Source organism: Camellia sinensis, chromosome 4 (genome assembly GCF_055761805.1).
Source record: "Camellia sinensis isolate YWXY chromosome 4, ASM5576180v1, whole genome shotgun sequence".
In the NCBI taxonomy this organism is placed as follows: domain Eukaryota; kingdom Viridiplantae; phylum Streptophyta; class Magnoliopsida; order Ericales; family Theaceae; genus Camellia; species Camellia sinensis.
This window is the reverse complement of record NC_138964.1, coordinates 209,439,717-209,503,646: the sequence shown is the minus strand read 5'-3', so window position 1 is coordinate 209,503,646 and position 63,930 is coordinate 209,439,717. Positions and strand designations below refer to the sequence as shown.

Genomic DNA, 63,930 nt, shown 5'->3' with positions numbered 1-63,930 from the left:
CCCAGCATTTTTCCCGCTGTAACACCGAACGTACACTTCTGAGGATTTAGCCGCAACTGAAATTCTCTAACCCTTTGAAAGAACTTTTATAAGGCGGTGTAGTGGCCCTCTCTTTCTTTGGACTTGACAATCATGTCGTCCACGCACACCTCAACCTCTTTGTGGATCATATCATGCAATATTGTAGTTGCGGCCCGTTGATATGTAGCTCTAGCATTCTTTAATCCAAACGGCATCACTCGGTAGCAGAAGGTCCCCCACGGGGTGGTGAAAGCAGTTTTTTCCCTGTTTTCTGGTGCCATCACTATCTGATTGTAACCTGAGAAGCCATCCATGAACGAAAGCAAAGCATGCCTTGCTGTGAAATCCACCAACTCATCAATATGCGGCAAGGGAAAGTCGTCCTTCGGACTAGCTCTGTTCAAATCCTTGAAATCTACGCACACTCAGATCCTGCCATCCTTTTTTGGCACTGGGACGATGTTGGCCAACCAAGTCGGGTATTCGGATACCAGTAGGAAGCCTGCGTCGATTTGCTTGGTGACCTCTTCTTTAATCTTGAGAGCCCAGTCGGGGCGGATCCTCCTGAGTTTCTCCTTAATGGGTCGGGCCTCGGGGTCAAGAGGGATCCGATGCTGTACAATCTCAGGATCGATTCCAGGCATGTCTTCGTAAGACCACACAAAAACATCTTTGAAATCTTTTAATAAAGCGACTAAGCGCTCGCATTCCTCTGAAGACAACGTGGACCTGATCTGGACCAGCCGCGGGTCCTCCTCAGTACCAATATTTACTGTAGTGATTTCATCAACTAGGGGTTTAACAAATCTTTCCTGCTCTTGTTCAATTAAGCGTTGCAAAACCGGAGGAACTTCATCCTCGTCGTTTTCATCAAAATTTTGAAAGTCTGAGTTAATGCAATAAATCAAGGGCACAGAAAAGTGCTCAGAAACCATAGCTACTTGATTCTCATTAAGCACATCCAAATCGTCCGATTCTTCGGTTACAATAGACTCAAAAGAGAAAGAAAAAGACGACCTGGACAAGACTGTGGCATCCGGGTTATCATCCCCAGGATTACCAAACTCAGACTCAGTCGAGCTGGAACCTGATTCCGACTCACAAGACTCGGTGGAATCAGATTCCGGCTCACTACCTGACTCGGTGCTGCTGGACAAAAATCCCTCTTCATACTGCCAAATGAGAGAGGGTGCGATAGATGCATCCAAAATAGTTGCTGGCGGGCCCGCAGCCGTTCCATTCCCGATCACGCATACTAAGAAGTTATCCCCCAAGCACTCCTGGTCGATCGGAGGATCTGAAAGTAGACATGTCAGTGCTACCCCCATTTCAAGTTTGGTGTCCTCAGGCTGCACTTTCTTACTCTGTTCAATCTCAGCTGATGGGTCTATCTGCTCTTCGGCAACGTCATCCCCGGATAATTGTAGGTCGAAGAAGATCTCGAAACCTGGTACGCGCTTCCTCTCCGCGTTTAGCCATGGCTCTGGGAAGCCACAAAATGGAAAATCTTTCCCTTCCTGGACGAAGCGTCCGTTTAGGGTACCCTAAATGGGCCTATGCATCAGCTCAAAAGGCTTCCCGGCCTGCTTTGCTCTGGCTCTTCCAGTCATTTCCTTTCCCTTCCTTACCCAGTCCTCTTTGGTGGACAGATATCCCAAGCCAAAGGTATGAGGGTTGTGTGGCACTTCGGCCAATGCTGCGGCGCCCTTCCGGTCGCTCCTTCCTAATCCCATCCCGGGGATGTGTTGTAGCTTGTTTATGAGGTATACAGATTGAGCACTGACATATACTCCCTCATTAATGGCCATGATATTCTGCACAACTCGGGCCTCAGCTAGAGTAAACCCTGATAAGAACACATCCTCCATGCCGTGCTCGATTTCCAAGACTGGTGTAGACACTTCTGGCGGTGGATGGATTGACGAATTCCCCAAAACAATAGCTACCCCCTTCCCCTGAGGGTACTTCAACATCTGATGCAAGGTGGAAGAGACTACCTTGACTTAGTGCAACCACGGTCCCCCCAAAAGTAAGTTAAAGGTTGCGGGAACGTCCAAGACAAGGAATTCAATGTTGTGTTGTCCTGGACCAACCTGGGTCTGAATTTTGACAGTCCCCATCACCTCTCTGCTGGTGTTATCATAGGCTCTGATCACTTGAGTAGTCAGCACAAAGTCCGCGGGCTTCAACCCGATCGCATATGCCGTCCTTGACGGGCATACATTAATGGCGGATCCCGTGTCGATAAGAACCACTGGCACCTACTTGCCTCTACATTCCACGGAGATGTAAAGGGGTTTGTTATGATTTGCGCCCTCAGGCGCCAGTTCTTTATCTGAAAAGGTTAGTGTCGGGGAACCTCCTCCCGGAAAGACCAGTCCAACCAGCTGCTCTGGTGTGGTATCTATAGAGAGTTTGGCCTTGTCCATAGCAGATAGAATAGCCTGTCTGTAGGGGTGAGCATGGTCCGGATTGGACCGGATTGGAGTAAAACCAGAACCAATCCGTTATCTACGGATCCTGAAAAATTGGAACCAATCCAATCCGTTTAAACCGTGGAACCAATCCGAACCAATCCATTTAAATACGGATTGGATCGGTTTAGGATCACGGATTTATATAATTAAATAACAAAAATATATATATATATAACACTTTATTTTCATAAAAATATAAATATAGCACCATATTAGTTTCACAATAGCAATGTCTTTTCATAATAGCGACAAACTGTTCTAGAATTTAAACAACCATAAAGAAACTAGTTCCACCATAAGTATTTAGACCATTACAAACACTAAAAACTAGCAAACAAAAGTAATAAAAGAAGATACTATGCAAGTTTAGGTTTGGATTTAAGTTTTATATGAAATAAGAGAAGATACAATGCAGGAGGGTGTATAATAAAAATATAGACTATTTGTATATGGTTCGGATCGGTTCCAATCCAGAACCGTGGGATTCAATTCGGAACCAATCCGTGAACTACGGATTTTTAATTTTTCAATCCGGAACCGAACCATGGATTCAAAAAACCAATCCAAACCTACTGGATTGGACTGGACTGGATCGGATTACGGATTTCACGGATTCCTTACTCAGCCCTACCTGTCTGTGCACTCGTGAAGCCATAAGCAGTCCCCAGATGGAGATGTCTGCTTGTATCTTCTTTAACTGTTTGAGTACAGCCTCCTCTTCAAGCTGTTTCTCATTCTGTTTCTCAGCTTCTTTATCCTTCCCAGATGCCTCTGGCTGGTCCAGGTGCGGGGGCTTGAAATATCACCCACTTCTCGTCATATGGTCGACCTCTCCGACATACCAGGTGTCGTCTAGCTGATGGTTTCCCCAATCTTCATCTGTGTGGGCAAGACATAAATCATCGTCCTCCCACCACATTCCATCGGCTGCCGACAGACACCTATCTGGCTCTGGTATGTTTGTACTCTCAGTACTTTCGGCCCACATGCCCGCAACATCTTCTGTCTTTGTGCACACAGCACTTTCGGTCCCCTTATGGACTTTGGCTTTTCGGATTCTCTCAGAATCTCGAATCTTTTCTTGTTCTACCTGCGTTAGCGCAGTTTGTTGTTCAGCTTTCCCTGCATTCACAATGCTCCTGTTCTGAGCGAAATTCTTCGTACCGGCGCTCTCTGGCAATGTAATCTGACTTCCGGCCATTCCGGCCACAGCTAATATTCCTGCCCCTACTGGGCTCTGTTCTAGTTGGGACTCTTCCGCCATATCCGGTTGATCATCCAACCATCCAGTGGCCTCTGCCGATTCCTCATAATCAAACCAGTTGACTGCCGCGCCCCCTGATTCTTGGTCATCGAAAAACTGTAGGTTGGCAAAGTCCTCCTCCACAACCGTCAAATCATTTACCCCTTGCTCAAATCCATCCCCCTGGATCACACACAACTCTTCCTTCTCTGGCAATTCTATACCCAGCCCAATCTGGCCTGTTGACAAGATGTACTCACTCGGATCATAGACTCCCCCAGCAAAACTCTCAGGCTGTTCAATCCCAGACTCTACGATTCCATTCTTTTCTGAAGTCTGCCCTGCCCCATCTTCGATGGTCACCACCGTCGGCTCTGGTTGGGTTGTGGAGATGTCCAACATGCACAAAGAGTCGGTGCATTCAGGAAGGAGCACCTCCGGCTTGGGTAGGTGGGATGGGGAGATATAGATACTAGGATCGTAAGATGCGACCCCAGTTTGGATAAAATTGATTCTATTGGGAGGGAGAGCTTGGTTATGCGGTGGGAGGGGATTGGTTGTGACATTGGGTTTGTCGGGAGGCGCAATCACCTGCTTGTCAATAAGATCCTGGATCTCGTGACGCAATCTAAAACAACGGTCGGTGTCGTGACCATGTTGTTGGTGATACGCGCAGTATTTTGTTGGGTCATGAGAGGGAGGGAGTGGATTTGGTAGTGGCCTCGGCTCCAGGGGCTTCAAATGCTTTTTCCTGATTAATACCCCTAGAGCTTTGGACAGGGGCATGTATAAGGGTGTGAAGGTTCTTTGGCCTCTGGGTTGGTATTTGGTGGTCTGTGTGTTGCTTCCGGATGCACCGGAGAAGGGCGTGGCCGCCATGGGTCTTGGAAGGGGAGGGGGAATGGTGGTGACCATGCTCACCTCTGAAGCTCTTGCAGTTGCAGCGCCGCTTGGGCCTGCATTGTTGTTACGGTTGAAAGTCCTCCTTGGTTGCTCCCTATCTTGGTCGATCAGACCCTGTTTCATTGCATCTTCAATCTGTACCCCCATCTCATGCAGATCTGAAAAAGTGGGAAAGGGGAGTACAATCATCTTTTGCATCAATTTTGGCTGGAGATTGCGCACAATCATCCTGATCTGGTCTTTATCGGTGGGCCTTAAAGTCATCATCGAGGCCTTCGCCCTCCACCGGGTTACGAAATCCAAGAAACTCTCATTGGGCTCCTGCCTTGTTGTTTCGAGATCACGAGTTGTAATCTCAATTTGGGTGTTGTAAGAGTATTGCGCAACAAAGGCTTCAGCCATTTCATCCCAACTCCGCTTGACATCATCCTCTAACTTTGCATACCAGATGGCGGCTACACCCGACAGGGTCCGACCAAATAGTGAAAGCTTTTGGGGTCTAGTTAGGCCAATTGGTCGTAATATATCTGAGAATAACCGGAGGTGGACCATGGGATCACCAGATCCGTCAAAGCGATCAATCTGCGGCATTTTGAATCTATCCGGTAGCGTCACGGCCACATCGGTATATCCGTCATCAATATCCGGGATAGCCTTTACCCCCTGGGATTTTTTAAATAGCTTCTCGAGCTTGCTCAATTTCAGTGCTGTATGGTCTACCTCGAACTCGAAGGGAGAGTCCGGTTGATTAACAGGCGTAGGTGCCTTAGATAGTTGGGGCAGAATTGGGGGCGGAGCTGGCCCTGTTGGTATGTCCGTATCTGCCTGGACATTTGGTGCCTCCTCGGGTGCTGGGATTCCTGGTGGGGGAGGAACCAGGTGTGAAGCAGATGCTCCGGCTTGTTGTTGCAGCCTGGCAATTAATTTTGCTTGCTGGGCCATGATCTCGGCCTGTTGTTTGGCAAACTCATCCCGACGAACAACGTCCTGCTGCATGGCTCTCATGGTCTCTTGCATCTGACGCATCATTTCCTCAACTCCTGTCGGTGCCGCCATACTGCCCTGATTTGTCTGAACTATTGGCAGGTCTATTTCTATAGTAACAATCGGGATCTCAATCTGATTGTTTACTGATGGGGTAATCCACTGCTCTGGCAACCTCTGCTCGGATACACTACATTTTCTTGGCCTCCGTCTGATCACTGGTTGTCCGTCAACCAGATCCTCGGATCGATTGAGTCGGCGACCTCTTGTCCAGGGTGTTTGGGGAATATCTACTTGGCCGGATGCAATTGTGCTAAAACTGCCCCTAGTAAAAAGATAAATAAAGCAATAAGGAAATAAATAAACAGATAAACGGACAGCATAACAGCTTAAAGTAAATGCACAACACACAGCCGGACATAACAACACACGGTCGGTAAGCTGAAAACACACTATCCTCAATCACTGATCATTATCCCTGAATCACTGTCCCCAAAGAACGAATCTGATACCCGCAGATAACTGATTCTCAAACACTGACTGATGCCCGCAGGCCTGATGCCCAAACTCATAAACTGATACATGCATTTCCCTGTAGAGACGCATTCTAAAAACACATAGCAGATAAGTGAGAGCCAAAACACCCCTATGTTGGGGGAGGGTTTCCCTATCCTATTTTGTCAGGAGCTAGGGTTTCACTATGCACGCAGCGGTTTCAAACAACCTATATCGGGTAAGCAACTTGTCCTAGTTTGGAATGGTCACTATGGATCCGAATATGCACTAGGTCGAATGGTCAAAAGGGTGCCCCGGTAAAAACCGGGGTTTGTGTTCCCATACTGGCAGAGCCCATAACCGGTCAGCCTTATGGTCATGCCTTGACAAGACAAGCCTCCGGCAAACCGTTCAGGAATAGCAGATGGCAAACGCGGTGTCCTAGGCGCACCAATGCACATGCAATGCAAAGAAACACATAAGTGTAGTCAAAACAAGATATCATGAGTTCGAGTCAAGTTCTCTAACTCCCCAGCAGAGTCGCCAGAAACTGTAAACGTCCCCGAACGCCCCGGAAGGGATGGCTCCCCCGTTCTGTTTGCATTGGGCTCACTACAGTTCGGACTCTCAAATTGTCACGGTTCTAAATCTGAACCAAAGAGTCCAAATCCAGCAAATCATTTTGAGAAAACAGATTTTAAAAGAAGTGCCAAACATGGACTGCTTTGCCAGATACAGAGTCGCCACCTAAATGTTTTATTTTGAGGAAATTTAAGAAACCCTGACTCGTTTGCCTAAGGCCACGTGTCCATCATCACTAAAGTTGCCTCGGCTCGGGAACTTGGGTACGATTAGGGAAGGTCACTTCGTGAGCACCCCCGCTCGCCCGATCAAAGATCGGCCTCTACTAACCATGATATCTATTTTTGAAAACATTATGCGTTCTTATTCCGGTTATTAGCCTAGATTTACTATGTGATACGCACAGCATATAAGTATAGACTGGATCGTCTGAATTGGGACAAAACATCTCGTGTTTGTTTATTTGAAAGTGGTTTGCTACTCCCAAGTAGGCTTAAAATGCAGATTTTGCCACCCTCGGGTGGGCTTAGAAAATATGGTTTTGCCACTATTTAGTGGGCTTAAAACTCACAATTGATGAATTGTTCCAATCCAAATAACCCAACCTTCACCCACAGGCATTCAGGCAGTTATATCACATAAGCATATAGCCTCATGGTAAGTATGCTAGTCATGGAAATCACTCACACGCATGCAAGGATGCTAAAGCATAAAACTTACCGAGTACTCCAAGCCAAAACAGAAGCTAATTAAAAATCCATGCATGATCCTGACTATACAGAAATGCCTAATGCAACACATGCAAAAGTGCAACTATAGCAGGCTCGGCTATTCTAAACATGACATATGAAATGCTACAGCTAACATGTATTCAACTTGGAATTGAAAATACAATGCAGTTAGTATGATGCGCCGAGCCCGGTGCATGCAAAACAGACGAATGAATGCAAACATGCTGTCATACTGTATGCTAATTGAAACATGCCCTAATCTAACCATCATAAGCGGGTAAATAAAAGGGAGAAAGACGTGGGGTTGGAAGACATACATCACACACACGCACACTTATTACAACATTGCCCTCGCGCAGAGGGTCCGAATAAATAATATACAGTCCCAAATGAATAATTACAATCCAAATATGTACAAAACCCTAAGTAATTAACAAATTAAATTAGGAAAGCAATAAATTGGCATGCAAGCCAGGGATTGCCTCAAATTTGCTTCGGATGATGAATGATGCATGCTCGGGTTGCCTTGTGCGGAGAATCCCTCGCGATGCCCCAGTTTGCCTCTGTTTGCAATTATTCTTGGAATGCATGTCAAGCTCCGGAAGAATGCCGATTTCTGATTTGCTACAACAGAGAGCAACAAAGGGGCATGGCAAAGTATTTTCACATATGTATGCATGACTACTCTTCAAGGAGTGTAGTCCTCGATCCTCGTGCCACCAATCACGCATATCGATGCATGATAGCCGAGGAGTCGATTTGCGTGGCTTAATATGAAATGAATGCACATATAAACATATCAAGACCTAAACTCCATCATGGATAATCCGGAGTGTCGGTGACTGGGAATTGAGACACGTTCCGTCATTCGAAGTACGAAACGTCCTTCGTTTCCCGTGCTCGGGCTAACTCCTATCCCAAACACAATGCAATATGCATGACATGCATGACTGCAATTCTAACATGCAACCTAGCATACACAATGCTATGAAATGGCATACACGATGCACGAGGTAACATGGCATACACAATGCGCTAACATACAACCTAGCATGCACAATGCTATGAAATGAAATGGCATACACAATGCATAATGGACTTACACCAACATAAGTGGACCTCAGCCACACTCACATCAGTAGCCATGAGATGAAAAATGAGACTCTCGAAATACGTGCATGCATGCACGCAAACCGAGGACCGAACCTAAGACATCAAATGCCACTCTACCAAAGCATGGCAAGGCATGGAATATGGTATGAAAACATGCAAATTTCAGTGCTAAAATATGCTACAAAACAGCCCCGAAACATGGAAACATGGCACCCGATGCATGGAATGAAACCCGAAATTCGAAACTAGGCACATAGAATGACTTACAGCTATACAAAGCATGCATTATTTGATCATGAAGTAGGAAGACAGATACAAGACAGTCCCAAAACATGCATATTTTCAGTTTATAACAAGTCTCAAAAATGAACACAAATAAGGCTAACCTATCATGCAAAAATGGCCCCAAAATAGAGATTAAACACAAAGGGACAGCAGCTGGCCCCAAATGTCAAAGAGCCCTTCAACAAAGTTGAAGAGGGGCTCAAAACAGGGCACTTTACAGTTTACATCAAGCCACGAAAATAATCACAAATAAGGCCAAACTACTATGCAAGAAAAGGCCTAAAAGAGGGATAAAGAGACAAGTGGCAGCTGCTGTTCTCAAACAAATGAGAGCCCTTCAGCAATGTTGAAGAGGGGCTCAAAACAGGATATTTCACAGTTTATGGAAAGGTCCAAAACAGCTCACAAATAGGCCTAAAATACTATGCAAAAATTGGCCTAAAAGAGAGATAAAGAAGCAAGTGATAGCAGGAGGCCTCAAACAGAGGAGAGCCCTTCAAAAATGTTGAAGAGGGGCTCAAAAAAAGTTATTTCACAGTTTATGGAAAAGTCCAAAACAGCTCAAAAACAAGCCTAACATATCATGCAAGAAAAAGGCCTACAAGAGAGTTAAAGAGGCAAGCGGTAGTAGGAGACCCCAAACAGCAAGAGGTTCTTGATCAAACATGAAAAGGAGCTCAAAATATGGCTATTTATAGTTTGAGTCGGAGCCCAAAAATGCTTGCAAGCAAGGCTTATGAATGAAGCAAGAAAAGACTAGTTTAGGGGAAAGGAAGAACTCACCCTTGAAGAGCAGCAAACTAGCAGCTTTTAGACCAAATTTGTGAGCTTCCAACCTCTTCAAATGTCCTCCAAAGTGCTAGAATAGAGTATAGAGGTGTGGTGCTATGGGTTGTAGGGTAAAAGTGGCCAAGAAATTAGGGTTTTGGAGCTTGGATGAGAGAGATATGGAAGTTGTATGTATAATTCCCTAACCAAGTTTTGTAACCTTCCAAAATGCAGCTGGGGGTGCTGGTTATATAGGCAAAGGAATGGAGGAAAGGGGGGGAAAATCAAATTCAAATTTCTCCCCCAAAAGACCCCTCATTGGATAAATTTCTCCCCCAGGTGAGAGGATCACGGCCGGCCAGGTTCAGAAGGTTCAGGGGGCCGGCCGACCACCTCCCATGGCCGGCCGACCGAGGGTCAAAAAGGTTCAGCCCAATTACTGGTCGGCCACCTCAAAAAGGTGGCCTCCCATGTGTGCACAACACAACTATGTTGTTGAAACCTAGAAAAAGTGAACCAGGAGAGAGAAAATATCATTTTTTAGAGGGGGTCAAAAGGGTCAGGCACAATTATTGGTCGGCCACCAAATATTGGTGGCCTCCCAGGCGTGTACATCACAAATATGGGGTTTAGGGTTCAAGAAAGTGGCCCCGGGGTGGTCAACATTGGCTTTCAAGTGAGGAAAACGGGCGTCGGAGAGCGATGAAGAAATAAAGCTGGCTTTTCAGAACAATTGCTGGCCTCCCACCCTCCTACAAGCTTCCTAACTATGAAAATAAGGTCTCCACCAAAAATGAACCAAAACGGATGCAAAACGGAGGTTCGGGGACTGAAACGCACGGTCTAGGGCCCTAAATGGGCTGTTAAGCACCGGAGGTGGCGTTCAACCACGAAGTTGGTCTCTCGGGCCACAGTGTTCCTCAAAATGGAGGAAATAAGGTGTATGCCAAAAACCGGAGCAAACGGAGGTGGTTAGGTGGTCCCGAACCGAGGCACACGGCCGTCGGCTCCGAAAAATCGAAAACCGAGCTCCAAACGGGAAAAATGGCCTACGACTACAAAACGTAGCCTACGGCCACTGAGAGATGATCTACGAGACCTCTCCCTCCCTTCGGGAAGAGAAAACAGAGAAAACGAAGCTTGGTTCGCAAACCGAGGCAAGGCACGAAAGAGTCCGGAAATCTAGAGGCAAGGCTTGCAGCCGGGACTCTGAAACTTCTGGACGAGCACAATATGCAATACCACCGAGCGCTCAATCAGTGACGTTTGAGTCTTAAGGTCGGTCAAAAATGGGGTGTCTACAACATGCATTTTAATTCAAGATTCAACTAAATTTCTAATTAGGCATAATTAATCGTGGATTAGCGTTAAGTAGAGGTTGGGGTTGCTACATCCAGCATCTTTAGAATCTTCTTCTCCATCTCCGCCCTCTGAATCTTCTTCTTCACAACCAAAACCTCTCTGTCCACCACTTTCAGGGTGTTGAAGCCGCCGCCGCCGCCCCTGAGGAGGCAGCAGAGGAAGACCCTCCCGATGTTGCTACTCCCAAAACCAAGCCCCACTTTTTGCCGGAATGTTAACGATCGTATGGCTTGCCACGAGGAGTCCGACGATCAGTGTGGCTTTAGCAACAGAGTCTCCGGCGACTCCAATCTCAGTTCTAGATTTTCAAAAGACAATCGGCTGAAACTAACACAACTGTCACTATTACTCATCGAACTCTGGCTTGAATTTAGGGTTTGAACAAGTTCTCAAAAATGTCAAGAATGGTTGGAAACAGTTGGATTTGAACTTTTTTTCGACACATTTTTGGAATCAAATACGAAACAGAGAACGAGTGAACAATAACTCAATGGAGAGAGAGAGAGAGAATAAGTACCCCTTCTTGTGGATTCATATTTTTTTTGTTCTTTGTTTAAGATCTGTGTTTATAAATAGGATATTTTGGTCATTTGCCATATATTTTTAGGCGGAAACAATTGCTCCACTCACCATTCATAGTCGTGTAATACACGCTCTGTTTAAACAAACAGTTCCGTTAGAAATTGTACTTTGGTATGAAGTATAGGGGTTTAAGTGTTATAAATGAAACTATAAGGGGGCTCCGTGTTTTTTTGGACAAACTACAAGGGGTTAAATTATAATTTATTCTTAAAATAAACTCGGGACACGCCCCCACGAAGCCTCACAAAATGGATAATGTCAAATCCACCATTTATGGCACCTTGTTGGGTTGACTACAATATGCATTTGTTTTGTTACATTTAAAAAAAATGGTGTCATTTATTGTGACAACAGCGTGCTGTAACAGCACGTACCACCAACCCTCAAAACACAATGGTCCCGTTTGGTAGAGTTGTGGGAAAGTGATTATAACTTATAGCCTAATATCTTATAACTTATAACTGTGAACATAAATTGATTTTTGAGTTATAAATTAAGTTTCTCCTCCGCTACTAAAAGAATAAGTTGATTTTTGACTTACAAAAAGTTATAAACTGTATTATTAAGCTGAACCAAATACATCAAAATAACTTAAATTAAGTTAAAAGTTGAAATAAGCCGAAAATAAGCCCTACCAAACAGGGCTAATGTACTATACATCCTTATTAGTTTAAAATTTTCTTTAACCGTTTTTAAATTTCGCAGCCATTGATTATAAAATGAATCTCTTTTTCATACATAAAACGAGAAGTATTTGGATCCGGCAACACGTTTATATGTGCTTTATCTTTTCTTTTTGTCTTTATCTTTTTTGGTTTATTGTTTTTGTTTTTGTTTTTTGTTTTTGTTTTTTTTTTGTTTTTGTTTTTTTTTTTTTTTTTTTGAGAAGTAGAAAAAAGGCAACATATTAAATGAAAAATAGAGTACCAAAACAACAAAAGGAAAAAAAAAAAAAAAAAAAAAACCTATTACAAACTACAAAAGGCCTCAATCGAACCCTTGTCCACATTAACACTAATAAATCATATTCCCAATTTTTCCCCTTTCCCTCTCCCTCGCTATATGCTTAGATATAGATAGATATCTTAGGGTTTAAATGAGATGTTATGTATAGCAGTCAATGTGTATGATTTCCTTAGACGATATGCTTAAAAGGTATGTGTTTATTGGGATTAATTAATTTTTTGGGTAATTTGTTATCATCTAAGTCAACACTTTCATTATTTTATACGACGCGTACCAACTATTCAAGTCGACATATTCACTATTCTATAAGTCAACACATAACAACTATTCATTATTCTATATAACACGTCAATAGAGTTCAATGTGGAGTTCAACTGGTTAGCTGCTATGACCGCTACACCAAATAGGAAGATATCAAGCATTTGTTGATTGATCGTGAACTTGCTAATTATGTATGGCATAGCATGTCCAACATTTTTGTATTCTCTTACATTTTTACTATTCTATACAACACGTATTGATCATTCATTATTCTATACAACACGTCAGTTGAGTTCAATGTGAAGTTCAACTAAATACCTATTGCACTAGTTCTATATGCAAAAGTATCAATTATTTGCTGGTTCATAGTGATCTAGCTAATTATATATGGCATAGCATGAGCAATTTTTTTTTTTTTGTATTCTCGCACATTTTCACTACTCTATAGGACATATCAGTCAAGTTCTAGTCAACTGTGGACTATCATTTTTATTTTGTATAGGAATACCTATGCTACATAGTGATACACTTCACCTAACCCACCACACATGCATTTATGTCATTTATGAGTACATATATATAGTTGAGTGTGTAATGTGCAATGATACCCATGCAATAATGGTGTAGATAGAAAGAGCAGGGAGGAGAGGGAAATAAAAAAGTGATCCAAACACTAGGCAACTAGAAAGACTATAAATTTCATGACATATAATATGATCAATTCATCATATTTAGGCCTCGTTTGGGAGCTAAACATTTTAGTTAAACAGTCAAAAATTCATTATAAATGATTGTACCATTCTCTATTTTTTTGAATATCCTTTTATAAAAAAATAAAAAAATTACCAAAATAGCGTGTTCCCAAACAAAGTTTTAATGTACAATATATCAATTAATACATATAATAAAAAGGTATCACCTGCTTATTGCATGGGCAAGCATGCATGGCATGTACTTGGGGAAGCTTGTGTTGGTTGAGTCACAAAAGTGTATTCAATTCCATGTGAATATGTTCATAGTATTGTTCAATCTAATTCTAGGCAGGTACAATCCCATATTACAATGATTTGGAAGCACAAAATGCTTTTGTGTAATTGTGTTGTTGGCTTTGATGGTGTTTAGATCAGAATGATTAGAAAAATATTTATAAAATATATTGGATGATTGAGATTCATTTCATGCATGAATTTCATTATACAAGAATTAGATCTAAGCCACACAATTTTCAAATTCAAATTATGGCATAAATTTATGGGTTGGTAGCCTTTCTTTTGGAATAGTGATTCAAAAATAATTCTTGTCAACATAATTGAAATACCATACCAAGCACAAAATGCTTTATGTTTTTGTTTTTGTCATTTTTATTATTTTTTTATTTTTTCATAATTTTCAAAAAACAAAATAAAGAAAATTTCAAAAAAACATATGATTTTTATTTTTGTGTAAAAATAATTTTTAAAACTTTGAAAAAAATTTTTTGATATTTTTAAAAACTAGTTATGTTGTGCACTTTTTTTCCTATGCACGTGTTGAATATGGCTCAAATATTAATTTATATATATATATATATATATATATATATATTTCAGTGACTTTAACTATGTAACTCTTATGTAATATTTGATTCACTTGAAATATAACGTAATGAAATTATCATTACTGGTGAATGATAATTTAATTCATAATACATATTTTATTATTTTTTAGTGAATTCAAAGTAAAAATAAACATTATAATGGAATGATCATTTCATTCTGTTTCATTTTAATTAATCAAGCAAGAGTAAAACCTCACTGTAACACATTGTAATACTGATGTTATCATTGATGTGATATATTACTTTTCAATATTAAAATATTACATGCAATGATGGAAACTATATAGGGGTGTGAATTTGGACCGGCTCATGTGAAGCCTCGCGGGTTCTCGTCAAAATTTGGGCTTGTGCGGACCGAGCCATGGGCTAAAAAATTGGACACAAGCCCAAGCCCAGGGGGTATTCGAGCCTCGAGCCTGGGCTTGAGCTTAAACATTTTTTTTTCTTCTTTTTTTTATCGAAATTTTATTTTTTTTTTACAAAAAAATGACACTGGGCCTCAAGGGTCAAGCCTCGGGCTAAATTTTGAACGGACCAATGGATCAAATTTCAAAATAATGGACCAAACCCAAAGTCATGAACTAAACTCGAACCCAAATCCAATCAGAATAACAGGTAAATTTTAGACCGCCCACGAACCGGCAACTATTTTTACACTACTAGAACCACACGTTATGTAAGTGTAACTATTTTATCCATCAACCACGCTAACTGACACATCTGCATAATGGGGTATATTATGCCATATAATTCTATAATTGGATGTAATGTCACGTTTCAATTTAAAAAACAAAAAAAATTCTCACCAAACGAATTAGAGTTAGATATCTATTAAAAAAATAATTTATTGATTTTAACGGTAACATCACCGTATGTGACGTCACTGACTAATTTAAAAGAAAAAATGTTTGGGAGCATTAAAAAATATCACTAGAAGGAACACTAATAATATGGCAGTCCGCCCACTTTCTATGCCTTGTTTTTATTTTATTTTTATTTTTTTTGTCATTCCCAATGTATTAGTGATATATTTTTTAGTGATCTAAATCATTGTTGAATTTAAAATCATAAATTGACTGGTAAATAAATATTAGAATAATGTTATATGTATTAATTAGTGTATATATTAGTGTATTAACAGATGATATAATATAATTTTAGAGATTTTGAATATTTATAATTTGTATAATATATAAGGTCATTAATGATATCATAATACTAATTAATACACTAATATATACACCAATTGATACATGTCACACCATTGTAAATTTTTTTTTTTTGTTATAGGAAAATCCTCCCTACCCTCCTGCAGGTCTAAGGCAGCGCCCCTTACAGAGATCACTAAGGTATCCTGTTAGCCGTTCCAAGCGTGGAAACTATAACCTGGGAACTTATCGTAAATATTATCTCCTACTAATCCAATATTTATTATCCTAACGTAAATCAAATTTTCTCATCGAATAATAATATTATCTTGTAATATTAGCGATGCATTTAATATTTAAGATTGTTTTAGGAAGATGGAAAAAATTGACTTTTGAGTTTTTATCAAACTTTTTAAAGCTTCGTTTGGGAAGTAGGGTTGGATTAAGTTTGGGGCTATTTTAATCACAAGAAGACAAAATAGTCTTTTTAGTCTAATAAGATAAAATATTACATCCAATTCATAATCATTACATTTATTTTTTCACAAAAAGTTAAAAAATTCAAAAAGTTATTTCCAAACGAGACTTTTTAGTCTCAGGCTAAAATAATCAAAAAATTAAAAACCCAACCCACTTTTCAAACAAAGCCTTAGAAAGTTGTGGGGATATATTTTCTGAGTACCAACATATGGCAAGGTGACACCGATGTGTTAGCCGAGGTGCCGCATGTCCTGGTCGTGACGCCGAGGTGATCTCGGCAAGGCCGAGGTTATCTCCGAATATATCGGAATCCGAGATAAATGGATAAGGGACAAGAGTCCTAAAATAAAGAGGGAACTCAACTTGGATATGGACAAGAGTCCTAGATTGGGAGAAGATTTCAGTTTGGGTAAAGATAAGACTCTTAGAGAGTTTATCCTAATCCCACTGGGAGTCCCAGATTAGCAGTAATCCTAAGTCCATTAGGGCCAGGCTCCTTTTGGGACTAGGATTGTATTGGCTATAAAAGAGAGGCACCCCCATGGGTCTAAGGTATGCTTTTGATACTCAAGCTTGTGAGTTTAGTACTTGATTTATCTTTAAGAGATATACTGACTTGATCGTCGGAGTGCCCCCGGGTGGTCGAAACCACCGCGGGATTCTTATATTTCTGTTGCAGGTCCGTCAGGTGTCATCTATTCTGCTAGTGCTCTCCAGCTGGTTACTAAGCGGGCAGTGTGGTCGGAAAATCACCCACACAATTTGGCGCCGTCTGTGGGAAAGAAAGAAGAATAGATGGCCAATGACGAACAGAAGGATCAGACTGGAGACAACGCTCCTACTAGGAATGAGAGATCTATCAACCTCGACGTTGAAGGGGACAATAGCAACACAGAAACTCGTGACCAGAGTCACGGAGTGAAAGGAGCCGGCCAGGAAGGTGACGCACCAAAGATAACAGATCGAAGCAACAAAGAAGACCTCCGGGTATGGAGGGATAGATACCTGCGGAGGAACGAAGACCCTTCCAGAAGGGATGCAAAGACAGGGGGCATGAATGCTCCCAATGAGATGACATTCAAGTATAGAAGAGCTCAGCCCAAGTGAGCAGATCCTAGATCCTGGATCCCGAATCCCAGAAGGCATGATCTCGGCCTAGATGAGTAGGTCCGAGAAGAGAAGAGTTCAACCTGAGAAAGCAAATCCAAGATTCCAGCAGACAAGACCTCAGCACTTGAGTCCGAGAAGAGAAGAGCACAATGAGCAGATCTTAGATCCCAGAAGATAAAAAGGAAACACACAAGATCAAACTAAAGTTGGCCAGAAGTATGCTAAGGCTGAGGAAGACATGCCGGGAACAAAGGCGTCGGAATAAGAAAAGAGAAACGGCTCGCCGATGCGGGGCCACGAATCAAACTCAGGTTGGAGCCCAGTAAGATCAATAGAGAAACCAAGGCCGACAACCTCGGCTTGAATTCAACCTCGGCGACAAGGTTGAAGCTACATGTATGATGAGAACCCAAGTGGATTTTAAGTTCACACTGGGGGCGTAGAAAAGAAGAATGCGTTTACCACTTGTTGAAATTTGTGGACAATTTACAAATTGGTTAAACGAAGATGATGCTTAACCGAAGTTAAAACGAAGATGATGCTTAACCGAAGTTAAAACGAAGATAATGCTTAACCGAAGTTAAGCCGAAGATGATGCTTGACCGAAGTTAAGCCGGAGATGATGCTTAACCGAAGTTAAGCCGAGATGATGCTTAACCGAAGTTAAGCCGAAGATGATGTTTAACCGAAGTTAAACCGAGATGATGCTTAACCGAAGTTAAGCCGAGATGATGCTTAACCGAAGTTAAGCCAAAGATGATGTTTAACCGAAGTTAAGCCGAGATGATGCTTAACCGAAGTTAAGCCGAGATGATGCTTAACCGAAGTTAAGCCGAAGATGATGTTTAACCGAAGTTAAACCGAGATGATACTTGACCGAAGTTAAGCCGAGATTATTCCTTAATTCACTTGTTGAAATTTATAGCAATTTACAAGTCGAAGTTAAGCCGAGATTATTCCTTAATTCACTTGTTGAAATTTGTAGCAATTTACAAGTTGGAATTAAGCTGATTCCTTATCCTTACTTGTTGAAATTTGTAGCAATTTACAAGTTGAAATTAAGCTGATTCCTTATCTTCACTTGTTGAAATTTGTAGTAATTTACAAGTCAAAGTTAAGCCGAGATTATTCCTTAATTCACTTGTTGAAATTTGTAGCAATTTACAAGTTAGAATTAAGCTGATTCCTTATCTTCACTTATTGAAATTTGTAGCAATTTACAAGTTGAAGTTAAGCCGAGATTACTGTTTCTCTTCACTTGTTGAAATTTGTAACAATTTACAAGTCGAAGTGAAGCCGAGGTTATAGTTTGCACACCTATAGCAATCTATAGGTTGATCCAACCAAAGAAGATGCCTAACACTTGTTGAAATTTGTAGCAATTTACAAGATAATGTTAAGCCGACATATGATCATCTGTTGAAATTTGCAGCAATTTATAGGTTGAGGTAAAAGCTAAGTATATTGTTTAAACACTTGTTGAAATTTGTAGCAATTTACAAGTAGATCATTGTTATAACTTGAGAAAAATTTACGGTATATGATTAACATTTGTTGAAATTTGCAGCAATTTACAGGTTGAGGAAAAAACTAAGTATGTTGTTTAAACACTTGTTGAAATTCGTAGCAATTTACAAATAGATTATTGTTTAACACTTGTTTAACATCCTTGTTGAAATTTGTAGCAATTTACAAGTAGGCTAGACCGAGATCACCGTTTAAACACTTGTTGAAACTTGAGAAAAAGTTTGCAAAGTTAACATTGAGTAGTATATGTTTCACACTTGTTAGAAATTATGAAATGTTTGCAGGTCAGTATCTTGCCGAAGTAAAAGTTTTATACCCGAGGTATGTAACCCCGAGAAGATTGCACAAAGATGGAATCATGCAAGAGCAGTTAGAAGAAGATCAAAACAGAATTCATCGTGATTGACACGCCTTCACCTTACAACATCATCTTGGGAAGGCCATGGTTGCGTGCAATGGGGGCAGTTCCCTCAACGTTGCATCAATTATTGCGGTTCCCCACAGAATATGGGATTGAAGAAGTCAGAGGAGACCAACTACAGGTAAAAGATTGCTCCATGGCAGCAATGAAAACTACCTGCAACATTCGGGAACCAGGAAAGACAGAGATTGAAGACGAGGACATGGAGGTCCTAGATGATGTCGGCAAAAAGCCAGCCAAAAAGAGTGAAGAGACACTGAAGAAAATCCTCGTCTAGGAGGGCGACGAAGAGCGCTTCATTCAGAGAAGGAAAGTTGAATTAGACATTGAAGAACAAGGAGGCACATCGGCCATATGCAGAGTTTACATTATCTAAAGAACAAAAAGGTACAAGAGCACAAGCGACAAAAAAAGGAAAAACTTCAAAAACTGAGATGATGCTTAACCAAAGTTAAGTCGAGATGATGTTTAACCGAAGTTAAACAGCGGTGATGTTTAACCGAAGTTAAACTGAGATGATACTTAACCGAAGTTAAACCGAAATGATGTTTAACACTTGTTGAAATTCTGAGCGAATTTACAAGTTAAAGAGTGCACAAAGCTAAGTGTCGGCAAAAGATTCGCCGGAGTCAAACGTCGTTTTGATTAGAACCACTAAAGTACACGCCAGAAGTGGTGACCAGAATTGTGAAAGGAATAAATGCTTCAGGAAACAGCGATGATAGTTTGCAAAGGCCAAGAGAAAGAGGGTCTAAAGGGGATGAATTAAATACCAGAAGTTTTAATACATTGGCGAAAGAAGAACACATCAGGTCTATGACTACAGCACGAAGCCCACTTCCCTAATGTGATCCTAACGTTCACATTATGGGGCAAGGAGAAGGTGCAGGGGGAAGGAATGATAATTAAGGAGCAAGGAATGTTAACACTTGTTGAAATTTTTTAGCAAAATTACAAAATGAGTTAACCAAAGATTATGAAGTCTACCACTTGTTGAAATTTGTAGCAATTTACAAGTTTGGTATAGCCGAGATAAACACTGAAAGACGTTTCCGAGATATGATCAACCGGGATGACCAACTAGCTTGTTAAGAGTTGAGAAGGTTGGCAAGTACAAAAATGAAGACCTTAAAGAACTAGGGACTGAAAGCAAGAACGTCGGACTAATCTGTTTCGACGGACGACAATGGTTCAGCCTCGGCAATCAGTTGGAGGAGCTTCTCTACCGCTACCTCGGCATCAATTTCAAGAAGGAAGCAAACTACTCGGCATCAGCGGTAGGTTGTGTCTCACCCCCATAAGACAGTTGGAAAGAACTTCTCAGCAGCCTTCTCAGCCACGAGCTCAGCATCGACCTCCTGAAGAGTTTGATCAAAGCTCTTCTTGGCGATTGGCACCTCGGAGTTTGAAGGCAAAGATTGAAAGCAAGAATCTAGAAAAAGACACAGAAAACAGAAACATGAATGTAATTCGTAATCAAGAATGATGATGAAGCTATCAACAAATCAAGGCAAAAAGATTGCACAAGTGTGTCAAGCCAAGAACAGTGGTAGAAATCAACAGATGTGTGAATAGTGTGTATTTAAGAAGATGATTTGGAAATAACGGGTAAAACAAGCAATGGTGATTAATAATGAAGCAGAGCTTCTTGGAAAGCAACAAGAAATAAAACCAGGAGGAACAGTGGCTTACCAGAAAGAGAGAAGCCGGAATGAGAATTGCCGAAGTCTGACGACAATGACAGAATGACGTAAAGCTTCACCGGAGGAGTGAAACGAAGACAGTTGCAGAAGCTTGAAAGCTTGGAACAAATGGCGGATTCAAGCAAAAGAGCTAGAAAGCAAAGAAGCCAGAGGATTAAATGAAAAAAGAGAAAAACAGAAGTCAAGAAGATGACAAAGTTCAAAAAATAAAGCCAAGTGCACAGGCACTAAGTAAGTATGTGAAGAACAAGAAAGTAATGAACCAGACATGATGCTAGCAACAGAAAGCGGATATGACAAGAACAAGTGCCAGGTATTCAAACAAATCAAAAACTTGAAGACAGATGAAAATAGAAGGCAACAGAGAGCAAATAAACAGATTCAAAGTAAATCAGAAGAGTTATGAAAGATTGAGCTTAATAGCAAGTAAAGAGTTTATGAACCTACAAAGTGAAATGAACGCCGATATGAAAATCGCTGGAGTCAAATAGATGACTGGAAATCGAGAACTCACTAGAGAGTGTGAGTGGAGCAGTTGCAAAGCTCTTGGAGTTTACGAATTAATGAAACCAGAACCTCGGCTAGGAGGTGCGATTTCAAGCAGCTTGGAAGGCATGAATCTTGATACATGACAGAAGTGGACAGTAAAGTCCAGGGAACTTTGAGGTCGGCGAGTTTGATCTTGGACAAAGGGGCACAAATGAACGAACAATGTAGGTTCCATCACCTCAGAATACCGAGGTAATAGAACCTAGGGGGCAGTTGTGGGGATATATTTTCTGAGTACCAACACATGGCAAGGTGACACCGATGTGTTAGCCGATGTGCCGCATGTCCTGGTCGTGACGCCGAGGTGATCTCGGCAAGGCCGAGGTTATCTCCGAATATATCGGAATCCGAGATAAATGGATAAGGGACAAGAGTCCTAAAATAAAGAGGGAACTCAACTTGGATATGGACAAGAGTCCTAGATTGGGAGAAGATTTCAGTTTGGGTAAAGATAAGACTCTTAGAGAGTTTATCCTAATCCCACTGGGAGTCCCAGATTAGCAGTAATCCTAAGTCCATTAGGGCCAGGCTCCTTTTGGGACTAGGATTGTATTGGCTATAAAAGAGAGGCACCCCCATGGGTCTAAGGTATGCTTTTGATACTCAAGTTTGTGAGTTTAGTACTTGATTTATCTTTAAGAGATATACTGACTTGATCGTCGGAGTGCCCCCGGGTGGTCGAAACCACCGCGGGATTCTTATATTTCTGTTGCAGGTCCGTCAGGTGTCATCTATTCTGCCAGTGCTCTCCAGCTGGTTACTAATCGGGCAGTGTGGTCGGAAAATCACCCACACAAAAGTGATTTGGGAAGATGGTTAAAAGTTATTTTTGACTTTTTTGATTAATATTTATTTATGATATCACAGCACAATAAAATGACCAAATTATCTCACCTAATTTAAAAAATTTATATTTTCATATATGTATAATCCTAAATAATATAAAAGATATAATTATAATTTTATATATAATTTTTTTAGACTTATCAAATAACTCCATAATTAAAAAAGACATCTAACTTTTTTAACTCCCAAATTGCAAAGGTAAGTTTTAACTCAACTCGTCAAAAGACCACTTAGGCCTCGTTTGGGAACAGGCTAATTTAGTAACTTTTTGGCTATTTGGCTAAAAAGGTAGGTAAAAAAAACTTGTATGTTTGGGATGACTTTTTGGCTAATTACGAAAAGATGTGCAAAAAGTAGAGAGAAAAGAGAATCTTTGACTTTTTGGTATAGGTTGTTGGCTTTTTGGCTAATTTAGTAACTTTTTAGCTAATTGACTAAAATAGCCGCTTGCCAAACGAGGCCTTACTACAGATATTAGACATTGGAAGGAGCATCAAATAATAATGATGAGGCTGAAGATGGCGATGACATCAATAGTGATAGTCATCCACATGAGTGATGGGATCTCAATAGGCTTGGCTGCATCTTCATATCCATCGATCCAAGCCAAAGATGGTCTCTTCTTCAACTACCTTGCAAACTAGTAATTGCTATGGACCATTTGACTACTATTTCTGGCAGGGTATGGTCCGAATTAGACTGAATTAGAGTAAAATTAGGATCAATTTGTTATTTATAATTTTTGAAAAATTAGAACCAATTCAATCCGTTTAAATTGTGAAATCAATTTGAACCAATCCATTTAAATACGGATTGGATCAGTTTAGGATTACGGATTTACATAATTAATAACAAAAAAATATATATAACATTTTAATTTCATAAAAATATAATTATAGCACCATATTAGTTTCATAATAACAGCATGTCTTTTCATAATAGCGACATACTATTTTAGAATTTAAATAACTATAAGAAAACTGGTTCCACTATAAGTATTTAGACCATTATAAATTAATATTAAAAACTAGTAAACAAAAATAATAAAAGAAGATACTATGTGAGTTTAGGTTTGGATTTAAGTTTTATATAAAATAAGAGAAGATACTATGCAAGAGGGTATATAATAAAAATATAGACTATTTGTATACGGTTCGGATCGGTTCCAATCCAGAACCGTGAGGTTCAATCCGAAACCAATCCTTAAACTATAGATTTTTAATTTTTCAATCCGGAACCGAACCACGGATTCAAAAAACCAATCCAAACTTACTGGATTAGACTGGATCGGATCGGATTACGGATTTTACGAATTTCTTGCTCAACCCTAATTTCTTGGTTCAGCTGAGATGTATGTGCATGTGGCCCTCATATCATATTCAAGTCATTATTCAGTTTGTTTGGTTTAAATTTTTAAAATTTACTTTCCAAAAATTAAAATTTTTTATTTTTCATATTTTTTATTTTTATTGAAATTTTTAAAATATTTTTAATATTTTTAAATTTTTATATACACCTAACATAAATACATTTAAAAAATTATAATTTTTGTGAAAAAAAATCTTTAAAAAATTTACTAAATACAAAAAATACGATAATTTAATACATTTTTTTATATTCTTGTATATTTATTGATTTTTTAAAATATTTTTTTATAAATATTTCACTTTCTAGATACATTTAAGTAAGATGAATCTAAAAAAGCTTTAAAAAATTTGCTTAAAATTTTAAAAATATTTACTAAAAATAAAAAACTCAAGTTTTTTAAAAATTGAATTCAAAAAATTAAAACTGAACGCACTGAATTGTTATAACTATATAGCTATATGTGTATGAAAATAGTATTTCATTTGAACCATTATATATGTATACATAGGCTTTCATAAATCCTAGTATTATATGTAGGGCAAATTAGGATGATAGTCTATGCATTTTATCTCTTGTGTCATTTTAATTCATGTATTTTCAATTAGTTTGATTTTGACTATAAATTTATGATTTTGTCTCAATTTGTTTCAATTGATTAGAATTCTTAGCATTTTTTTATTAAAACACACACATAAGTGTCATGCGCCATGTTTTTAAGAGTAAAATTATAAATTTATTCAACTTAGATAGTTAAGCCGAACCAATTTAGCGATAATTTTTCTTAAAAAACACTATGATATTATTAATTTGATCAAATTAAAAAAAAATTAAAATTAAAAGTCAAAATTAATACAATTAAAAATATAATAATTAAAATGACATAAGAAATAAAACATAAAAATCACAGATATAATTTATCCTATTATGTAAGGTAAGGCTCCGTTTGGCAAGAGCTAAACGGGGTTTTTTTAACTATTTTAGTCACAAAAGATAAAATATGCTATTTTAGTCACAAAAAACAAAATATCACATCTAACCCATAATCATTACATTTTTCTCTCACAAAAAAAGTCAAAAAAGCCAAAAAGTTAAAAAGTCCTTCCCAAACCAAACTTTTTAGCCTAAACTAAAATAGCTAAAAAAATTAAAAAGTCAAAAAATCAACCCACTTCCTAAATGAAGGCTTTAACTTTTTTTTGAAAAGGTGAAAGTGGTCTCATTCTGATATCAACAAGGCTAAGCTATTATTGGCAGTTGCCATTTCAAATCTAATTAGCCTCCGTTTAGGAAGTGGGTTGACTTTTTGATTTTTTAACTTTTTTAGTTATTTTAGTCTGGGCTAAAAAGCTTGGTTTGAGAAGAGCTTTTTGACTTTTTAATTTTTTTGACTTTTTTTGTGAGAGAATAGTGTAATGATTATGGATTGGATGTGATGTTTTGTTTATTATGACTAAAGTAACCTATTTTGTTTTTTGTGACTATTTTAGGCCCAAAATCACTTGCCAAACACCACCTTTATGAGTTGGTTTGGGAAGAAAAAATAACTTGTAGGGAGGTTTGGATTGGGCAACAAGAAAATCACAACGATTGAAGATTTTTAGACATTTCAGAATAAATAATGAAATAAATATTTATTTTATGAGTTTGAAATTTTTTTCATTTATAGGGTTCGTTTGAAATGTGGGTTGACTTTTTAATTTTTTAACTATTTTAGCTTGAGTTAAAAAACTTTGTTTGGGATGAGATTTTTGGCTTTTTTTTTTTAATTTTTGTGAGAGAAAAATTAAAATAATTATAGTTTGAATATGATATTTTATTTTATTAATTTTTAGCCTATTTTGTCATTTTATGATTATTTTAGCCCAATATTAAGATGCTAAACGAAGGCGTAGTAATTTTTATTTTAGATCTTACTGGACTAAAACAACATAACAATGTGAAAAATAAAAATAAAAAGAATTAAAAATCCACTAAAAACATAAAAGAAGATTTAATTTTTTTTTTTTGGTTAACTTTTTAATACTTCTAGATTAGATGGACTTGAAAATTAAAAAAATTTAACACAAATTTAAATAATAATAAAAAAAAAAACAAAAACAATGAAGTTTAGAAGAAAAAAATGTGACTTTTTTAGTTATTGCAAAACTGGGTTAAAAAAATTGAATTATTTGGCAGCAATAATGAATTTTAGGTGACGGATTAAGTGGCTTATTGAATAAGCCAGGTTATCTTTCCTTTTTACAAATATCTATCTAGGCCTGTGTTTGGCAAGGGCTTTTTCAGACTTTTTTGGCTATTTTAGTCACAAAAAACAAAATAGACTATTTTAGCCATAACAAACAAAACATCACATCCAACCTATAATCATTACATTCTTCTCTCACAAAAAAAGTCAAAAAAGCCAAAAAGCCCTTCCCAAACCAAGCTTTTTAGCCCAGGCTAAAATAGCCAAAAAAGCCAAAAAGCCAACCCACTTCCCAAACGGAGGCTAATTTTATAATCCAAATACAATTTTAAGAGAGGTGGAAAAAAAAATTTACATCCACCCTAGGACAAAATTGAATTATGTACACCAAAATTAAAAAAATAAATAAATAAATAAAAAATGGTATGCTGCATGAAGTGAATCAAATTCAAATCCCATCCAATAAAAAAAATATATAAAACAAGCCCATCTAAGCTACTGGTACTGGGCTAGTCCAAATTTAGCCCATGAAAATGAACTAAAAATGGGCTCGTATTACAGCCCAATCCATTTTTCTCAATTTCAGTTTTGAAACCCTAGCTTCTTCATCCTCCTCTCCTCCCAGAGCTGAGCTCAACCCTGCTCTCTCTCTAAAACAAGCAAGCAAACAAGCAAGCAAGGAAGCATGAGAAAGCTAAAGTATCATGAGAAAAAGCTGTTGAAGAAGGATAATTTCATAGAATGGAAGAGAGAAGATGGCCACAGGGAACCTCATGTTATGCAGCGTTATCATGTCACCGATCGAGACGATTACAAGAAGTACCAAATCTCTCTCTTTGTTTGCATTTTATCTGATTTTTTTTTTTTTTTTTTTGAAAAATGTCACAATTTGTTTTCGTATGTGTATGAATTTTGTGGATGAATGGTTATAAGTTTCGATCAATTTTTTTGTTTTTATAGATTTTTTTTTTCTTCTTTTGCAATGAATAGGTATTCGACTTTGTGTCGGAATGTGCAGAAGCTAGTGAATATATTGAAGCAAATGGATTCAAGAGACCCTTATCGGATCGAGATGACCGACTCTCTTCTTGAAAAGCTGTTAGTTTTTTTAAACTGATCAATTGAAATTTTCTTCAAGAGAATTTAGTATGTCTGTTTATTCAGTGCTGTTTCAATCTTATTCAACCTTTGCATTATCCATTTTGAGTATGATGATGATGATCAAGTTGTGGAAACTGGAATCTAATTCAAAATTCAAAATTTGGGTTGGGTTGAGTTGCTCCATATTCAACAGTTTGTCAAATTGGTGAATGTGAGACAAACCTGTTTATATTTGGCTACTGTTTAGGTTTTGACCCAAATTCAACTTTTTTTGAAATTCACCAACTTGGATTTCTTTGCTTGTTACAAATGGGGAGCTTTTTTTTTGATGTTTGAAAGATTTTGCAAACTGTGCCCCAAATTTGCCAAAAGTTGCATTTCATCGTTCTTTTCTCAGTCTACATTTTAATGATAATTTGAGCATTGTATGAGATTTTCAGCCAGATTAATCTGCCATGCAATTTTAGTCGATGTTCTGATCAGAAATATTCATTCCTAATAAATTGTGATGCCTACCCATTTAGGAACTCGATTTCCAATTCATTAGGAGATCTTTATACTTGTAATTATGCAAATTATTGCTTGCACTGGTCAATCTTACTACTAATGTAATGTCTATTTTGAACTCTCTGTCTTCAATCAATAACTCAGATTCCTTAAAAGAAGGGTTGTATGATAGAAAAAAGGTAGTCCACAAAACTTCAACCAAGGCTAAAATACTTTCTTTTGTCCAAGGTTGTTAAAATCGGGATCCTTGTTAGGAATTGACCATTCTTAACCAAGATCAGTGAGACACGAAATAACAAATAAAGAAGAAAAACGAATCAAACAAATCACACACACAAGAACACAAGAATTTACGTGGTTCACCCCAGAATAGGGCTACGTCCACGGCTGCTGCAGTTTTTCACTACGATCAGAAAAATACAACTCTCTTTTAACCTAAAAGAGGCGCCCCCTCATCTATTTATAAGTATAGAATTAGGGTTACACAGAAGCACATGGAAATTACGAAAGTACCCATCTCCCTTGGGGGGAGGCCCCCCCAACCCCCCATTGGACCCAGTGTTTGAGTAAACAGTGGGGTTGAGGGAAGAGTACTTATCAGGGTCCACCGACCCAACAATCTCTTACTTGGAACCTGATAACACAAGCTCTCCATCATCTTTATCACATAGAGGAACGCCGCAACAATTCAATCTTCCTTCATCAATCTTGAAGGCCAACTGAAGTTGTTCAGTTGGCACACAACTTCAGTTTGTCAATGGTGATTGTTTTGGTCAACATGTCTGATGGATTCTTATTGCCATGGATCTTCTTAAGAGACAAAACTCCATTATCTACAAGTGAACAAATGAAATGGTATCGTAGCTAAATGTGTTTCGTCCTAGAATGAAAAGCAGGATTCTTTGCAAGATGAATAGCACTTTGACGGTTACTATGCAAAATACTCATCTCTTGCGTCTTACCCAACTCTGCTAGGAAATTCTGTAACCAAGTCATGTCCTTTCCAGCTTCAGCAATATCAACATACTCAACCTCTGTTGTAGAAAGGTGTTAAAATCCACCTACTCTCCACCTACTTCACCCACTTAAACCTACTCCACTAAACCTAACCCACTACACCACTACCACCTCACCTACTCCACTAAACCTAACCCACTACACAACTACCACCTCCACTTCACCTACTCCTTACCTACTACACACTCACCCTCTTCTATAGGAATCATGAATCATTGTAATAAATATCTATACAACATATATCAATCAATAATACAATTCTCTATTTCTTTTTTATACATTGAATTTCTACATGGTATCAGAGCCAAGTTAAGAAGCTAATAATTCTGCTTCACCGGCGGGCGGCAGAATCGCCTTGGCCGCCCGCCGGACCTCTACACATACCTTCACTCCGCTGCCACCAATTATTCTTCTTGATCTTGATCTTCTTGTTGTTGCTGATTCAAATGTTTGGTTTTCATCATATGAGGAAAATTCTCAGATGACATAATCACTACTGTTATATTTCTCAGAGATGAAGATTCCTTAATTTTCTTGAGCAAATCATAGCCTGTCATTCCAGGCATACAGTAATCTGTAATAATCAGATTCACTTCCAATCCCTAATAATCAGCCTCGCCTTGTTCGGCAATCGGTGAATTCGCATTCTACGACGTCGTCTTCGTCTTCGTCTCACATTGCTCATCATCAGAGTTCACAGGTCGAAGGATCGAATCCACACAGCAACACTTCAAGCTCAAGCTCGAGCTCGGTCTCGTCTGCGGAAAGATCTCTTCTTCCCAGGGGACATCAAAGAAGAAGCTGTTTCATGTGTCCTCCAGGGGCTATTCTTGCTCCTGGTGAGACTATCATAGCAACTGTATTCAAGTTTGTGGAGCCTCCAGAGAACAATGAAGAACCAAATTTTGGGGGACATCAATTCAGCTTGACCCTGTTGGAACTCTAACCTTGGAGTTTGATGATGGTGATGTTTTCCAGTGGAGCAAGGTCACAACATCCATTTGTAATCTTATCCTCGCCGGCCACCCACCGACCTCACTTCTTCGCCTATTCCGCCGGCCTCTTCTTCTTGCCTCCGTCCTGGACGGCCCTTGACGGTGTTGCCTCCGTGCTTCCTAGACCACCAAGCAAGTTTCCTCCTCCCTGCTCCTCCACTACAGCATATGGTGGACCTCCAAATCGGAACATCACGGTGGCCTTCCGCTTCAGCTCCTTGTTTTTTGTCTTTAGCACACTTATCTCTGCTCGCGCATCCTTATACATGCGTTGGAGCAGAGCCAACTGGGAGTTTAACTGTTGCACCTCATTTGTCCTACTCTGCAGCCGGTGCGACAAGTTTGTGACTGCCGTCATCGTCTCCACACAGGACTTCAAAGTATACTGATTGGCTTCAATGTCAGTTTGCACTGCCATTTTTTGCTCCACAGATCGCATAGGAAAGTTCAACGGAGCAAACCCTGGGGCGCTTGGTTGAGGTTCACTGGCCCCCGCACCAGTTATCTCTCTTGTTGACTCGTTAAGGTCTGGAAAGAGAGTGAGCAGACCACGGGAAGACGAAGCCATTTTCTGGACAACAGAGTGTTACAGAGTCTCTCTCAGAAATCTCTCTCAGAAAACAGAGTGTTACCGAGTATCTCTCTCAGAAATCTCTCTCAGAAAACGAAGAGTTTTTTCAGAGTTTTTCTAGCAGGTTTTTGTCTCTGCTTCCAAGCCTCAGCCTCCGCTTCGGTTTATAAAGACCATGACAAAGAGGCCGACACGCGTTCTGTCGATCACGTGCATCGCCGCGTGTCTGGCGCACCTTTTGATGGCACGCCTTTTGAAAACATGGACACGCCTTTTGATGGCACGCCTTTTTATGGATTGGGCACGCCTTTTGATGGAACGCCTTTTGAAAGATTGGGCACACCTTTTGAGGGTGCGACTTTTTAAGGGTCCGACAAGACTCTGTAAACTGTCCCGACATTGATTCCGGTTAGCTCCTTTATGGGTCCGACAAGACTCTGTAAATTGTCCCGACATTAATTCCGGTTAGCTCCTTCATGGGTCCGACAAGACTCTGTAAACTGTCCCGACATTGATTCCGGTTAGTTTCTACAAGGGTCCAACAAGACTCCGTAAATTGTCACCACAACTGTCACAACATTGTCTGCTACAACGGTCCGACATGACCCCATAAACTGTCTTCTACATCGGTCTGACACCGCCATCCAGTGTCCTCTACACCGTTATGACACCACCATACAGTGTCCTCTACATGGTTATGACACCCCCATACAGTGTCCTCTACAACGTTATGACACCACCATCCAGTGTCTTCACCAATGGTCTGACACGACCATACAGTGTCTCTTATCCTCTTTTATTTTTATGTATTTTCTTGTTTTGTTACTCTCTTCAAACTCAAGTTGGTTAGTTCCTATCCCCCTTGAGTTTGGGGGGCTGTTAAAATCCACCTACTCTCCACCTACTTCACCCACTTAAACCTACTCCACTAAACCTAACCCACTACACCACTACCACCTCACCTACTCCACTAAACCTAACCCACTACACCACTACCACCTCCACTTCACCTACTCCTTACCTACTACACACTCATCCTCTTCTATATATAGGAATCATGAATCATTGTAATAAATATCTATACAACATATATCAATCAATAATACAATTCTCTATTTCTTTTTTATACATTGAATTTCTACAAAAGGGCCACAATCTTCTGTAACTGTGAAATCCAACTCATTGCTGTACCACCCAATGTGTAAACATAACCAGTAGTACTATTTTTGTTATCCATATCACCAACCAAGTTTGCATCAACATAACCATGTAACCTGATGCCGGTTCGTCTGAAACAAAATGCCATGTCTGTAATACCACTCAAGTATCTAAGGATCTACTTCACTGTCTCCCAATGTTGCTTGCCTGGATTACTTATGTACCTACTAACCACTCCCACTACATGTGCAATGTCTGGTCTAGTACAAACCATAACATATATTATGCTACCGATAGCTGAAGCATATGGAACTCGTTTCATGTAAGCCTGCTCTTCTTCGCTCTTTGGAGACTGCTCTTTGGTAAGTCTAAAGTGGCTAGCCAATGGAGTGCTCACTGGTTTTGCACCATCCATGCTAAACCTCTTAAGAACTTTCTTAACATACTCAACCCATGACAACTTTAAAGTACCATTTGCCTTGTCCCTGTGAATCCTCATACTAAGGATTTTGTTTGCAACTCCAAAATCCTTCATTTCAAATTGGTTGGACCAAAGGTTCTTCAATGTTTTTATCTCTTCAATGCTAGAACATGCGATAAGCATATCATCAACATATAAGAGCAAAATAATATAATTTTTGTCAAATCTCTTGAAATAATAACAATAATCTACTTGACATCTTGTAAAACCGTTGCTACACATAAACTCATCAAACTTCTTGTACCACTACCTTGGGGCCTTTTTCAAACCATACAAGCTTTTTCGAAGTTTGCATACAAACTCCTCTTTGCCATGTGCCAAGAAACCTTGTGGTTGCTTCATGTAAATTTCCTCTTCCAAATCACCATGGAGAAAAGCCGTCTTCACATCAATCTGCTGAAGATACAAATCTTCAGCAGCCATAATTCTCAGCACCAATTTGATTGTGGTCAACTTCACAACTGGAGAGAAAATGTCAGTGTAGTCAGCCCTTTTTTTTTGCTAAAATCTCTTTACAACTGGCCTTGTAGTGTTTACTCCCATCATGTTCCTGTTTGACCCTATAAACCCACTTGTTGTGCAAAACTTTCTTACCCACTAGTAATTTGGTCAACTCCCATGTCTAGTTTGCCATGAGTGAATCCATTTCATCCTGCATAACTGACTTTCACTTAATTGAATCAACAACCTACAAAGCCTCATCATAACTCTCAGGTTCACCCCTATCAGACAACAACAAATAATGTAAAGATGGAGACTAATGCTGTATAGGTTTAGACTCTCTTTCTAACCGTCTCAGTTTAGGAGTAGGAGTAGGAGTATGTGGCTCAGTTTGTGGAATAAGTTTTTCAGGATTATTCTGAATCCTACTATTCATATCATTCTCACTAATCTCCTCTAACTCAACATGCTCATGACAAGTAACAGATTCAGATACAGATTTATCCCTATCCTCATGCATTACTTTCTCATTAAATATGACATCTCTACTTCTGATTATTTTTCGATTTTTATCATCCCAAAACCGATAACCAAATTGATTAAAGCCATACCCAATAAAAGTACATTTAACAGATTTCGAATCAAGTTTACTTCTATCAGGAAAAATCGCCTAGGCCAGAAGTCTTAGACAACATAATTACTTCTCCGGCAAAATAAACTTCAAGGACTATGATCAAGACGCCGTCTACAATGTCATAGGCGACATCAAATACTCGACAGTCCTTGCCGAATTAATGAAGAATTTAGTAGGTTGCCAAAGAGACTTCCATGTATTTGTTAAATTCTAACCAAATCTCACTATTAGAGAAGGAATTCTTTGTATTATATTAACTAATGGGAACAGTAGTTGGTTAGATGCAATGTCCCTAAAAATGGGAGAATGGTTTGATATTAATGTAAACACTGTCATGATTAATGAAAAATTTTATTAATTTTATTTATGAAATCACTCAAACTTTTATTTACTTATTACATTTTCCTTATCATCAACTATTATATCTTATCGGAGAGGCGAAAAGATTTGTTGTTAGCAGGTTTTGGGAAAAGTGGTTCAGTTATTCATGAACACAGAGGTCGTCTAAGTTTGTTTGAGATTGATGTACGCAGAAGTGGTGATGGTATTGGTGATGTTGATCCTGATCCGTCGATTTCAGAGGTTGGTGTTAGAAAAGAAGTTGATCGGAGAGAATTAGTTGTTATGGACCCCGCAGAATTTTCTGATGTTTTACGAAATGTAATAATCAGTGTAAAAATATGAAACACAGCCAAATATCTTCAAAAAAGAAAGATTTACCTCTTTTCCGCTCCAAGCTTCTTCTGGTAGCTGTCCATGCAATGGAACAGATGAACCACGGTTAATCAGATATGCTGCAGTGTTAACTGCGTCTGCCCAAAACATCTTTGATAATCCAGTATGTATCCTCATATTTCTAGCACATTTATTCAGAGTTCTATTCATGTGTTCTGCAACGCCATTCTGTTGAGGTGTCTTTTAAACAGTTTTCTCCATTCTAATTCCACTTTCTGTACAATATTTCTTGAACTCATTGTCCTCATATTCCCCTCCATTTAACTGATCTCAAGCACTTAATTTTCTGACCTGTTTCAATCTCCACTAAGGCTTTCCACTTCTTAAAAGTAGTATAAACTTCAGATTTATGTTTCAGAAAATAAATCCATACCTTTCTCGTTAAGTCGTCGATAAAGGTAACATAGTATGATGATCCTTCAAGAGATGAAATTAGTGCAGGTTGCCACACATCTGTATGAACCAACTCCAACTTTTCTGACTTCGATTTCCTGCCATCCTTTGAAAAACTAACCCTCTTTGGTTTGTCGAAGATGCAATCCTCACAAAAGTCAATGTCCATTGATTTCAAATATGACAGTTTCCCCTTAGATGCAAGTACCTTCATCCCTTTTTGACGCATATGCCCAAGCCTTTGGTGCCATATATTTGAGTTTTCTTTCTCACCAGCAACTGCTACTGTATCCTTATTGTTCGTAGTCATGTAAAAGGTGTTTTTTTTTTTTATTACCACGAGCAACAACCATGGCTCCTTTGGTGATTTTTCACAAACCACCCATGAAAGTTACAACATGACCTTCATCATCAAGTTGTCCAACAAATATCAAGTTTCTTTTCAAACCAGACACATGTCTAGCATTCTGTATCTTTCAAACAGATCCGTTTGGCAACTTGATTGTTACATTCTTTTACCCACAATCTTCAAAGGCTCATCATCAGCCAAATAAACCTTTCCGAAATTACTACCAATGTAATTGTCCATGATTTCCCTCTGTGAAGTAGAATGGAATGATACCCTAGAATCTAAAATCCAAGATTCAAGAGAGCTATCTATACTCAAGATCGAAGCATCATAAATCTCCTCTATTGCAGCATTAGCAGACTTCTGATTTTGATCACCTTTGTTCTTATTTAATGTCGGACAATCTCCTTTTAGATGTCCATTCTTTCCACAGTTCCAGCAACTCCGTCCCTTTCCAGTTCTTGACTTGCTTCTATGTTTGGATTTTGATCTGTTGTGATTCGGGGGTTTTCTACTGATCTTCCTCTGGTTTTTGTATTCAGGGCAGAACCTGATGTTTCTCCTAATTCTCTCCTGCGAATTTCTTCACTCAGAATTAAATCTCGAATATCACTGTAATTCAATTTTTCTTTTCCGAAAGAATTACTCACTGTCGTTACAGTATCATTCCAACTTTCTGACAAACTAGATAGAAGAATCAAAATTCTAACCTCATCATCAAATTCGATAGACACAGAACTCAATTGTGTTACCACAATATTGAATTCGTTCAGATGCTCAGCCACCGAAGCACCTTTTGTCATTCTCAGATTAAACAATCTACGCATCAAATAAACTTTATTTGAGGCAGAGGGTTTTTCATACATGTTTGAGAGTGCCGCCATGAGACCCGTTGTAGTCTTCTCCTTCGCTATGTTAAACGCAACATTACGAGACAACGTTAACCGAATAACACCTAGTGCTTGGCGATCAAGAAGAGTCCACTCATCATCTTTCATCTTTTCTGGTTTAGTCCCTAAAAAGGGCTAATACAGTTTTTTCTGATACAGATAATCTTCAATCTGCATCTTCCAAAATTCAAAATCTGTGCCATTGAATTTATCGATTCTAACCTTTTCATCTGTAGCCATCGCTTCCACTCGAACCAATGCTTTGATACCAGTTGTTAGGAATTGACCCTTCTTAACCAAGACCGGTGAGACACGAAATAACAAACAAAGAAGAAAAATGAATCAAACAAATCACACACACAAGAACACAAGGATTTACGTAGTTCACCCTAGAATAGGGCTACGTCCATGGCTGCTGCGGTTTTTCACTATGATCAGAAAAATACAACTATCTCTTAACCTAAAAGAGGCGCCCCTCATCTATTTATAAGTATAGAATTAGGGTTACACGGAAGCACATGAAAATTATGAAAGTACCCATCCCCCTGGGGGGAGGCCCTACCCAGTGTTTGAGTGAACAGTACTTATCAGGGTCCACTGACCCAACAATCCTAAGTGGGATTGTTGTGAGAGACTCGTGGATCGAATCGTAGAACTGGATTGAGGATAGTAAAATTCTACTTTCAATGCATAATAAAATGAAAAATTGTGGATAATGATAATTTATGTTATACGCTTTTAAAAAAGACTAAAGAAAAATGATAAATTTGATATGATGTAGTTTCTATGTTAATATAAATTGGAAGAGATGATTGAAAAAGGAGTTTGTAGTCAAATTTTTTATACATATACATACATATATATATATATATATATATATATAAGGAGTACATAATAACAAAAAAAATTGTAGGATCGGAATCGTATGCGATTCTACACGATTTTATGAATAGGATTGTAATCACTTTAAGGTCCTATTAAATTTAAGATCCTAGTGTGATCTGGATTGTTTGACCCAACTAAGGTCGTAAGATCGTAAGATCCGGATTGAGATTCAAGCTCTTCATAATACTCAATAGAAAATACCAAACGACATCCCAGAGTCTGCTTATGGAGACGCAACAAATGGGTTGCCAACCCCTCATGAGTAATATTCCTAGGGAGGAGGATGATGTTTGTTAAGTAGATAATTGAAGGAGATCAATTAAAGAAGGTGACAAAATTAGAATTCTTCACACATAAATGCCTTCTGTTTAAGGTGATTTGTAGGTATTGGGAGAAAGAAGTTAGTTTGCATAAAGAAAAGAATATCTATGCACTATGCAATGTGGAACAACTTGCTATGATCTTCAAATATATATCTCTCAAAATTTTTGGAGACTGTGAAGAGGAATAGAGGACATTGAATTAGTAGCATCACATCCCTTCATTTAATAATGTGGACAAACTTGCTATGATCAAATATATACCTCTCAAAATTTTTGGCCACTGTGAAGAGGGATAGAGGACATTCAATTATAGCATCACATCCCTTCATTTAATCTATTTTTTCAGCATTATCACTGGAACTTTTTCATAATTGAGCACTATGTTTGATGCATTAGATGTTTCTTTGTCAATCCAGGTATAACATGGGAGTCATACCATCTAGAAAAAGCTTGGCTTTGTGTCAGCGCTTATCAGTGTCAGCCTTCTGCCGGTATGTGAGCTTGCATAATGCTATTTCAGGGCAGTAGAATTTTTAAATATGTACTGAAAGTTTGACATAATAATGATACCTGTAAAATCGTGCTTTTCAATTTTGAAAGCCAATGGATGTATGGAAATCTATGCTTTCTGAAAGTTTTATAAGATGAAACTTTGTTTGAAATTATGTTACAGAAATATAATGTAGACGCATATTTATTCTTTTATTTGCAGACGTAGGCTTGCAACTGTGTTGTTGAAGCTGAAATTTGCTGAACATTTCAAGGAAGCGGTCACATATATACAGCAAGGGCATATCCGAGTAGGTCCAGAGACAGTCACTGATCCAGCTTTCCTTGTGACAAGAAATATGGAAGATTTAGTTACTTGGGTAGATACATCCAAGATAAAGAGAAAAGTGCTGGAATACAATGACAAGCTTGATGATTATGATGCAATGAACTGAGGCATTTGAGAAAGTTGAGCCCCAAGTCTTTTTTATCAATTAACATTGTGATTATGTTATCTGAACTGGTTTATGTTGATTTGTTAGGATGATAAATTAATGTTTGTTAAGTATAAAGTTAAATGGTATGTATTGCCATCTGTGCAAGGACACCATTGATATTTTGTCTTTGTTGTGAGTGTTAGCCCGACAAGGGTATGTTCTATATGGTATAAATTCAGTGCAATTTTAAAAAGGTAATTACAAATATATGGAAAAACTTATGCTTTTAATTTTTGACATTGATAAAGTTTACTATTAATTTGAAATTATTTTTTTACAACTACACTGAATTATAATTTTTACTTAAATTTAAAATATTGTAATATCATGTTAATCTGCTACCCTTTTTTTTACTTCCGGAGCTCATAGTGTCTTACCAGCCTACAAAGAAGTATGGGTAAATTACATTGTTCATTTAGAAAAAATATAATAAATTTTATATGTTTAATAAAATTAAATTATACTAATTTTTTTAAAGTAAAATTAAAGCTATTGAAATTAAAGCAGATGACGTGTTGTCTTGGGAAGATGTGTTGACTGTAAAAATATAAATTTCAGTATAAAAGGCAGATATCATTTTAACTTGGATTAAAATATAAATTTTAATGTAAAAAATAGACATCATTTTGCCGTGGGAATAAACAAGAGTAAAATATAAATTTTCTTATAAAAGAAATAATATCATTTTTTTTATTGGTACACAAGCGAATTACCTATGAGAAGGAGTTGGGTCATGTTCATATCGAGTTATTTCGGATTTGTGGGATAATTACTTTAATACTAATCTAACCTATTTATTATTTGTATTATCGTATCATGTCATTTTTTATCAATGTTCAGTTTATTACTCATATTATCATGTCATGTTATGTCATTTTCGATCCATATTCGTTTCGTGCTGCGTCAAAAAAATTTACTAATGTTTGAGACTCAAAAAAAAACTCACCCACAATTCTATCCAAAATGATGTAATATGACAAGTGTAAATTTTTGATTTGTTATACACCTAATAATATAAGACCTAACTCCCTTGTCATTTACTGGGAGTCTAAAAGAGTAAATCTTTAACATTTCTCTAATATTAAAATGCATAACTAATTCTTCATTAAATGAGTTACTCGTGTTAATTTTATGTTGTATAAGTTTAATGTTAACTTGAATGGTTTAATAATCATATTATTAGGTGGTGTCATAATCATATTATTGGGTGGTGTCATATATGTTTTCATGTCGGAAAATAGTTTAGTAAATGTCAACTCGCTAACTTTGTGGAAGATTGATGAAGGTGACCGATGGCTATGATTCACTAAACACGAGCTAGAAACGGAAAGAAAGTCCAAATTCTGAGTTGAGTTTGGGCACATCAACACGAGAACAAATCTGGGAAAAATTCTCATTCAACCCGAAGCAAATATGTGTACAACATATGGAAATCTAGTCAAACATTTAATAATATTAGAGTTCAGTACCCTCTTCGTTAACTCTAACTAAACACGGATGACTTACAAATACTATCAACACTTAAGGAAGTTGCACATTGCAGCTTAATCGCCCAAAAAACTAAAACCAACTGATCCATTAAACTCTTCAGTTTTTTCCACCATTGATTGCAGCATTGACGAAGTCTTCACACTGCGCAAACCCACCAGACAGCACATCGGCCAAAACGCCAATGACGTCAAATGCTTCCTGCAAATCTGTGGCAGAAGTCATGTCCTCGAGCCATGACGCCAGCTCGTTGGAGAATCCCACCATTTCCCTCACATTCAACAGTCTCTCTCTCATAACCACCTCCCAGCCTTCAAAACTTCCAGTGTCATCTTCCCCACCTGATTCCTTGGAAGATGATCCTTCTTCAGGTCGGTCTACAGTGGATACATTGGCCGACTTCTTAACTTTGAAAAAACGCTGTAGCTGCTCGATCAAGCCAGTGTATACGAGCATCGGTTGAATGATCGATAAGAGATCCTGAATTCCACCAGTTTCTTTTTTGCTCGTACTCGATGATGAATCTGATTTCGCAGTACTAGGCTGATTAAATGATGTACGGTGTGTTGACCGACCATGAGTGTGCTGCATATACGCATGGTATATCCCACGTTGCAAAAAGGCACGGCGGTGTTGCAACCAACACTCGTAGGATTCTGAGAGAAGCGAATTCACCATCATGAACTGAACGGTTTCTTCAGTTCCAACAGAAGGTTGTGTCCCGGAAGCAGGAGAAGATTTAGAATCTGACGTGGAAGAGGTCAGATACGTTGCAACAGATTTGGCCATGGTGCGGCGCTGGGAAGGGTTACCCTGATCGAGAAGGTGACGAGCCATTTGAATCATGAAAGGAAGAAATCGGGAGTTGCTTTCTTTGCCCCCACCTTTGCTGTCTGCACTAAATGATGCACCGGTTGCAAATCGAGCAAGCATCTGCAAGTCAAAATGCATGCACAACACAATGAATCATTAGCTCGATGATGTCTACAATTGCTTACACATAATTTTAGTCGCACGACCACAAATCTTATTATGACACAAACTAAGAATCTATGGCTAGATAGACATGATCAAACTAGTCATAATCAAAAGGTGAAATTCTATAATGTGGAATTCTTCAACGAGACCGATTATTTTTAAGTTCGATTAAAATGTATTAGCAGATATCACAATGAAGGAACAGTTTTTTGGAAACAGAATGAAAACACCAGCTCATGTCTCATAATCAGAATAAACACTAGTATGCACAATGGTGTAAATATAAAAAACAGAAATACCAATAAAGAAGTGGGGAAAATATATTGATGCGTACCAGGACAATGTCATAAGTCAACAACCGTAGGCGACTTCCATCAGCACGTCCAAGAGAATTGAGGTTATCCCAGTACAAGTCAACATAACGGACGTATTGTGCTATTGGAACAGATGGACCTCGCAATGGGAATAGATTATTGCAAAGAGTTTCATTGTTTCTAAGGGCAGCTCCATCCCATTCTTTTTTTGGATTCTTCAGAGCAGCATCAGCTCTTTTAGCCTCCTGATGGCACTGGAAGTGTATGATATTGAAATGGCTAACTGTTGTGTAAACGCACTCCCCACGAGCACTTCCTGATGTTCCAACACCCAGGTTCACTCGCTTGCTGTAAGAATAAACACCCAATAAGTCAGTAGGCCTCAAACTATAGCCCTCCCGGCACACCATGCATGCCAATCCATCTTCCTCCTCCTCCTCAACGTCTTCTAACCCTTCAAGGATTGGCCGAGAAACAACAATTCTCTCACCGCCATCTGAAGCCAGTTCTTGGCGAAACCCAAGTCCCTGTTGCCACAAAAATTTTAGATCAGATATTACTTCCTTACCAAGAGATGGTTATCTCTCTAGCTACTCAGCTACTATATCAAAGTGTAAAGTATACCATTCTATTTTTCTTCTATTTTCTAAGATGTTACTCAGTGTGTGAATTAGCACCAAGGAACTATAGAGAGTCAATGTCGCTTATCACTGAGTGATCATGTGAAACCCATTTAACAAATTGAATATTTAGGTATATTTGGATAATCTTAAAACAACTGACATAAATAGCTATCCTTTTTTTTTTTCCTTTTTTTTTCTTTTTTTTTCTTTTTTTGGTGTGTGAATAGATTATATTTATTCAAGAGATTCTGTAATATATCTTTGAGATGCACATTCAAGTCATGAGTTTTATCCAATTTTTCATTCAAACAAAATAAGTAAAAAGCCAATCTATCATATATCTACAATAGTACCTCGAGCAATTCCTCTCTCTTCCTCAGAGCTCGGCGCCTCTTCTCATCCCGGGTGGCATGCCGCAATGTATGAACCTTGTCTGCTAGGAACCCATCACCTTTTCCCTCCTTGTCTGATAGAGTGTCTAACAAGTTTTCAGCCCTTGCCCCGATCTCATTTTCTACCGAGACTCCCTCCAAGGCATGAAGCAACGGTAAAATTCCTCCTTCATAAATACACCTTTGTGTGGCCAAGTGCCCCATTGACAATCCCCTCAGCATAGACAAGATAAGTGGCACAGATGGCAGTTTCAAGCCCGATGCCCATTCAGCACTAGATTTAAAGGCAGCTTGCCCTGTAAATGCAAAACTCTCTCTCAGATGTCTAACTGCAACTCCAGTAATCCGCTTTTCTAATATGATGTCCTTCAATCTCTCGCCACAGTAACTTGTCTTCAGTGACTCTGAAACTCTAACAAAGTTCTCCATCGCAAACCTCTGTTTCATTGCTTGCTGCGCAAGGCTCTCATCTTTTGGATTGTCTTGATGCTGTGTTTGCAGCTGGTCAAATTCTCCCCAGTTTTGTAAGTATGGATCAAAATGCTGGATGAGTGCTTCCATTGCATCAGGTTCGCCGTAGGTCAAGTAAGGCAAGATTCTTGCAACCATTTCAGTGTTCCTCTGCTGTTTATTTGACTTCTTAAGGCCTGAAGTATGACACAATCTTTCCAGGAACATGAGAACTATTTTCTTGGCCTGTTCACCAGCACCAGTTTCTCCACTAGAAACTGTAAGAACACTTTGTGTGATGCTAATGTTGTCGCTCTCATTTGCTTCTAGTGTCAGGCTCTCCACAATCAAAAGAATGCCTTCAGCTGGCTCCATGGCATCCACGGAGAAGGCATGCCTTGCTGTTTCAAGAAGTACATTTAAAGCCCCTAGCCTTAATAAGGCCCTTCTATTTTCTCTTATTTTGCAGCAGAGCATTAGAAGATTAAGCACCGCAACCAATTGCTCTTGGTTGGACTTCAAATCATCTCGCACACACTGTACATTTACAACAATGTCAGATGTATAGATGATGGCGGAAATACTGCATAGTTTTTAATTGCAAAGCAAAGGTAAGGTTCTGAGAAAAACCTGAATTCAAATAATATTGCCATTATGCAGACACAGTAACAACTAATGACACTATTAATCCATATATAACCAATATATTCATCATGCAGTATGAAATAAAAACGATACAGATTAATAGAACTAGTGCTATGTTGCTTTTTATTTATTTTTATTAACTTTAAATAGAATATTCATATATATGAGATGAGATGTAATAAATATATAAAATTACATATTTTTTGATCAGCAACTCCTTTTTATGACCAAATTCCACATTAGTTCTTCATGTTTAAACTTCCACTCAAATTTTAAATTGTGGTGTGATGGGAGGACTACATTGAAACTTGGGAGGAAAGCACACAAACTTGGGGTTATAGGTGTGGCATTTTGAAATGCCCGTAAACAATGTGAAAATAAGCCTAACCAAAGGGGGTTAAAATACAATTAACCCTAATAGTTCCTTATGCCACAAACATCTCCATTGGCACATGAAAATTCCTAGATTTAAATCAATGTTCTCAGACATGCTATCTCCATGGGCTTATTCATGCAATAACTTTATGTTTGATTTTCCAGCAGTCTCAAACTTGTGTGGGAAAATAAAATAGCCTATATGATATGCAACTCAATATTTCAATTGTTGCTTCAAATGTTACACTTTGACCAAACAAGATACATTTGCATAATGTAACTTTGAACAAACCCGTTCACAACCCAAATCAATCCAAAATTACACTATGGAGAACCATGTATCTATTTGTATCATTAATACATTTCTAGAAAATAAAGAAGTTACCACACACCTGAATCATGCTCAAAATAATTTCAAGCCCACCACACTCCCGGACTGCACCTGCTATTGCAAACTCAACCTCTGGATCCTGAGTTTCCTCCCTATCCTCCTCCAACTCTTTGATCATTGGTTCAGTAGCTTCACCATCTAATCCCTGCCAAATTATAAAATGATGCACTTATTTAGATGCAGATACTTGTACACTTTCCATATCAATTTCTACAGTTGAGTTTTGGCAAAAACAACTTTTACGAGCCAGTAACAAAAAAGCTTCCTGAACATACTTTCTACATTGAATGAGCACAATACAAAGTAAGAAGAATGAATTACATAAAAGACTTTAAAAATGATTGTGAAAGAGAAAATAATGTTAACAGTTCAAACCATCCTTCTTCATTGTAATTATTACATTCGCCTAGAATAAAAACGATGCTGTATCATAGTATTATGAATGTAAGGAAAGATATTCTTGAACATACACTAGGTACAGATTCCAGAGAAGGAAAAAAAATGAAAAGGACCAACAACAGCAAGCTATCTAAAAGTACAAAGTAGATAATATTCATCATTTCAGAAGAAAACCGCTCTTTAAATTTACAACAAACAAATACCAGAGTCATACACAGATCAGCAGGAACAAACCTGAAGGCGGTAAGTTACAGTCATAGGAGGACAATCTCTGGCTGGCGTGGCAGCATTCGAGGACAGCAGGGTAGTACTAGCAGTTGAGCTTGAGGACTGGCTATTCGACTTTCTCCAAACTAGTTCATACACTTGAGCAATGCTCAAATCAAGAGAGATGATATTTCCAGCCACAAGCAATTCCATACCATAGTCATCTTCAAGAAGACCTAACAGTTCCAACTGGTGGCAGATTTTGTTTTTAACATCACGCATCAGTGGACCAATCTCAGCACTGGAATAAGGATTCTTGGTCATTGACCCCCTGATAAATTCTTCTTGAGTGTGTGCCTTATTAAGAATTAAAAGATATACAGGCTCGGGTTTTGATGGGCAGATCAGATTGCAGAGCTGTTCCAAGATAAACTGTATATTCAAGTGAAATTTAATCGTGAATAAGCAATAAGATCATAACAGTAAAATCACTATGCAAAAATGTATAAAAGTAAATGAAGCATTCCTAGAGCCTGACAACTAAAGTAAGAGAACTAATAATGAACGACTGATGGTCATCCAACAATGTTAATTTAGCAAGCAACATGAGGACTGTACTCAAGGTAACACAAAGCAATAGATTAAAACAACAATGACATGTTCACTATGTACTTTATATTATTTTCCCCACAATATTTAGAATTTACTTCAGAATTAGGTTAGTATTTTATGGCAAACAGTTTTTCTTTAGCCCATACTTGTTGCTGTAAGGAGTCATTAGTTTTTGCAAAAATGGTGAAGAAAATTACAAAAAAAATAATGAGAATAGACCGTAAAGTAATTCCTCCATACCAAAGAAGTTCGTCCTTTTCTCTCCTCTCCATGGATTTGCAGACCACTAATGCATGCCCGTATAAACTGCCGCTTATTTTCATAGCTCTCAAGGAGAAGACTATCTAGAAGATCATTTAGAAGTTGATTACAATCGCTAATCAGCTTTGTCTTCTGCACTATCAAGCCTCGGATAATGATGAAGGCCTCAAGGACTTGAGACAACAACTTCTCTTGCATGAATCTGGCATCAACATCAAATTATATGATGGATAAGAAGAAGCCAAATATACCAAATTCTACCACAAAACTAAAGCATGGAAAGAACTAATACCTGGATCTGACATTGGAAACCTCCAAAAATTTGCCAAGGAGCTCTATAAGCTTGTGAAGAATAAAACCCTGTGAGATATCAATATGCAAGCTCCTCTCTAGGGATACAACATTGCCCACTTCTTGGGTAATTAACTTGCATATTATAGCAAGGCATCCACGTACAGTCAAGAAAAGTCGGGCATCTTCAGATTCTATCATCTTAAAGAGCATTTCAAAATACTCTGCAGCATTTTCACCAGCAGAAAGAGTTGCTGGTAACAAAGACATGAGTAAATTCAACAACCGAAACCACCTTGCAGGACTTTGGCCACAAAGCAAACTAATCAGCATACACATCTCAGACCTTATAGATTGAGAACAAGCACTCAATACAAGTTCTGTAACCCAAGAGCCCAGCTCAAATGATGGTAAGTCACTCTTCGTCTTACAAGCACGCTTCCATCTAAGGGCATATTTCAGGGCTAGGTAGTCATTTCTCTGGGGACGAGACCTTTGACCTCCCTTAACAGCCTGAGACACTTTATACTGCCGCCTAACAAAATCAAGATATGATGCTCCCTTCTCCCACTCAGAGTAGCTTAGTAACTGAATATCTTGAGTTTTTTGAGAACCATCACAACTCTTTTCTAATGGTTCTGGTGCAGATTTACTCCCACTGACAAGGACACTTGAAGATACAGATGGATTTAAGTTGCTTTCAACGGAAACAGAGGCAGGTTTTCCTATTCCTTGCTCTTTGTCAGTCGTATCAGGCTTTGGAGGAGTACATGCCTGAGATATAATCCTCAGACAAGGAAGAATAACATGCTCAGAAATAGCCGGATGTTTGGCACCCAATTTAATTGAAGAAAACAACAACTGGAAGACAACTCGTAACCTTGACTCCCAAAATTCATCTGCCAAAGAACACACCTCTGAAAGCAACAGCAACTCTTCACGGGTAGCCAGCGCAATATCCATTGAGCGATGATGTTCAAGACAGTACAAAACTTTCTTCTGTACCAAACTATTCAACTCAGCTACCGCATTCACATCACCTTCGGAGAAAGCACAAAGTGCTGCCCTGGCTTGGACACGAGCAGTTTTAGGACCCTGATGAATATTATTCTCAAACAACTCAGATAAAATCCCAGCAGAAACAAGTTGCTTCTTGGAGTTTGAGTGCTTTGATAGCACCTGTAACATTTCCAGACATTGTGTAACAAATGTTGAAGCACAGCCATAGCAACTGTTTTGTGATCTGGATATGACAAATCTTGATGAGGCAACTACATTATCAGAATTCTTCTGATGCAAATAATTCATCAAAACCCGTCTAAGCCCCTGAAGTGTCTGCACACTTTTGCTAACAGAATCAAAAGCTGCTTTACATTTCTCACCATATAGGACACCGAGAAGAGCAATTTTACGGTTTATCTTACAGGAAGGTCCAGGCAAAGACACCATCATTTGCTGCACAGAATCCTTCTGCTGGGAGTCCATTTCATTCTCACCAATGCTGGATACAATCTTAAGCAAAGGTTTCTTAAAGCCCAAAAGCTGCTGATATCTCCTGTGAGCATTTTCCGATTCAGATTCTATAGCAGCCAGTCCCCGCTTCATATCTTCATCATTCTCCATGCTATCAAAAGTAAAACTTGGCTTCGCCATGAAATTAAATTCAAAGCGACCATATTTGCTGTACCCACATTCATTGCACAAGAAAGAATCCAGATTCTCATAATTAATATTACGACATTGCCTGCATTGATATGCATTCTCATGGCAATTACTACAAATCCCATGCTTATCAGTGACAGGTCGACTGCAACGTGGACACTGCAATGGTTCAAGGGATAAAGCTTGAAGATTTTCATAGAAAGAATCCAGCTCAATCATGAAGTTACACGCAGTGATTGGAATGGGAAAATCTACTTTTAGTTCAGTCTGGTTGAAAGCAAGATGGCAGCTCTTTGCACGTTTCCACAATGGCCAATTATTCTTCAATTCCGACAAGTCAGACACAGGCCTATTGTTGTAGTAAAGGTTCAAGACTTTAACTGATTTGGACTTCCGAGCATCATGAACATTCATGGTCACGCTTTGAATGGTATAGCTCCCAGTGCATTTCACTATAATGCGATTATCAGTAAATTTCGTTTCTGATTTTATACTTTCTAGCTTCATCCTGCTGTAAGGCACCTCCAGAGAGCTACAAGCAACACAAGGCTCACTCTCAAGATAATACCCATCAAATTCCACTAAACCACCCAAAGTGTTGTATATACGTGAATTAGGATGATTAGCCAAAAGCTCATTTTGTGAGTGAAGTGTCTCAAAGATGCACCTAATCACATCAGGGGTTAAGCATCGGTCCACCATTTCAGTGCTCTGCTGCTTCGAAACATTATCAGGGACCTTCCCCAACAAGCAGGTGACAAGTTCTGCATATTCGATGATATTCTGACCATACATTGGCAGGCATTTCACTTTATGCAAGAGAGCCATTAGCAAGGTTTCCTTGAATGACTGCTTTCCATGATGCCAGACGCCATAGAGAACACATTTGGCTTCCGCACGCACCGAGCTTGAATTCCATTCCAATAAAAAGCAATCAATGAATTGCCTCAAAATATCTCCCCCCTTGGCAGCGAAGACAGGTACAACTGGCTCCATATCCAAATAAGACCTCTCCGAACCAGATTCAGTTCCATCATCTCCTTTCTTCTTCTTCTTGGACTCCAGAGATTGTGTTCCTGATTTGTTCGAACTAGTTCCTGTGTCTCCCCCTTCAATTTTCTGTAAGAAATGGCTAATGTCCTTTCCAGCATAGAATGCCAAATTCAGAAGTTTAAGAGTCTGAACCACAGACTCTTCCCCAAAACTGAATACTCCATCCATCAGAAATGGTAAGACATCTCCATTCCTCAAGCAATACTTCTGCCAGTTCCGAGGCCGTGCAGCAGCTACTTCAGCCATAGTAGACAGGCACTTCACTATCTTAACACATCTCTCATATGGGATAGTACTTTGGAAGCCACCAGATTTATTTATGTATTCATAAAGTCTCTTAACTTCACTCAAGAACTGCCAAGAGTCTCGAACACTGTAATAGTGTGTTTTGCTACCACAGAGATGCAGAAAAAGCCTCCTTGCATACCTTCTCACAAAAGTTGTATTAGGATTGTTGATGTAACTGCAGAGAACATCCTGATATGCATCTAATTTCAAATCCTTGCCAGAAATCTTGTATGCCTTCTCTTTCTCCCCAGCCTTGTCATGCTTTTCTGGTCGAACCAAACTGTAAACCAGGCGGAAAGCATTCTCCAGCAATAACCTATGGTAGTCTGCAAATATATCCGTGCGATGCGATTTGGCATATGAATCTGAAAAGAATGGAGAAAAATTACCCGCTGGTAGCTCTCTTCTGACTGTCAGCATAGCCCCACATCCCAAACCAGGGTTTGAACCATGGCCAGTGTCAAAGTTAATAGTTTGGGACTTGAAAACATGCACCAGCTGCTGCAGGATATCCATTAGATAATTAACAAAAGCTTGCTGCCTAAGTGCACCACAAGCTTGATGCAACTGAGAAGCAAAGTTATTTTTCTCTTGATCATCCAATGAAGATGGGGCAGCAACTGAAGTGGAAGGCTGAACCAGGATGATGCTTTTATCATGTGTATCAGTTGTTCCACTTGATTTTGGCATTGAAACATCAGTGCCAGGCTGATGCCAGTTCCGTAGCATCAAAGTAAAGAACATAAAAACAAGGATAGTGACCTCTCCAATATGAGAACGATCTTTGGCAGCAAAAGGTTTGTTGAGATTAATCTCATCTAAAAACCACCTTACCAATTTCTCTAAGTCTAAGCTTTCTGGCTTTGAGCTGTCAACAAAAGGTCCACCCACAGCAGATGATAATCTGTAGAAGAGCTGCATAACAGGAATAGCCCGAACCCCAGAGGTGATTTCCATCCATCCTTTCAGCTGTTCGAGAAGTTCAGCAAGAAGTAAAGAATTTACAGCCCTTTTCGATGCTGAAATTGTAACTGGATCAATTACTGAAGTGGAAAACTCTCCAGATTCATCGGTTTCTAGAACATGAATTGATGGTGCAGAATTTTGCTTGCTGACTTCAGCTGCAACTGGCAACAAGTTTGAATCACTTAAATCATCTGTAGAGAAATGAATTTCATTGCCCTCTCCACCCAATGTTTCCACTTCTATTGGAATTGCTGACATGGGATGATCTCTAAAATGTGGTGGAGGAAGCCGGTCTGCATCTAGCACTTCATAACATGCCTCACATAGATCAAAATCAGGGCAAACAGTGCAATGCCACCTCCGCCTAAGTATAGGAACAGTTGAACAACCATCACAACAGTATTGAACTGATGATGTAATAGAGTCTTCTTCAACCATGATCTGATTATTTCCAGCAGCTGAGGTTGTCACATTGGCAGGCACAGGAATTGGTGCTGCATTCTCCACCATGTCATCTGTGCCTAACATAGTTTGTTTTGGAAATGGAACCTGAAGCAACCTTGAAGATATAGCCAAGCTGGAGAGAGAGAGAGAGAGAGAGGCAAAAGAAAAAGAAGAAAAAATAAGTTAATAACTGGAAAACAGAAAGAAGAAACAAGTAGTTAAGGACATACATATACCTGCTAGATGTCTGAACAGCCTCATTGGAGAACATAAGTTTCTTGAATAATGAAACAGCAGGGGCAACAGAGTGCCCTCCTGCATCCTTTCCATGCAAAGCAAGACACTCGGCATAACAATAAATTAGTTCCACAGAGGATACAACGATGTTGTTCATTGTTTGTGTGTCAGGCTGCTCTATGTCCAAAATTCCCCATAATACTTGCATAAGCCCATCCACCACTTCCGAACCTGCACGAGGTGATAGCAGTTGAGCAACGGACAGCAGTACAATATGTATAGGAAAGTATGTAAATGAAAATCTTCTTCAGAATTAGATGCCTTTGATCCTTCTAACTTTAATACTGTGACTAGGGATGGCAATCCAACCTGGTTACCATGTATCTGCCCTGCCCCACTCTAACCCTGATGGGGGGCAGCTTTGGGGTATAGTTAACTGGGGGGTAGAAGCAGGTTAGGGATGCATTATCTAAGCCTAAGGCTCGGAGTGGGCCTCGGTAAACAAAGAACCCATCCACGCCTAATGCAACAATTTGCAAAATCTGATGTATAGCCTCTATTCCTATTCTGATCTACAACACATCAGCAACTAACAGAATCTTCTTTTCTTTTCTTTTTTTTAAAGAAAAGGCTCTCGCTTACATACAGCCCATATTCAAATTGCATAGCATAAACGAGCAGCCTGTCTCTCATGCAAAATCCATTTCACCCTAGAAGCTCAACCAACAAGTTAAAAGATTATTCCCATTAATGCAGACTATTACGGTTATATATGGATTCTAGTTGCAAGAATTCAAATATCATCCAATTGCCTCTAGTTATATAACCTACAGTTAAGTACTACAGTGTCATAAAATGTTTTGGATACAACAATGGTTAATTGGTATAAAGTTTAAAAATGCCATACGAGCAGTCATGACAAATCAAGATATACTAACATCATAATTGACCTTTTATCACCATGAGGGCTTTACGAAAGCATGTAAAAGTAACCATAAAAGTAACTTCTGAAACCAATGAATGAATGACAAATTTCAATTGATGTCACAAGAGTTAGCATCAGTGAAATTAATACCAATGGTCTAAAAGGAAAAATATAGAAATATTCAAAGCTAAAGTGAAGCACCACCATAGTCCTCAGTGGTTATCAATGCTATTAGATTGAAAAACTATGATATATCTAAATAACATTTGGGTACAGAGTTTACCAGTGATCAATAAGGTAGCAAGTATGGAAAAAGGAAAGCAGTCAACGGACAGGGAATTGTACTAATAAATAATATGTTTCGACAAGGTCATTTAACAATGTTAGCATCCTGTTTTCATGTAAGCTGGAAGCAAAATTTGATAGCTAAACAAAGAAAAACAAACATGATGGTTAATAGGTTATTCATCAAATTTCCCGTGATTAACAGAGTTGGAAAACCAGTAGAGAAGAGAACTCAAACTGGGACACTGCTTATGTGTGGGGCTCAACTATGAATATCAATCATCATAAGCTGCCCTTATAGAGCACCACATGAGACAAACATCAAGTAAGCATTAAGACGACTACTTGAAATCATCAATATGACATCATCCTCTAGAAGCATAAAACTTTATTCTTTACTATATATATTAATGCTGCCATAGTGCACATGCAGAAGAAACAACATATAATGATTACCACAAAAAAAAAAAAAAAAAAAGAAAAAGAAAAAGAAAAGAAAAAGAAATTCAGCAAGGAAGCAAAAAGAGAGGATGATGGGGAAGCACAAAGACCCCACTAAACCCACAAATGCACCACTAAGAGCATGAAAACATAAAGGATGTCCCTTGCACAACAAGCCAATTCTGATTTAGGCTTCATGTAACTGTGTACAAGACAAAAAATTTAATCTATTGCAGCTAAACCCAGCACAAGTACAAATGAAAATTAGGATTAGGACTTTGCAACAATACCATTTATCTCCAGAAAGTTGGCCAAGTTCGGCCGGCGATGCAACGCAATCTTAGAAACTGCACGCATTTGGGCCGTAAACTCCTCAATAATCCATCCAGCTGTGGTACCACCAACTCCCAGCCTTGAAGAGAGCATGGTGGTGGATTTCACCACTCCAAGAAGGCGCATTGTGTCCTTAACCTAAGCAACAAGGTACACGTAATCAAGAAACACACCCAAAAAAAAAAGGGTTTAAAAAGAGAAAGGAAAGGAGCAAGGAAGAAAAAAAAGAGAAGAGAAAAGAAAAGTTAATGAGTACACCAAATAAAAGCATGAATAGGAAATTACTTGGAGATACATCTCCCTTTTAGGGAACACAGCCTGCAAGACACGGCAAGCAGCAGCCTGCAATAACGGCTCCTTATCGCTTTCAAATATTGTTTCTAACAACTGCTTGCACTTGAGTTTGCCCAGCTCCAGCTTTACATCATCAACTTTTGAGCATTCTTGTGACCTACACAGTGAATAGAACCTAGACAAAAGCTTGAGGCCATCTCCTACCACTTGCTCCTGAATAGGAGCAGACTGCGTAATACGACACTTTTTCCCCGATCCTGCAGCCCAGGAATTACAACCAAGAACACGAGCTTCCATATCCAGCACTGCATCCATCTTCTCCTTCCATCCAAATTCATCCTTAGCTCGACCATAAACTTCTAACGAGTCAATTCTTGGTAATGTGGAACCATTGGAGGTTGGTCCAACAGATATTGTAAATTCTTCATCAGCAAGAAGTGATTCAGCCACTGTGAATGGAATATCATACCAAGACCGCATGCCCTCATCTAATTTTATCACTCTCTGGAAAATAGTAATATCAGAAGGTATATGGTTTGCTGATGTATTACCAACATGGACACGGAAACCAACCATGACTATGTCAGGATTTGAATTAGAAACAGTTATCTGAGAAAAAAAGACAGAAGAAGAATTAAGCAAGGAACAATTATTACAGGAGAAAAAAAATTAGTGAATGGTAAAAACTCCACAAAGTTAAATCGTAATCATTCCAGGAGGGAGTAAAGAGAGGTCTCTCCATAGAATTAGGAGAATAAAGTGTCATACTGAATGGAAATTATGACAGATTTAATTTAGCTCTACCATAAATCAAAGAACACAAACCAACTAGGCCTAGCCTAGTTGGCCACCATGCCTTCCTTAGGGCTTAGTCCCAAGGAGGTCATGGGTTCAATTCCCCTTAGGGGGTTGAATTAAGGGAGTGCAAGCACTTAGGTGCTTTGCCAAGGGTGGGGAGACTTTCTCCCATAGGTGCTAATCTAACAGCTAACAACTAACATTTGCTGATCAAAAAAAACATAAATAAATAATCAAAGAACACAGTGAAAACCTAAAGGTCATCTACAGAAAAAAGATTTTCAGAAAACAAACCCAAACTTAGATGGAACCACAACGCTCACTACAGTTCACTGGAAAGAGGGGGAAAAAAAAAAGAAAAAAAAAAAGGAAAGAAGAAGAAGAGCAAATTACATAGTTTCAGCAGCCTCGGCATGCACAAGAAATATAATAATAAATAAATATAATCAGTAATAGATTCAAACTCAAAAGAGTTAACTGAAGTTAAAATGCATTTGTTTCCTACATCAGCATTGTTGTCAATTATATCCACCTTTCTTACATAATCTCTAATCTGGGATTTCATGTTAAATTACTTGACTCAAAAAACAATTATAAGTACATAATACAACCTACATCCAAAATATTTGATTAGAAAGAGATAGTGATATATATTAATGAAATTATGAAATAAGGCTTATGAAAATAGTAATGATTGAAAATATTTTCTGATGTATTTTAAAAAAAGATCCTGCAACAATGGTCCACTGCCGCATGCAATGATATAATTGGGTATTGAAGAATGATGTCACCAAAGATATTAGAGAAAACAAACAATGATGTCACCAAAAAATTAAAGGAAACAAACAACCATCATAGAAGTATAAAATTAGAATCCTATTAGGTGCCATGTCAGACACAGGTAGCTAAACTGGATAGCAACAATACCTTAAAACCTGCGGGGCTGGGACTTTCTAAAAACCCGTCCTCAGATACCAAGCTTTGCTTCGCTCCTTCAGAGTCGCCATTCCTGATGGCTTCGCCACTCAGTTTCACATCTGCAGTGATGCATACTGTTTTCTCAAAAAAATCAAGTGGGAATTCTAGATTTGAACCAGCATAAGCTTTATTATCAAGAATACCAGACCCCAGTCTCTTCACTTTATCCAATATTGTACTTGCACTAGCATCAACACCAACAGGTACATGTGAGTATATCTGAAGGCTTCCATCATCATGTAAAACAAGACAGTGAATTTTGTCTTTGGATAGTGGCTTGTAAGCAGTCATCCCAACCAAAGGCAAGGTTGAACCCACTGAATGCCTTAAGTTCTGTGCAAATATCTCATGCTCCCCCATAGAAACAGCAAGTGCAGCATTGGATTTCACAGTTGAGAAACAAACAAATAACCCAATGCCAACCAACAACTCTCTCCAATGATGTAATCCAGCTGGTCGCAGCTTACCATCATGCTCATCCTCATATACTGAAGATATCTCAGAAATGGAAGTTGCATCAGGATTTAACCTGCCAATCAAGGTGCTTCCATCTTGGTAAGATAGAAAGAGTAACTTATAAGTTGGTGAGAAATACAAAGATGAGCCCTTCACAAGCACATCTTTATCCTTAATTAGAATCATTTCCTTCAATGATTTGGCTCCAACATTTCCTTCCATTGACAATTCTAGCCTGAATAAGCATCCAAGTTCGGAAAGGACAATAAGAAACATCCTTCCTTGGGAAGCCACAACTAGTGTTGCATCCACAACCATCTCGTCGGGCAATGTGAAGTAATGCACGGGACCGATGTTGTCCTGAGAAAGATCATATATTTTGACAAACCTGTTTGTAACCACCATCAGCTGAACCTGGGAACCTGGAACCCAATCCACACGCCTGATATAAGCACCTTGCAAAGCAAGTTCGATGGCCAGACGATCAGTCACCTCACCACGATGACTTACAGTAAGGACCTGGCAATCTTCATATCCTGCTACAGCAAGATAATTCTCAACCACAGGGTTGAAGACAAGATGTACAATTTCAAAGCGAACCACATTCCTGGAGAGAGGCTTCACATTAGCCTTATCAGCAGCCAAAGGTGCAATAGTTGCCTGCCCAATCAGCTGCCCAACGTCAAATATGGCCACTTTGTCACCTTCGCCAACAGCAAGTCGACCTCGAGTGCTGACACTTAGTAAGGATTTAACAAGAGATCCACTAGCTAAATGGGATTTAAGTTCCTTGGCATTAGAATAATCTGCTTTTATCTTGAGGTCTAAGGACCCACTTTTATAAGCCTTCCTCAATTGCAAAAGATCAACACCATAAGACAGCACTTTATCTTCACCCAGTACAATATTTTTATCTTTTGAAAGGTTAGAGTCCCTTTTGCTAGTTATAGAAGGCAACAACGATGAGCAAAGTTCAAGCACCCGTCCTTCAACATCAAGTTCTTCAAGTAACAATGGCATCCCATCTTGAACCTCTCTTGGAATAGATAACCTAATAGAGTTGTCGGTGTCTATAGCAACCTCTTCATCAATATCTGAATCACTATCAGGCAGCTGATCTCCATCCTCTGTAAAGGGGAGAAAAGACTGAAAATTGCCACTGCCACGAGTGGATGCACTGTTACTAGCAGTAAATTTTCGAGGCTTCAAGCATTGGCAACTGCTACCTCTAACACCCCCAGCTCCACAATCACAAAAGAAGCGACTTGAGCGGGAGTAAACAACACGATGACCACGATGACAAACTTTTGCACATACAGAGCAACAGCCTTTTGACACAGTCAGATCACATGTATAACAAAAATACCAGTGTTGTTCCATGAAATTGCTGCCACTGGATGTGAATGTGCAAACTTTAGAAGCAAGGGCCCTGTCACTGTTAGAATCCTCTTCATCATCCTTATCAATGCTACCCACCTCACCATCGGATGTTCCGTCATCCTCATCTTCATCTGCAGAAGTTGCATCACATTCAAGAGATGAAGATCCCCCTTCCTGATTAGCAGAAAGAACCAAGGTCTCAGAATTTTTCCTTGAACTTAGAGATCTAGAGGCTATAGGTCTCACACCAGAACTATTGCTAGACAAAGGCTTTCCAGAAGATTTTTCAATAGTATTTTTAATGGACCCACAATCACACAAAACAGTCCCAAGAAAGCCTAAGAGAAACTTCAGCCCTTGAAGTAGATGCTCATCACCAGCCAACCTCTTCATCAGCATGAGACTCTGCTGCAGAAGGGATTTCAATGAAGTTTCACCTCTTGAAAGTTGAGCAACAAAATTGAAATAGAATTTTGCAGTATGAGTATCATATAGCATAAATGCATTATCAAGTGAAATCAGCATTGCTTCAAACAAATGGCTGTGTAGTTCTCTTGATTGCAGTTCAGAAGACGGCGATAGAAGGCAGACGATAAAATTCATGGTTGATTCCCTTAGAGAAACTGAGCTTCCTTTTGCACTGGCGATCCCACCTGATGCTTCCACCATCGAACCTATTAGTCTCCTTTCTAACCATTTTGAAAGGAAAAGCAAATCCATGCCAAGGAATTTCTTCTGAATTTTTTGTTTAACACCAGGACACATCTCTCCTGATACGAGATCAGTGAAGAAATTAAGAACCTTTACATTTACCGGTTCAGAGTAACATTTGTCCAATGAATCAATCACAACCAACAAATCACCACGTTGCGAATCATAAATGTCCTTGACCTGTGCAGACACATCTTCCACAGAGAGAAAGAATCTGAAAACAACAGCTCTTGAAGGGTCCTTTCTTAGGCTATCCATGGTATCAATAGCCTTGTTGACTATCCATTCATGAATACTGCTATCACTGACTTCTTTGGCATTTATATCACATAAAAATTCTTCCATGTGCTTCAGCAGAAATAAACAGCTATAATCAGGCCCTTTCAAGCCCTCACTCAAGCTGCGGTAAACTGATTCGCATTTTCCATGAAGACTTTCAAAAATCTTATCAGACTTGATTGTCATTACTGAATGAAGAATCTGTCTAAGTACCTCAGTCTCCTTAGAGATAACTTCTCTAGCATCTTTGACGCTGAGCAGCCCATCTAAAAAGCTAATGATCCTTCTGATGCTAAGAATGCAAGAAACAAGACTTCCACTTGGGGTTTGAAAATGAGAGGGAAAACCATGCAGCACAAATTCCCAAAAGGCCTTAGATTGGATTCCTGAAGACAGTTTGTCAATAGTGTCATCTAACTTCAACAAAAGGTCACAAACAGAATCCAGCTGACAAGGATTAATTCCACCCTTCTCAAGGAGCTCATCCTGCATGCATTTGTCAAATCCAGTATATTTGAGAAGCAACAAGGGCGAAAACCTATCAGGAGAACACTGGCTATTATCGAAGGCAGAAAGAAAAGATTTCTGATAGGCCCGTAAGTATCTATTCAGTAAATAAGACAATATCCTCAGTAACACTGCAACTTGATTAGTGCCAAAGGCCCTGGAAACCAGAACTTCAGCAAGATTAAGAAACTCATTGTCCCTGGATGTCTGTTCTGACCACACTGAACCTGCCAAAGTGGTTGAATTCTTAGTGGTATACCTCCAGATGCCAGCAGAAAGTAAGGACAGTACCAGAGAAAGCCATGAACCATTCCTCAAAAAATCCCAGCCAAGCTCCCCGGGGTCCCCTGACATGTGTACAACATGCAAACACTGAAGCACAGCAAAAACCATCTCTGAAAAGTCAAAGTGCTCGGCACTAACACCACAGTGGCCTAATAGTGAGTGGCTAAAACAGAAGAAATGCTCCACGTTTGAGGTGTCCAGAGTATGTATGCCACTACAGAAGCGAAGTAGATGTTCTGAAGTGGAACCCATGGTAGGAAAATCCCAGCAAAGCACAAACATATATCTTTCAAGAATAAGATCATCAACTGTTGCAGCTATATTGCCTCTCCAAAAGCCAAGAAACCGTGAGAAGGTTGCACATATGTCACCCCAACTCAAAGATAAGCATTCAATTGGCATCTCATCTCTACATAATGAAGCAGGAAGGGGTGCAATATCAATAAGTTGATTAATCAAGCTGCTGGTGACAGGCCCATCTCTAATCCATGTAGCCATCAAATTCTCTACAGCAACTGATGCCCAGGATGACAAATGATCATTGACATTATTATGACGATGTAATCCAGTAAGTTGTGCTTCCCTCAACTTGGATCTCAACTTCAAAAGCAATGATGGCGGGCAGGCACGGGGATAATATATCATATGGCGAAGCATTAAAACCAACCTAGAAATCAGTAAAGCCCAGCATGACAATTGTGTATTGTTGAAACCAGCAGCAGGAACATCAATTTCTTTGAGGGTAGAAAATATTAAGTTTGCCAGCATCATCTTCTCACCATCAGAGGATAAATGGAATGCCATAAGAAGAATTTCAATGTGATAAATAGAAGGCAGTGTCTCAAGAAGTTCCTTGAGGCTAGGACAGCTCAAACAAACAGTTTTTGCCTTCTCCTCGATGAAATTCACATATACTTTGTAAATTTTGGTTCTCAACTGGCTACCGGTCAAACCAGCCCTACAGATAACAGCATGAGCTAGCAAGGTCAGGGTATGGTCATTGTAAACAAAAACACCATTTTCAACTTTCAGAATTTGTTCAACAAGGTATTCTTCAAGTGAGGTAGACAATGTATGGCGCAAAAGAAGGTGGTGCAACAGTTCAAAGCAAAGTTCATGGATATTCCCAATCTTCTTCTGTTCATGTAAAGCCAGATGAGTGTCAGAAGTACTGTCTTCAGAACAACAGCCCTGACAGTTGAGTATGGAAAGCAGAATATCCATATGGCTGCCCTTGAGTTTCTTGCAACGATCCTCATATAAAGAAGAATGCCAATCAGGAGAAAAGACACACACTTTTAGAAAACTGCACAGTTCTGTGGCAGCTTGAATTGGCATATTGCAGGAGTTGGAGATAGAACTGGCTGCAACTGCCGGCTGATCATATCCTTCTGTTGATCCTACTGAGCGACCACCCTCAGAGAAAAGGTCTCCAAATAGGGCTTCTTCTTCATGGCAAACATTATTTTCTAGTTCAGCAGTACAAGCCACTTTTGCACCAACAGAATATGATCTCTCCAGTTTCGGCCTTAATTTTACTCCCTCAGAATGAAGGAATAGAACAAGATGCATTAAATTGTCCACCCACTGCTTTGATGAAGGGAAAATAATCTGTAATAGTTCCTCAACTTTGTACTTCTTTAACAAAAAAATCTTCTCAGAATGAACATGGCAAGCAGGGGAATTGTTCTGGAAGTCAGCAAAGCCGCCAGGGCATTCTGTGTCAAACTCCTCCCAATCAATGGCCTGTTGTGTTTGCTGTTTAATGTCTACAATGAGTTTCAATAGGCAAACAACAACACGAGGAAAGTAAGCCAATGGGGGCCTTTGGATTGCAGCAGCCTTGTTGTAACTCCACACATTAGTTTCCAAATTGCCAAATATAGAAGCTACTATGCATGCCCGGATGTTCTGAAATACACTGCTGTTGCAGAAAACAACTTGGACAAGTAAAAGAAACTCTTCCAGCAGCAACAATACTAGGCTCTCAAAAGAACTCTCAACAGCAGCATTACTGTTTACAAAATCAAACTCAGACCTGAATAAACTAGGCAGTACATCAGCAAACGAAGCAACAGCTTGCAGCAATGCAGCATCATATTCAACATATGGGATGTCTTTTACAAGAATTCTCAGTAACTTAAAAATCCTCAAGCAGAAAGACAACCTCTTGTGAAAATTTGTACTGGTCATTTTTGCACCAAGCATATCTGGATGCTCAAACAACTCTTTGCAAAGTGAAACTAGGCGTTGAAAACATGCCAAATGAGCAATTGCCCAATGTTGAGAAAGAGAAGCCAGCTTATTTGCATCTTGGTAAGAAGTGGGTCCAACAATCTGTTGGGGCATATAATCAGGTTGCATGCATTCTGCAGCTAATGTCATAAAAAGCCGATCAACTGGTTTATCTTCCTTTGAGCAACCGCCCCCTTCTCAAAACATGAATAACAAGCAAGGCATTAGAAAATGTTGAAATCTAAAAATAAAAAGGGTAAGATTTGACAAGTAACAACATCAATACCTTGAAGCATGCATCTAACATGGTCACCCAGGTCAATATCGCTATTTTCAGAAGCAAAAGCTAACAACGTATGTACATGTGTATTGTCAAAGCAAGGCTGCAACAGATCAGACTCTTTATCCATTCCACCAATCAATGCTATCTCCAATATTTGTACCACATTATTCTGAGAGTCAAAGATAAATAAAGTCAGAAACAGTTACATAGACAAGAAAACACAGAGGCACATAAAATGGGACACTCGATTGAGCAAGATATTGAAACAGAAGCTTGATGGCTACGCCATCAGTCAGAAAAAAATCAAAAAGGAAAAATCATAATTGAGGAAGAGAAAGAAAAAGAAAAAGAAAAAAAAAAAAACGAAGATTCTCACAAACAAATCCTAGAATACAAGCCCAAACAAACAGACTTCACAACATGCAGCAGTTTTTGCTGGTTGGTTCCATTATCATAAAGCTGCTCCAAAATTGGCTTTGTTTCAAGATGTAGAATCTATTTTCAATCACCATTAAGTGAGCAATCACCATTTAGTGAGTACACACACACACACACACAAATAAACCTGCAAATGATTGTAACATTCCTATAATTGTTTAACTAAAACAATATGAATAGTAGAAATTAGGGAGAACTTCTATAGCCACAGTAGCAATTGATGCTTCCAGAGAAACTGCTGATTTGGGTAGTTGTTTCATGCCGCTCAAGGAGTTCTAAATTGCAACTTAACAATTGGATGAATTCTATTTAGAAATATATTCATGTATTTACATGTTGCCCTGCAGGAAAATAGATAAGCAGTAGATCACATTTTGTTTACCAATCTTCTTCTCTTTTCCAATGCGACATCAAGTAACTTGGAAATGCATAATTTTACGGAGGGATTATCTTGTACAAAAAGCCTGTTCCATTATATTTGGTCTTCATGAAGTTTGGGAGCCAATCGAAGTGCTGAAGGAGAGAATGTGGCCAATACTCACTAGGGAAAAGTTATTACATCCTAAGGAACATTATCTTTATATGCAATCGGTATCATACGCATGGAACTGGTCAAAGACACGATGTGATACAGCACGCTAACAGCATAAAATTCTAAAAAAATAGGGCACATAAAACCGATTAGGACACAAATTAATATCCTGATATGGTTGCTCTTTAAAAATGTCTACGCTAGTAACTAGTTCACATACCTACTTATCATTCATGCTATTCAAGGTTGCTTTTGAGAGTACCAACACAGCAATGATTAAAGTTCTAATACAGGAACCAACTTGGGCAGAAATGTTTTTTAGGTAGACTAATTTGAGGCACACACCAGCTAACAGATAATCAAAGAGCAAAAGTTTTGCTCCAGAGGGTGGAGGTAAAATAGAGCTTGAATGCAACTGCCCCCATCAAGTATATAGAAATCGGCATAAGTGGCTGGGCTGATGCTGATTGAAGGATGAACGCTCAACATCTATGGCTAGAAAGCAATAGATTAGAAGGGTAAGGATGAGAATATATCCATCATTCAATGCTCCATAATGATGGTTTTATTTGGTAAGAGCAGTAATGACATGCAGTTACTCTTCCTCAACTACAAATAAGGAAATCCAAGGTAAACGGATTTAGAGATTTAAAACAAGGTAGGCTGTGGGAGATTATACCTCGACAAGGTACATAAGGATTGATTCCCTATAAAGTCATCCGCTCAATTTACGTAATTTGCAGAAAAAGTTGAGCTTGCAACTTTCAAGAGTAGGCTTCACCTTTTACGGGGACAAGCAAACATTATCCTCCCCCGGTCTCTCTCTCTATCTCAAAAAGGCAATCCTTAAATCATAAAGAATTAAAGCAGAGCCTAGCCTAGCACTTCTATATGTTATTTCCCAAAATGAAACGATGCATAGAAATATGTCCTTTTCCTCTATTCTTCGGTTTCGCCTTTTTTCATTTTCTTACCTCATCAAAATAAATTTGGAAGTAATCAAAGTGTCTGATGGGGCAAACCTCTTTATTACACAGGTCATATACAAAACAAAGCAAGTTCAACCCCAAAGCTAAGTGAACTAGAGATATTAGTATATTAGGTCAACAACACGTAGGTAATAGTTGTCTTCACTCTATCTGTCCATTTAAGAGGTACCCCTATCCTTGATAAAGCTCAAAAAATAATTATTAAAGATGGCCAAAATAAAAGCCCATGCATTTTTTAGATAAATAATGCTAACAATAACAACAACAATAGTAATAATAAGAGTAAGTGAAATAAAATAAAACAAAATAAATAACTTATGGGTCCATTCTTTCTAGTCAAGCCGTCCTCCAAAATCACTTGATATTCCCCCACACTAACCAATGGACAACAAACAAGCATTTAACACAAACGAACTACCAAAATCGGGGGGCGAGTACAAAGCAATATTACATCAAACTAATAACATTCATTCAATGTCAATTGAGATCATCTTCTATGCAAATTCAAATACTGTAGACAATATTCCATGGTAAAATTTAGCACATTGATAAAAGCATATAAACTTTGATATTAAAGTTAGATATCCATTTCACAATGCAATAAATTCGCAATAGCAGTAGATATAATTCCAAAATTGAAGTCTTTATGCTAATATTATGATTGATTGATCACCAAGACATATCAACATATGCATGCATGTCACCCATTTTCTCATACCCAAATTGCCCTTACAAAACTATCCAGGAAGAAAAAAAAAAAATCGAATTTTAATTTCTCCACAATAATTTCCTTACATTTACATTACAACTGTCATTTCTAACCTTCCAGTCAGATTTAATCCATAACCCACTTTCAGCCTGAGCTTAGATAAACTTTTATGGCGAAAAAGAGTACAAACCTGAACTGTCAAATCATCACTGCTAGACACTGATTTCTCCAAATAACAAATTGCGAATTCCAACGACTGTTGCACCACCGCAACAATCACCGGCTCTGCTTGTTCAACTGATCAATCACAGACCAAAAACACACACAATCAATCACTGAAGTCAATACATATATGATATACGAACACGTACATGAATAGATAGATAGATAGATAGTACCTGAGAGAGATCGAGTAGCGAAAGCAATCGCGTAGGCTAGAGAACAAAGGGATTGAACCTGAGACTGTTCCCAACATTCGAACTTTAATTTTCCATCTCCGATGGCTTGGAGGGCGAGTTTGAGGATCGAGTAAAAGTTCTCGAACCCTAGCTTGAGTGAAGAATCGGAGCGAAGTCTGTGGGAGAGATCGCTCGAGGATGCCTTGTCATCGAAGACAACTTCGATGAGTCTGGCGATTTCAGCCATCACTGCAAAGCAATCGGATGTGAGTGCCCGCTGATTCTCAGTGCATTACAAGAGCTTGATCGGAGACAGCCGGCGAGTGTAGAGAGAGAAAGAGAGAGAGAGAGAGAGAGATTCAGGGGAAATTAAGGGAAGATTTTAGTGGAGGGTTTAGATGAAATGAAAGAGAAGGGGGGGGCGAATTTATATATGCTTCTTTTTGGTGGATAAATTGTATTTGTTTAGGGTAATAATTTTCACTTTTTGCCCACCGACCTTGCAATTTCACTTTTGTTTATCTATAATCTTTTTTTTAATTACAAAAATTTCAACATTTTTATTTTAATACTATTAAAGAATGAACCCCCCAAAAAAAAAGAAAAAGCTTAGGTCATGGTCATGACCATGGTTTAAAAACATTAAAGAAAAACAAATTTTATATTTTTCACTGAATAATGCTTGGGACCCCCTTTTGGGGGTCACCCCCTCAACCCCCTTTGCCACGTGGCGGGTGATGATTGGAGGAACAGGAAAAAAAAAAAAATGTAACCAATGAGAGAGAGAGGGGGTCAAAGGGGTGGGAGGAAAAGGGGATGAATCATTGTTGTTTTTCACTCCCTAATTTTCCTTGAAATTTTGTTTTTATTTTTAATTAAATTTTGAATGGTGGTGTAATGGGATAATTTTATTGAAACTTTTAAGTTGAAGTTTAAGAAATTTGATTATTATAATTAAAAAGTGAGGGATTAAAATGAAATTTATCTGAAAATTTGGAGACGGAAAAATGTGATTTATCTTATTGTGTTTTTATAATAGCTATATAAATGTTGTGATTTTAAAATTATTTAACAAAATACAATAATTTTTTAAATTATGATTTCATTTAAGGGAAAGTTACCAATAAATCCTAAATGTTGAACTTATGATCCATTTGGTCCCAAATGTTTTCTAACGTTCCGTTTGGTCCTTTTGTTTGTGAAAGGACGCATTTGTCATTTAATTTGGTTGTTTGTGTTAGCGTTACAGCTGGATATGAGAGTTGTTTTTAAAGCGCGTGAGCCACGCAGCTTGATTGTGTTGTTTTCAATTTGAGGAAAGTCGCGTGCCACGTAATTGGGTGTCACATTCCGAAAAAGCACACTAAGGGCATTTTATGTTTTACACATAAGGACTGGCACATGTCACATCAATGGGTGCCGGAC

At 38.7% G+C, this 63,930-nt stretch overlaps 2 protein-coding genes across 2 annotated transcripts; one reads left to right on the top strand and one right to left on the bottom strand.

The window, feature by feature from the left end:
* Positions 1 to 26,146: 26,146 nt before the first annotated feature.
* On the top strand, positions 26,147 to 37,301 carry LOC114276361 (Alpha-L RNA-binding motif/Ribosomal protein S4 family protein). Its single transcript, XM_028218157.2, has 4 exons — positions 26,147 to 26,526; positions 26,698 to 26,805; positions 36,604 to 36,678; positions 36,900 to 37,301. The coding sequence occupies exons 1-4, from the start codon at positions 26,393 to 26,395 to the stop codon at positions 37,129 to 37,131; spliced, it is 549 nt and encodes a 182-aa protein (XP_028073958.2). The 5' UTR covers positions 26,147 to 26,392; the 3' UTR covers positions 37,132 to 37,301.
* Positions 37,302 to 38,544: 1,243 nt separating this feature from the next.
* On the bottom strand, positions 38,545 to 62,940 carry BIG (auxin transport protein (BIG)). The gene is made up of 14 exons (XM_082867438.1): positions 62,506 to 62,940; positions 62,298 to 62,404; positions 59,443 to 59,608; positions 53,253 to 59,350; positions 51,519 to 52,136; positions 51,191 to 51,371; positions 49,249 to 49,480; positions 44,601 to 49,145; positions 44,288 to 44,510; positions 43,463 to 43,867; positions 42,831 to 42,974; positions 40,930 to 41,955; positions 39,974 to 40,480; positions 38,545 to 39,594 (listed from the first exon to the last, which is right to left on the bottom strand). The coding sequence occupies exons 1-14, from the start codon at positions 62,750 to 62,752 to the stop codon at positions 38,761 to 38,763; spliced, it is 15,333 nt and encodes a 5,110-aa protein (XP_082723564.1). The 5' UTR covers positions 62,753 to 62,940; the 3' UTR covers positions 38,545 to 38,760.
* Positions 62,941 to 63,930: the final 990 nt, after the last annotated feature.

Excerpts from the sequence above, each read along its gene's own strand:
- LOC114276361 (XM_028218157.2), top strand. The coding sequence starts at position 26,393 with ATGAGAAAGCTAAAGTATCATGAGAAAAAGCTGTTGAAGAAGGATAAT. Across the intron at positions 26,527-26,697 it reads GATCGAGACGATTACAAGAA|GTATTCGACTTTGTGTCGGA; the intron begins GTACCAAATCTC and ends TGCAATGAATAG. Across the intron at positions 36,679-36,899 it reads TCAGTGTCAGCCTTCTGCCG|ACGTAGGCTTGCAACTGTGT; the intron begins GTATGTGAGCTT and ends TTTTATTTGCAG.
- BIG (XM_082867438.1), bottom strand. The coding sequence starts at position 62,752 with ATGGCTGAAATCGCCAGACTCATCGAAGTTGTCTTCGATGACAAGGCA. Across the intron at positions 44,511-44,600 it reads GTTTCCAATGTCAGATCCAG|ATTCATGCAAGAGAAGTTGT; the intron begins GTATTAGTTCTT and ends TGTTGATGCCAG. Across the intron at positions 39,595-39,973 it reads TGACTTATGACATTGTCCTG|ATGCTTGCTCGATTTGCAAC; the intron begins GTACGCATCAAT and ends TTTGACTTGCAG.